Here is a 72,089-nt window from a genome sequence, read left to right on the forward strand (position 1 = left end):
CATTTAATGATCATTATGGCCGAGTTGACGGTTAGCCGTTACTTAGGTAAATGGAGAGATTCACCATAGAGATCCACCAGCGGATCTCTTAGAGCTAACCCAGGGGGATCCTCCAGGCGGCTTCCTATGCCACGTGGCATACTTGAGGCGATTATCTCTTTTGGTCCTTGCGATAATATCCCGATGTTATCAATAATTATGTAAAATGGGGAACCTGGTAAGTGTTGCCAGCGTAGGATGAGCAACCCAATCAGTAGTATATAATTGGAGAAAATAGTCAAAAACCATCTGCTTCACCTTAACTTCGACCCATTTCCAAATGCTTGATGCATCCCGTAGCCCCTCAATTTTATTACGGCGACGATGGATAAGGGTAGAAGTATGAAAAAAGGACGTATTTTTTATCCCTAAAACATAGCCAATTCACCCAGGGCAAAACTGCATTAAGATGCACTACTTATTTCAATTCAAGTCTGATCAGCCCATGTGTAACCCCTTAGTCCGGACACTTGTGAACACAATTTAAAATGTTGGTATGCCATAGTTTGACTAAATTTTCAGTTTTATCAAACACCACTCAAATCTTTGACTTAAATGTGGGTCCATTTAAGTTGTAAAGACAATTTAGCCATTCATTTCCATCTCAAATTAGGGTTGTGCATCGGTTTAAAACCGAACCGAATTTACCGAATACCGAAATATCTAAAAATCTTGTACCGAACTGAACCGATGTAAGAATATAAACCGAACCGGTTCGGTTTTTCCCGAATTAACCGAATTAATATAAAACTTTACAAATAATCTAAAAAGCACAAAACTTTAATTCATATACTAAGTAAGAGCATAAATTAATGGTTATATTAAATATTTTTTTAAGGTAAATAGGTGTTAGATTAGAATTTAATGGTTATATTAAATTCAAAGTTAAGGTAAATAGATGTTAAATTAGAATTTAATGGTTATATTAAATGTTTTTTTTTTTTTTGTAGAATCATAAATTCAAAAATCAGCAGGTTGTGTTATTATTAGATAGGTGGTGTGTATAAATTTAGGAAGGATTAGAATTTTTTTTCCAACCATATATGTATAAAAATCGACATAGTAGCAACTAATCGGTGCGGTTCGGTTATTTCGGTTTTTATTAGAAACTGAACCGAACCGCACCGAAAACCGATATTTACCAAAATAACACACTGAATCCGAACCGTGTAATAATAAAACCGAACCGAAAAACCGAACAGTTTAGGTTCGGTTCGGTTTTGCGGTTTCAAACCGCATAGTACACAGCCCTATCTCAAATCTTCCCATTTTCCCTTTCATATTTTTATTCTTTTTAAAAAAAAAATCTTACCTCTTTGAATCCCTAAAAATTGAAAAAAAAATTCAAAGAATTCAGAATCAATGAAATAAAAAAATCCTTAACAAATTCGTCGTACCACGAAGCTCTATAAATTTTTTCATAATATCCCAAAATTGATTTGTTTTTTCGTCAACTACATTCCAAAGTTGATTCAAGTATTGTTTCTATCACATTCTCTCCTGAATGCAGCTCTTTTATGTCGGTGATGATAATAATGGTTATGTCTTGGCTAAGATGGAGGAAGAATCAAATAAATGCTATGACCACATCACATCTCTCGCCATTCTCCGTACCCATATCAAGTTAGGTCTAGCCACCAGGCTTATGAACGCTTCTCAGACCTCTATGGAATATGTCCAACTTGGTAACAATTTCACCACATGAAATAAGGTATTGTTTTTTATTTTTTAGATGCAAGGAATGTATTACTTTTTTTTCTACAATTAGAATTTTATGAATGCTTTCATGTATGACTAGATGGAAATTGAAGCAATTGTTACTTCCGTTTTATGAAGTTAGAAAAAAGCATAGTAGTTTAATGATTCTAAATTTTTTGATATTTTTTAAATTTTTAGGAATTCAAAATAGAAATTATTTTCGGAAGATAAGAATGAAAATGAAAGAGAGAAAAAGAAGAACAGTGAATAATTTTTTTTTATGTTTGGATTACAACCCAATTCAACCATTAAAATAAACAATTCATGATTGTTAAAGCCAACCTAATCTATTACATACTTAATCTGAATGGATTGGATTGAGTTTTAATTGAAATAATCCAAATGCAAATTTACAAAGAAGAATTATTGGCCCAAATATATTCTTAATAAACTTATAAATAATGACTACTATTCTAAAATATGAAAACGTAAAAAAAAACGATAAAAATGTGAAAAAATATATAAGAAAGAAAAATTTGGAAAACAGAAAAAAAAACAAAAATGTGAAAATATTGAAAAACATCGAAACAGTGAGAAATGAAAAAAAAAACACACAAAAAAAGACGTGATATGAAAAAAAAAAAAAAACTTTAACAACCAACTAAATTAAAATGTGAAAATATGTTTTTTTTATGAGAAAATGTGAAAATATGTTACTGCTAAGGGAGTGTTTGGTTCAAACTTCGGAATCGGAATTGGAATCGGAATGGGAATGTAGTGGAATCGAAATCGGAATGACTATTTATTTATTATGTTTGGTTTAATCTGGAATCGGAATTCAAAATTGAATTTATTTCTTTGATACCCGAAATACAACTTGCTACATATAATCCAATTTTATGACCATTTATTTAGCATTGAATTTTTCTATTAAATTTGAAATTAATACTAACATTGATTTCTAATTATTATTCCAATTAAAGAATTTTTAACTTTTCTACCGCCTGCATCTCCTACTTGCTCCACATGAGATGAACATGAACTCCTTGTGTGTCTTCAATCTATTGTGGCTAAGGTTTCCAAAATTTGCTTAAAGCCAAGAGATGCTTAAACAGCAACCCAGTCTTCTTCTTCGATCCTTCATTCCCAGAAAATTCATTTGTTCCTCGAGAATCAAACTTGAGTCTTAAACCTTAGAGAGGGTATAGAGAAAGTTAAATTAAAAAATCGAACCGATCCAACAAAGAATTCAACGTCCATCGAAGAATTCAATTTCACCGGATCCATGTCGGAGACAGCGGGCAGTCGTTTTTGTTCATCGCCAGTTTTCAAATCTTTGATAAACAGAAATAAGATGAGTTTGAAGAGTTTTAAAAGCAAAATACCTAAAAATAAGTAAGATGTGTTTCATCTCCTTAATGATTCTTTTATGCATATTGGGGGAACAATCATGAAGGTTCTTGTAGTAGGAAACTTTTTCAGCAGTAATACGTTTTCTATTTGATTCCTAATGGGAAAGAAATCTCATTAACGTGGGTAGAGGTGGGAATGAGTCATTCCATAATTTGGGGGAATTGATTCCTTTTCCACAACCAATTTGATGTAACCAAACAACATGAATGGGATTGCTTCATTTCCATTCCGATTCCTATATATATTTGAACTAAACCAAACGCCCCCTAACTATAATCAGTAACAAATTCACCTAAAATTTAACAACCAAATATTAAACAACAGAATCATATTTTTTTTTTTGGAACCAACAACGGAAACATATTAGTTCAACAAAATAAAATATTAGATTTCCTCAACTAAAACATAACAAATTATATTAAATAAAAACAATTAAAAGATTTTGACAGAAAATTTCCTTTAGAACATAATATTTTGACGAAGTAACAGATGGAAAGTTACTATCGTCAGTAATTTTGAATGCATATATTCTATCGTGGTTCCGTTAATAGTTGATACAAAAATTCTATAGAATGCCTAAAAAATTTCTATTTGTAAATCTATCTAGAAAGTCTCCGACAAGCTAACAATATATAATTAATCGATTGTTTTTTTTTTTTTGAAATTTAATGGATTAACGAAGTATTTCATCAATAAATATATATTTTTTTCGTGTTTTTTATTTTTTTTACAATATTCCCGTTTCTCTAATTTTTCTCACTTTCTCTTTTTTCTTTATCGTTGTTTTGTTTTTTTATGTGTTGTCATTTTTTTAGTTTTCCTCGTTTTCTCGTCTTTTAAAAAAATACAGCTGGATTTAAATCCTATTGTTTATTCTGTAAAAAGTGGCTATAAAGTTCTTCGGGAGGCATTGGATTTAAATCCTAATGTTATGGTTCTTGATGTGTGGAGCTGTATTTGGAAATTGAAAGTTGCCCCTGAAATCAAGAATTGTGTGTGGAGATTATTTGCAGGTTGTTTACCGACTCTGGCAAATCTGAGCAGATGACATAATACATAACTGAATATTTGTCCAATCTGTTCCTGTGTTGGAGAGGATGAAAATCATGTGTTCCTTGAATGCATTCATGTCCGAAAGGTGTGGTTCCATTACTTTGGGGATGACAGAATGCTTACTGTGGATACCTTCTTAAATTGGTTTGAATCTTAGTTTAAAGCACGGTCTGAGGTGGAAAAGGCGGATCTTGCTGTTCTTATATGGCGTATTTGGTCTCATAGAAATGGTGTAGTTTGGGAGAAGAAAATTTTGCAACCATGTACCATTATCGCAACAGCTAGGGAAGCAGCAAGGGAATGACGGGAGTGTTGAAACACCGTTCCACAAGATTTTGATTTGACAAAATCATTTAAGTTTAATCCATGATTAAGAGACAATTAAATTTAAGTGCTTTGATTTGATTGTACTAATCCGTTTGTTCAATATTGAGTTTAAATATAAATGCAAAAAGAAATGAAGATTAAGCCAGGACAAAGTCAGCACAAGAGCAACTCAGCATAAGAAAAGATAAGCCATTCTCAGAACAACAGCCTCAGAATTAAGCTGATCAAAGAAGCTGAGTGAAACGAAGCTCAACACAAAAGAAGTCTGCTTCAAGATATAGACCCTACAGAACGAAGCTGACCATGGAAGCTGAGTGGAAAAAGAACTCAATATGTAACTTGGTGAAAATCAAAGACAATGATTATTGAAGTGAAGCTGAGTGATCTTCAGGACAGCACGAATGATCCGTTAAGCTAAAAGACAAATTCGACAACTGTCTGCACCAATAATAGAAGTCTTGGATTACGCAAAAGCCAAATTACAAGATGCATGGGTCAACTGTTCGATGCTATAAGACAAACTGCTACAAGAAGACAAAGTCTGTAGGAAGAGGAAGTCTGACGTCTGAAGAATTCAGAAGACAGGATTGGCCTGCACATCTGAAGCTGACCAGAAGTTTGTCCCCCCAAAAAGAGCCGTTTTGGACTCAACGGACAAATCAATTTTCAAATGATTCGTTCCTCACATTTCAACTATAAAAGGGACAAAGATATCACTTGGAAGATTGCCGATTCACAGAAAATTACAAGTGAGAAATATACAAATTCAAAGCACTCAAAACAAAAGAGAAAGCTTACACCAATCTTCTATTCTTTGTGTAAATGCTAGATTGATTGTCTATAACCATCTAAAGTGTTCTTTATCTTAAAAGGAACAAGTTTGTGATCAATTGTAATATTGAGAGTGTGTATGCTGAGTACTTGGTATTAAGTACTTAGTGGTAGAGAAATCTAAGTGCTGGGTTGTAGCGCTTAGTAGGAGTTGAGTAGACGAATAGAGGAAGGTACTCTTGCATATTCAACTGCTTGTAATCGGTTTGTGCTCTACCCTTAAAAAGCTCAGTATTGGATTCTAAAAGCCCGGAGGATTCTGGGGACTGGACGTAGGCAGAGAGGCCGAACCAGGATAAGTGATACTGAGTAATTTCTAACTCTCTCAAATATATATATATATATATATATATATATATATATGTATGTGTTGCTTGTTGTATTTACTCAGCATATAAACTGATTGAAGCTGACACTGAGTAAATTGGAGTGCTGAGTTGGAAGCTGACCACAAAAGTGTCAATTCTCAACTCTCAAGTGAAACAGTCTTAGTTAGTATCTAACTAAAGTTATCTTACATAAAAGAACGGCCAAGCTGACCAAAGCCGAGTTAACAAACTCACCAAAATTATTAAGTCAGCAAGATTAATTAGCGAAAAAGTTATATTAGTTCATAACCCCCCCCTTAGAACTAATCACACGGGACCAACATGGAGGTCCAGATAAAATTTAACTGTCCATATAAATCTCATGGAACTAGTCCGTCAAGATGACAATTTCCGGTTGAGGGTCAGTATGTGTGCAATGTTGATGCTGGTTTGTTTCCTTCTGATGGCTTTTTCTCGACTGGTTTCTTGATTCGTGATCATCTAGGATATTTTATCTATGCGGGACAGATTATCAGTGATGGTTCTGTTGAACCGATTTTGGTTGAAGCAATTGCGGTGAAGGAGGCTCTTTCATGGATCGAAGGTTCAGGTATTTGCAATATTGATGTTCGTTCTGATTGCTTGTCGGTTGTCCAAGCAATTCAGAAACCGACATTCAGTTTATCATACTTAGCTGATATTGTATTAGAATGTGTCAATTTGATTAGAGAGATTGATGGATGTTCAATCTCATTTGTTAAGCGATCAGCGAACTGTGCAGCCCATTGTATTGCAAGAGCGGCGAGTTCTGAGTCTGGTTGTCGAGAGTGGTTTGTTCCACCTTTGTTTCTAAATAATGTTCTAATTTCCGATTTAATTCAATAAAGGTATTTTTTTATTCAAAAAAAAATTACATTTTTTATTTGATATGTGAAGTGGTGTTTGATAAAACTTAAAATTAAGTACTAAAAAAAATAAGTATTGAATTTTAAGTACTGAATATTATAAATGCAACAAATATAATTAAGCTCTTGAACTTAGACTGTTTTAAGGATTAAGTCTCTGATCATTTATTTTTCCATATTGCGCCCTTATGGATTAGACCCTTATTTAATTTTTTTTATCGAGTTTGGACTGCATGCATCGTTAGGGCGATTCGGCTTGTTGACATAGACAAATAAAAATAAGAATTCCTTAAGTAGTAGAGATAAAAAAATTAAAATGAAATTAAAGAAATTAATTTCTAGTATATTCTTCCAAACTCTATTTTCTCCTCTCCCATTTTGTGATTTTAAATATTAGAATCGCCAAATCGATCTTCTCAACTTCTAAATTCGACAGAAATGTCAAATAAGGGTCAAATCCATAACAAAATCAATGATCAATGGCTCAAATCCAGATTAAGTGATTGTGTGACTTAACTGAATATTTAACTCGTGTTACCAAACAAGTTTAACATCAATAAACATTTAGTAATATTTAATGTATTAATTTTAAGTGTTGAAAGTCGTTATCAAACAAGACCTTAGAATAATATTTTGTAATAAAATTATTTTTGAATTAAAAATAAAATAATAAAAAAATACATGCAAATATTTGAATTAAAAATCAATGAAGTCCAGTGCCATCCAACTCACTCAATAAATTTCTTGTATGGTTGGACTCGACCTAGCTACTATTAGAATAAAAATATATGGATTGGATTGAGTTGGGTTGAGTTGATTATATTTAATGAGATTGATTAATTTTTGTACAACCTTAGGTAAATGAATAATTAAATTATCTTTACCATTTAAGTGCATTCCACATTGAAGTTAAAGACCAAACTATGTCACATCAATATATTTAATAATTAACCAGTTGTAGCAGGTCACATGTGTTGTGCTGTCCCGCTATCTTAAGTTTATGTGTTTTTGTATGCAAAATAATGTCTAGATACCATCATGTAAAAGAATGTAAAGTTCAGATACCATTGTTGTAATTTATCCACGTTTTTAATGGTTGATGAGATTATAGTAAGTTACCTGTACTATATTGTTCATTCACCATGTGTTTATACAAAAATAAAATTTAGATATCAAAATATAAACATGGATAGTTGGGATCAGTTAAGTATTAGAAAGGAAAGATGAGGTTTGGACTTTAGAAATCTGTATGATTTTAATCTTGCATTGTTAGAGAAACAGAGCTAGAATCTTATTGAGAACTTAAATATGTTGGTGAGTCGTATGTTCAAAGCTAAATATTATGCGCAAGGCTCGTTTTTAACTCTAAATTGGACAATAATCCCATTTTTGTTTGGAGGAGCGTATGTAGCTCAATTCAAGTTTTAAAGGAAGGAGTGAGATGGAGAATTGGGAGGGGTGATCAGATCTCAGTTTGGAAGGATCTTTGGTGGATGGTTGAAATATTGTGGAGTCGACTTGTACGAAAGAGAATCGCATGGCGGTAGTGGAGGACTTATTTATTCCGGGTTCACGAATTTGGGATAAAGGTAAACTTGCAGCGTGGTTTTCTCCGGAGGAGGGAGATATTATCGGTAACATGGTAGTGCTTCAGTCAAGTAGGGAGGATTCAGTTTTATGGCATTTCACGCCTAGTGGGGTCTATTCGGTGAAGTCAGGATAACGTCAGTTGGAGACGGTGCGGAATGGGGCGGAGCAACACCCGAGACGACATCAGATATGGTTTCTAAAAATTCCATCGAAATCCGCATGTTTCTATGGCGGTTATGCGTTAAACTACTTCCGATACGCATCCGATTGGTTCAGAGGAAATTTTTGACATCATTGGCTTGTGTGGTTTGTGGAGGTGATGCTGAACATGGCTGTCATCTCTTTTCCGGTTGCGCGTTTGCTAAGTCGTGTTGGCAGACGGTCCGCTTGTCCGCGCCAGGGTGTGAGTGGGATTGGATTAAGGATTGTGCTTCAAACATGTTGGCAACGGAGTCGCCGGAGTTGATGGGCAGGCGGGTTGTGGTGTTGTGGGATATATGGACTCACCGGAACGCTAAAGTCTAGTCAGATTCGGGGGAGAATGTTGAAACCGTCGTCCGTCGGGCTGAACGAGTGGCTGCGGAATGGCATGAAGCTTAGTTTGTTCCGAGGCAACAGTTGACGAGTTTAGAAGGTCTGACCGTCCTTATATAGCAGGCTCCGCCTACTGGATGGGTTAAGTGTAATGTAAATACGGTTTTGTTTGCCGAAACGGGCGAGTTCGGTGCAGGTGCAGTTGTGCGGGATAGCTCGGGGTCCTTCATGGCGTGTTTCAACAGCTTTCAATCGGGTGGTGTTTCTATTTCACTTGCGGAGGCTTTGGCTATTTGGCAGGCTGTGGAGTGGTATGTCACGTCAACTCTCTACAACGATATCTTTGAGTCTGATGCGAAGAGTATCACGGAGATGGTTGTCTCTATGTGTGGATCGATCCGAGGTCGGGAGTGTAATTGAGGATATTCGTAAAATGATGCTTGAACACCCAGATTTTTTTTCTATGGGTTTTATACTTAGATTAGCGAACGGAGCGGCTCCCGTTATACACGTTCTTCAGAAAGCGTTTGTCTTCCCAAAAAAAAAAAACTAAGTACATATAAACATGGATAAAGTTAGTACCATAATGGTAATTTACCCACATAAAATGTAATGTGTCAACTAGAGAAGCAAAAATGCAAAATCAGATTAAACTTTCAAGCTCACGTTTCTATTTTTTTTTATAAACACAGACTGGATTATTCTTCTAAAACCGCTTCTTCTCAATCACATCTCTCTTCTTAATCATTTCTTCTTCTTTATGCTAATTTGATCTCTTGCTCTCGGATCTTCATGGCTTCTTCGAGCTCTGGAACGACTTCAATTCCCGCTCCCGGTAAAGCCTTGATTTCGTTTTCCAGCTTCCAGCTTCCAATTTTCTATTTCTACTCTATTTTCATCTAATTCGACACTTTATGTTCGTTTGATATTATACAGAAGCCGTTCAGGTTCTAGTCTCTTTCCTCGCAGATGAATCTCCCATTGTCCGTGAAGCTTCCATGGTTTCTCTTGTGGACATCGCCTCCCTGTATCTCTCTCTCTCTCTCTCTCTTTCTCGCGCTTTCTATGATTATTTAGTTTCTGTATATTTTATGGCTTTTAATTTCATGTCTAATGAATTTGGAATTGTAGGAATCCGCTTCTGGTACTGGATTGTTGCTCAGCGGTTTCTCGAGGAGGACGAAGAGTATTGCTGCTGCTCCTACTTCTACTTATTTTCGTTTCATTTTGTTCCATTTGTTTTGTTTGTGAACTTGAATTGAAGAATTTGAAATGTAATTGGAGTCTTATATTGTTTGTTACAGCGATTTGGAAATATGGCTGGGGTTTTTCAAGTAATGGCCCTTGGTGTTCGAGCATTAAATGAGCAAGAAGTTGATCCTTTGTACATGTTGAAGCTTGCTAAGATTGCTACGGCTGAATTGATATCCTCCAAGGTACTTCATTGTTAAACATTTATATTTCCTTCTAATATATTGCATTTGACCTTTTATTTTTCTATTTAATTTGGTTGTAACATTTGATATTTCCTAACCTGTCCAAGACTTGTCATGATGCGATTGGAGTGCTTGTTTTTGTAATTTCTTGGTCTCCACGTTGTTTAAGCTGTTCATCACAATGCTTAATGTCCCTTAGAGCACTTTATTATTTGCTGTCCTGAAGAATGTTATGTTTTTTTTGCTAGAATCACTAGTTGATAATTTGCTGGGTTGATCACAATAAGCATTTTTATAAACCAAATTAATTTCAATTGACATGACAGCTATTATAGAAACAACGCCTATGATGCAAAATAGAGTAAGACAGAGAAGGCTGTTCTATTTTTACTAAATTTGCACATCAGGAAGTGTGTTCTTTTGTTTGTTGTATTAGAGATGATTATGGTGCACTAGCTATGTGTTGGAGTGAGTTCACTCTTTTTCACAAGCATGTTGTCTGGGAGAAAAGAAGTTTCCTATATCAACCATGTTCCATATTTTTTTTATGATATTGTCATGGGTTAATGGTTAAGATTTCATGTTTTGTACTTTATGCATTGCTTTAACATTCTTGTCAACTTCCGGAGTCCATCATGTCCCCTTCTACCATCGTGATCTGTGGTGCTGAGCTTCTTGATATTAATAACAATTGAATTCGTGGATAATTTGGTCATGTTACTTATTTTGTGCTTGTATGTGCAACTATAAGGTCTTCACAGGCTTTCTCAAGAATTAAAGTAGTAATAATCTCACATGCCACGTGTGCATTGTTGCTGGAATTCTTTATCCATCTTTCCATGTTCTAACACTCAATTCACAGATGACCTCACATACATTGCTTTTTTTTTTTTTTTGCTTCTCGAGACAGGAACTCAATGCTGACTGGCAAAGGGCTGCAGCTCGCTTACTTGTTTCAATAGGCTCACATTTGCCAGACCTTGTAATTTTCTTTCTCTTACTCTTGTTTCTACCAAGTAGGTTCTGTAGAAGTATAACTTTTAGGTATCATGTGGAGCTGAATTCTGATTCACATACATGTAAGAGACTTGGAAGTCCAAAAATTGATACTGATTTTTGTTTATTGTCCTTTTTCTTTTCTGTATAGAATTGGTTTCCTTTATAAGAGTGATTAAGTTGCATAATAAATATGCTACTAAACAAGAAGGATGTGAAGTTGAAACATTAGGTGAGAGTCAACTTTGCTCTCTTTTTGTAATTCCGAATATGACATAACAAGAAACTAACTGGGCAACAACTGTCGACAATATTAAGCAGCTCGCAAGAAGGGTATAGACTTGCGTGGTAGGTAGTAATGGAGAAAGAAACATTTTTTAGCAGATCATTAAGGCTATATTTTTTTTAATATATTTAGGACCTGAGGATTTCTAATAATCGCACTTGCTCATGACTTAGTTTGTGCTAGTACTTTCATAGAGCTGCTGCTGATGTAGTTGTTATGTTATGTTTGCCTGCATAGTGCGTGTTTCTATTTAGAGTTCATGTAGTTTCTGTTTTAACTTTTTCCTCTCCTCTTTCTGTTTGTACCTTAGGTTGGTGAACGCATATTTGAGTGCATGCTTCTACTTGTACCTGTGTATGCTACTTACTCTTTTAGTCTATACAAATTGGTCATATAAACACACATCAATATATGGACAACTTTTGTTGATTTCTACTTTTTGTTATCATTGTTTTGCATTATTCCAGCCAACATTTTGACTTTTTTCCCCTTGTAAATTCATATATCATGATGTGTCAAACATTCTTGAAAATCAAACTATTATCTTCCCCCCTGATTTTTAAGCTAAATCTCTAGTAACTTTAGTTTGTCGCTGACCTTGTTTTTGCAGATGATGGAAGAAATATATCTACATTTGTCTGGGACTAGTTCAGCTTTGCCAGCCATGGTTCAAATACTCGCAGACTTTGCTTCTGCTGATGGTTAATTATCAGACTTCCTTTCTGTTGTGTTTTTGGTTTAGCTTTTAGGAAATGCTTTTGGGCAATTTGTGTTAGGATGCTTATACTGAATTCTTTGTGCATTTTAATTCATTGAAGCTTTGAAATTCACTCCAAGACTGAAAGGTGTACTTTCACGAGTTCTACCCATTCTTGGAAATGTACGAGATGTTCATCGGCCAATATTTGCAAATGGTATGGTAATTTTTTTTTTTTGCCACTTTAATTATAATATGAATAGTTCTATGCTATGATTTCTGTTAAGCTTAAAATCCTTTAACCTCACAAAACTTTAGGTTCATAGTATACTGCTTTTTAGATTTGTCAAGAGAGGATGAACTTCAACGCATTTGGAATAAAGCATTAGATATTATAATTTTAAAACTAGTTGAGCTCATAGTTGTTAAAGGTGCGCCCAAGGCGCGCCTTATGCAAGGCTCAAGGTAGTGAGCCTTGATTGTACAAGGCGAGGCGCAGTTCAAAGGCGCTCGCCTTGTGCGCCTCGCCGGGACTTTGGAGCCTGAGTTAAGGCGCGCCTCAGTAACATATACTATACTGGTTTCACTAGGTGTTTTTTTTTAATGTTTTGTCTAAAACAAATGGTTGATTAATCTCAACCACTAATCTAATTTAGATAAACTTAATGTTAACCCTTGATCTAAATAAGAATATCAAGAGACTTAAATATAGAAAGAGTAGAGAGGGATTAAGAGCAGAGTTACGTAAAGAATAGTCTCCACTCAAACACAAACTCCGACACACATAAACAGAAGAAACTGCGATTGACAATGAATGGTTATTAGTTTAGTAGCATTATTTAGGTACTTATGTTAAGACGTTAAATATATGTTAATATCTCTATGAAGAATGAGCTTAACTTGGTGCTTTTGACATTTAGACCCCGCTTGTTTGTCAGAAAGTATTGTATTTTGGAAAATATTTGGTAAGGGAAAATTTTGTGCTGGAAAATAAAATATTTTCTGGTGTTTGGCTACAACACCGGAAAACGGGAAGAAGTGGTGGTGACTATTGTTTTCAAAAGGGTAAGAAGGAATAAAATAGGGTTCCAAAAGTTCAGGAAAATGTTTCACTTTCTTCATAAAATTTTCTGCTGACTAACCTAAAAATTTCAGTTGACTTATTTTCCTTAGCAAACAAATACCGGAAAATCAGGAAAATATTTTCGTGCACAATATTTTCCGGCAAACAAGCGGAGCCTTATATTATGTTTTTATGCGGTTTTGTCTTGTTTGTGTGGTCATAAGTGTGTTTTTCTTGTTTATGCTTTAACTAGTAATAGAGTATCAATGATATTGATATCAAATCCTTTAACTAGTAATAGAGTGTGTGTGTATATATATATATATATATATATATATTTCTGCACCTCGTGTTCCTCAGGCGCTCGCCTTGCGTTACGCCTTGAGCCTATGCTCCAGAACCCATAGCGCTTTACTGCCCCTTGCGCCTTTAACAACTATGGCTGAGCTACAGTTTAACAAATTGTCAAGGCCAAGTTATGTGCTTACGTGAATTTATTTTTATGGTTCGACTACAGAAGTCCATTGAAGTTCTTAGCCTGACTAGAATACATATATTGCACTCTTCTTTTTGGGTGTTTTCATCATAGCTTGTTTGTTGCCTTGTTTTTTTTAGTTCTGCATGAACATCTTATGATATTTGCTGCTGTTTTATAGCATTTAAATGCTGGTGCCAGGCTGCTTCACAGTATACCATGGATTTCCCTTCACATTCCCTTCTTGATGCTGATGTCATGTAAGATTAAAATCCTTTTTGGTTAATATTGAAACATATCCTCAAAAAATGTTATCTGAAGAAAATGCTTCATTTAGTGCAGGTCCTTTCTACATTCTGCTTTTGAGCTTTTATTGAGGGTTTGGGCAACTTCACGAGATCTTAAGGTCTGGACAATATTCTACATTGTTCTTTGGTTTCTTTTCCTTTTAGAATTACTGTTTCTTTTCCTCACTTTCTAATTGTATTCTTATTTGAAGGAAATAGGAATATGACTTTGAGTTGAAAAACCTAGCATTTGGACTTCTATTTTCATCTGAATGGACTTTGCTTTACCTAAAAAAAAAAAAGGGCGGCCCGGTCGCATTACGCGTCCCCGCTGAACGAGGGTCCGGGGAGGGGTCCCACCACAAGGGTGTATTGGGGGCAAGCCTTCCCTTGCCAATTTAATTGGCAAGAGGCCGCTCCTAAGACTCGAACCCGTGACCTCTGGTCACACGACAACAACGTTTTACCGTTGCGCCAAGGCTCGCCCTCTATGGACTTTGCTTTACCTAACTTTTCTAATTTGTTCTAGTCATGTTTCTTCACTGGATTAGATAGCCTTGGTTAGACTGGTATAGGAGTTTCAGTAGCACACTGCATGACTTTTTGTTTGTCATGGAACCGTTTTAGCTAAAAGCTCAAGCTAATAGTTAAAGGTCCACTTCATATTAATAGTGGACACACCCCCACATGCGAAAGCACACTTGGGCTTGAAGCGTGACAACACAGGCCCATATTACCATGTCCTGTAAATAACTCAACAAATGGGGCTGCCAGGAATCGAACCCAAGACCACTTGGTCACACTGGCTCTGATACCATGTCATGAAACCGATTGAACTAAAAGCTCGAGCTGATAGTTAAAGGTCCACTTCATATTAATAGCTGACATTGTTTTACATGCAGCAGACTAATCAAGAGTAATGGTTCTAAGCAGTTAGTGAAGACCATAAATGAAAATTTTCTGAATTTGATTCAATTTGTAGCATTTGATTTTGTTGTGTGATGATCAAATGGTTTCTTACTTGGGACAGGTTCGCACATCTTCTGTGGAGGGATTAGGTCAGATGGTTGGCCTTATTACCCGCGCACAACTAAAAGCAGCATTACCTAGACTTGTCCCTACTGTATTAGAATTGTAAGATTGACTTTCAAATTTTCCCTTTTGATTCGGCATTCTACTAACGTTTGTTACCTTCATTGTTTGTTTGTAGCACTTCTATTTTTCTGTTGTGAAGTGTACTGTATTAAAGACCCATATACAGAATGGGCATCCATTGGGATTATGCTGAGCTTTTAATTTTATCTGCTTGGTTATTTAGGTATAAGAAAGATCAAGATATTGCCCTTCTTGCGACTTGTAGTCTTCACAATCTCTTAAATGCATCTTTATTGTCAGATTCTGGTCCTCCACTGCTTGATTTTGAGGTAATGCAAACATTGTTTTTGCTATTTGTGCTCTTATCTCTACAAATAATCCCTTGATGAAAATTTGATTGTTGGCATCTCTACTGTTTATGGGGCTACCGGTTTTCATATTTTTTTTTGTTATGGTTGATAATACTTGAAAATTTCTTTACCTTTATTTTCGTTATTAAGGGCATTTTCAATGCTGCTCTCAGATCCTGTACTCCTAAAAATGGAAGTGGACCAAATATATCTGTATATTGGAAATGGAAAGGAGAAAGAATTGTGGGGCAGAGTGAGTGTTCAATGAATATACGTGAGCTTTATAGAGATGTGGGCCTAAGCTTCTTGAGCTGAAGGAAAATGATCTATGAGTGTGTCTTATTTAGCTGTACATGTATGACTAATTGCTAGGGAGATACTCCCTCCATTGTCAAATAAGTGTCGTTTTAGAATTTTCACACAAATTAAGAAATACAATTAATATGCACTTAAATTAATAAATTTACATGGATTAACTAAATAAAAATTCTCTCTCCTATAATGATTGGAGAAGAAACTTTGAAAGCTTAAAAAACACATAAATCAAGACAAAATTTAAATGCTTAGACCAAAAAACTATACTAAATTTTATTGAAAAACGAAAACGACACTTAAAAAAGAACAAAAACAATTATCTAAAACGACACTTATTTGAGAATGGAGGGAGTAGTTTTTTTAACTTTTGTGTTTATGTGGATATTGACTTCATGGATATTTTATGGAGAGATTCTGATATGTGAAAATATCTGGTAATAATGAACTTTTGGACTTTGGAATTTAATGTTTTGCTTAATTATGTATTGTAAGAAATTTTTTCCTTTAGTAATTGTTACAGAAAGTCAATGTAATAAATGTATAGCATGCTTAGGCTGCTGTGACAGCTATAGGCTGCTAGTAGGGCCACTATGTTTTCTTTATTGTAGGGAAAACCTTGTATAAATATGTGTATTCATCTTAAGTTTAATATATCAATGTAGACTCTTAATCTACATGGTATCCCATGGATTTCTCTTTGTATTTTCATGGTCTGTAACATGGTATCAGAGCCTGAGGTCAACGTTTCTGAATTCTTTTTTTCTGGGTAGTATTTCCAGAGTTGTGAAGTATTTCCAGAGTTGTGTTTCTGCAAGGTTCAATATTTTCTGGGTAGTATTTCCCAGGGTTCAATATTTTCTGGGTAGTATTTCCCAGGGTTCCATTTCTGTCAAGAGCTTGGGTCTTTTGAATACTCACTGTTGGGACGTCATTTTATCTCACCACCCCTCTGGTTCATCCTCTCCGCCTCTGATCGGCATTTCCTCACATTCCGGCCACCCTGTACCGTCGTCGCTGTAAGAAAAGTCCTCCTTACATGGGATTAGAGCCTTGTTTGGTCTCTGTTTTGGGTTTCTGGATTGAGATTCCAGAATTTGTCTTCGGCTTTATGAGCAGAATTTCTGGGTTTACATTTCTGGGCTGTTTCTTTCAGCATTGTTGTCTGCCTTGTGAGCAGAATTTCTCGGTTCCTCTTCTCTCTGTTTCTGATTTGTCTGTCCTGTTAGTTTTCCGGTGAATCTCCTTTTGTGCACTGATGTTGCTGGCAGCCTCTTGCATGTGGCTACAACTGAGTTTTGCTTCTCTGTTTCGGAACAAAGCTTGATGTTCTTCCGCTGATTTGTTCTTCTAGGCCGCGTGCCCCGGATTATATTTTATATTCTAAAGTATCTTGAGTGTATTGTTTTTAGGACTATGTTATCTGTATTTGTAGCAAGCTGAGCATGATTAAAATCCATGCTTCAGCTTGAGGGGGAGTGTTACAGAAAGTCAATGTAATAAATGTATAGCATGCTTAGGCTGCTGTGACAGCTATAGGCTGCTAGTAGGGCCACTATGTTTTCTTTATTGTAGGGAAAACCTTGTATAAATATGTGTATTCATCTTAAGTTTAATATATCAATGTAGACTCTTAATCTACATGGTATCCCATGGATTTCTCTCTATTTCCATGGTCTGTTACAGTAATAATGTAGTAGTGTTCACTTTGTCTATGAATTGTGAATTCAATATTAAGTTCTTTTCATGCTATGTTGTAGGATCTCACTGTTATCTTATCAACACTTCTCCCAGTAATTTGCATCAACAATGATAGCCAGGAGCACTGGGATTTTTCAGTGGGACTGAAGGCAAATATATCTTTGTTCAAGACTAGATCTTCATGTTGTTCATTACTTAAATACAGGAATCCCCTTTCATGTGTTTCCTTTCTCTTGACACATTTTTGTATTTTTCTTTTATTGCAGACTTATAATGAAGTTTTGCGCTGTTTCCTTACTGTTGGATTGGTGTACCCTGATGATTTGTTCACATTTCTTCTAAATGTAAGTATTATGTTCAGTGCTAAATAGTTCAAGAAGATCCAATCTCTGCATGGAAAGGACTAGAGTTAGTTATTATTGCTTTGTTTTCTTATTTTCTTTTCGCAGCTAAAATGGAATATGTCCTATCCTATCTCTATTCCATGTAGTAATGTTCCAGAACCTGACTGATATTTTGATGTAATGCTTCTTATTTATTTTTGCTGCCAGAAATGCCGTCTGAAGGAGGAGTCTTTAACTTTTGGTGCATTATGCGTTTTAAAGCATCTCATGCCCAGGTTTTTCCTTGTCTACAATTGAAAATTGTCGTTACTCTTCATTGTTCTATTCTGTGTAAGCTTACATCGGAAAGTTTTATATGGAGGTTATCTGAAGCATGGCATAATAAAAGGCCTTTACTAATTGAAGCTGTGAAGTGCTTGCTAGATGAGCAAAATTTTGGTGTCCGAAGGGCTTTATCAGAGGTAGACTGTAATAGATAGCTATTAGCTTCTTCGGCTCTTTAACTGTTGACAATAAACTGCTACTTCATTTTTCCTAACTTGTGATTCTGTTGATTTGTTGGTAGTTAATTGTTGTCATGGCCTCACACTGTTACTTGGTTGGCCCATCTGCGGAACTGTTTGTTGAATACCTTATACGACATTGTGCTCTATCAGATCTTGACAGGAGTGATCTTGAGAACTTCAAGGTAGGCTCTGGGTTCTAGTATGCTTGATATACTTTTGAGGTTGGAATAATGGTCATGGCTAATATAATACTCTCTCTGCACCAAATTGATAGATCACTTTGCCATTTTTGTCTGTCTTAGATTATGGAGAATTTTCCTTTTGTAAAACTTAGTTTTTTTAATCTTCCTAATATACCCCTCATTTATTATGTATGAAAATCAACAAAGTACATCAAATTCACTTAACATCACAAGTATTTTTTAGCAATCCCAATATAAATGTTATTGAAAATTGTAATAATTTAATCTTTACCCAATCATATTAGTAACTTGAGTAAGGGTAAATGAAGAAGATCATTTACAAAAAATTGCCTTTCAACCATCATAGCTATATAGTTTTTTTTTAAACCACGCAAAGCTCAAAGTGATATATCCTTTTAGGACCAAGGGAGTACCATATATAGAAATATTGAATATTCATTTGGTGCAGTAAAAAAAGGGTTTATATGGTTAGATACTTAGATGGATCTAATACTGTAAACATGTTTACCAGAAGTCTGAAAACTCTGTAGCATTTTCTGCTGAAAATCATCCAAGTTGTAAGATATATGTAGATACCCATTTTGTCCAGTGTGGGTCAAGTTTGAGACTGATATACATGGTGTTATCTTAGAACCTGGGACTTGACAATCCTTGTACTGAAGTCCTCACCTCTTTTTAAAGAGAGTTTCGTAGCACTGATTTTTTGAATGCTTCTTTTACATGAACCAATTTTTAGTCTCTCACCAAAGTTGTAGGGATCAGAAAGTTGTACTACTTAAAATATCAGGTATTAAAGGTCATTCATTTTCAGAAACTGGGGAATAAATTTTGATTCTTTAATGGAACTAAAATGTAATTTACCGTTGTGATGTTTGTTAGATCTGGCTTATGTACTAGAACTTCAAAACTTGGTTACACTTTGATTTCCTCAGGTGAAGTTTGGGAACTTTTGTCCGTTAGAGTTGAGAGCAATCTGTGAGAAGGGCCTTCTTCTCATAACTTATACAGTTCCAGAAATGGAGGTATTTTACTTCTTCTTATCACATATTCAACTCTTACTGTTTCAGATGTCTGTCTTTGACCTAGAGCTTGAGTTGCACTGTTACAATTCCTTCGTTTCTCAAATTAACAAATATTTTTTGTTTGATATAATGTCTTTATTTTCTGCAGCATATTTTTGTTTGATTTAATGTCTTCATTTTCTGCAGCATATTTTTGTTTGATTTGATGTCTTTATTTTCTGCAGCATATTCTTTGGCCATTTCTGTTGACTATGATCATTCCACGTGTTTATACTGGTGCAGTTGCAACGGTATGTCCTTCAGTTGTCTAATTTCTTTTGTTGTACTATACTAAGATGAATATTTTATTTGAACCTCTAATGCTTGCCTTCAGATATTGTATCTTTTGCTTGAATTGATGCCTTCATTTCTTATTGTGGTTCCAAAATCTCAATGAAAAATTGTATTTTAGCATCCATTTGCATAAGAGGTGGCATGGATTCTACAACAATAACAACTTTGAATACGTTATTGCTCCAACAGGTTTGTAGGTGCATCTCGGAATTATGCAAACATGGATCATCTAATCTCAATGGTATGCTTGGCGAGTGCAAAGCTCGTGCTGGTATTCCAAGTCCTGAGGTTTATATAACTCCTACATCTCTAAATTGATTTCCAGGTGTACCAATACAAACGGTAACTTTCATTTTGATGAATTTGCTCAGGAGCTATTTGCCCGCTTGCTGGTGCTTTTGCATGATCCTCTGGCAAGGGAGCAGCTGGCAACTCAGATTTTGACAGTATGTAGCCCTCTTATTTTGTCAAGAGATTTGTTTATTTTGTAAGCCAGGATAAACAAAATTGATTTGTTACTCTATTGGTGAAAAACTTGAAAAATTCTTAAATACAATGAAGATAGGATTTGGAGATAAGCATGAGGAGTTCAAATTCTTGTTTTAGTGCTTATATATTTCTGGTTAAGAACCACAAGCTCAGCATTTTTGGTGCTTGCAGGTCCTCTGTTATTTGGCGCCTCTTTTCCCAAAGAACATCAACTTGTTTTGGCAAGATGAGGTATGCCAGAATTATGTTGTAATTGAGTTTAGGGTAAAAGTTGCTTTCATGATAGTGGAAGGAATAGTCTTAAGCCACTACTTAACATAATATAAAATATTCAGATGACAGCAAGAATTTTGGAATTCTTTTATTTGTTAAGGCAATAAATCATACATTGCTTCACATCTTTTAGTTCAATTGGCAATATTGGATTTGGACGCTCAGGGCGAAATTAGCTTGCATGTTCTGCATTTTTTTATGTTCATTGGTCAAATTGCTTGTAAAGTTGGGCAATTTATTTTTCAAATAGTCTTTCTCTACCCCAAAGTGCAATTGTAGGAATGGTTTTCCTGTATAATCTAATTGATTTTTCTATTTGGTAAGTTCTAGATTCCTAAAATCAAGGTTGATTGATCTCTCATAATATGCTATCTTATTCCACGCTGTTGGACAATTGTTATGTCCACGGCTGAATTGAAATGGTTAAAAGTCGAGCAATTTATTTCTCAATTACTCTTTTTTTTTGTATTTCAAAGTGCAATGTTCAGGAATGGTTTTCCTGTACAATCTAATTGAGTTTTCTGTTTGGTAAGCTCTAGATTCCTAAAATGAAGGCATATATTAGCGATACAGAAGACTTGAAGCTGGATCGTTCATACCAAGAGACATGGGATGACATGATAATCAATGTAAGGTTCTTGAATCCTTAAAAAACGCCTTAAATTCCTTCCGTTTGTTATCCCAGAAAGAACTGCTTTATTACCTTGTGAGAAACATGTGCTGCTGAAAGTTCCCTTTTACATGGTGAAGTTCAAATAGATGATAGAATCAAAGGGTTTCTGTGCTTGTCTTTGGGTGACAGTTTCTTGCAGAATCCTTGGATGTGATCCAAGACACTGATTGGGTGATCTCCCTTGGAAATGCTTTCACAAACCAGTATGAGCTCTATACGCCAGATGATGAACATGCTGCACTTCTTCATCGGTAACGTTTTCTTGAAACTAGTCTCGGTAATATGTGACAAGATTTATTTTTGTTGGCTATTGTGGGTTGTAACTTGTAAGGAAATTCCATGCTTTTATCCTCGTACAATTTGCAATACCTATTGAACTGTATCAGTGTCCAGGATTCTGGTAACTGAATTGCAGTTTGTAGACCTTTTTTTAATATGAGAAAATTTCCTGTTCCAGTTTGTGTTGCTTTTGTTTAGGATAGGACTACACCTTATCCTCCTTTATATATTATTTTTACTTGTGTTTTAAATTTGAGTCAACAATACAACTCAAATGCCTTATTTTAAATAGCATAAAAAATTCAGTAAGCAATTTGTAACTCTAGCACTGAATTTACTACTTCCAAACCTACAAACAGTTCTCAAAATATGTCTGATATTTGAAAACAAATAATGTTGCTATGAATGAAAAGATGAGTTAGATGATTTCGTAACTATATTTTTTGTGCCTTGATAAACTCCCTTCAGTTTACTTATTATTGTTAAATCTTGAATTATTTGAGATCTATTTATAGCTTTATTCTTTCCTCACACTGCAGGTGCCTTGGTATGCTTTTACAGAAAGTTGATAACAGGGCTTATGTCGTAAATAGGATTAATTGGATGTACAAACAAGCTAACATCGCCATTCCAACCAATAGGCTTGGTTTAGCAAAAGCCATAGGATTGGTACGTTAGAATTGGCATCTCTTAATAATCTATGCTCCAAAAAACGAATTGTAATATGCAGATTGTCTTGTTATGATTTATTATATGGTATTTGTTTGTTCCAGGTTGCAGCTTCCCACTTGGACACTGTGTTGGAAAAGCTGAAAGAAATTTTAGCTAATGTTGGGCAGAGTATTTTCCACAGGTGAGTGTTTGGTTTTAAGTGTACACATGGTCCCCCCAAAACACCAAACCATCAAACCTTGTGGAGAAGATTTTAAAAGAATTGTATCTAGTTTGAGATATATGTTATCCTTTTCTGTTTTTCTTTTGCATGGTAACTTTTGTGCTTAGTGCTGAAAATTCGCATGCTTTATAGCCTTGAGTTTCCAGTGTAAAAAAAAAGGGTCCATCAGATGTCCAAATAGTACCATAATTTATGTAGCAAGTTATTTTCTGTACTGGTGAATTTGTCAATTGTAAGTGCATAGACTGAAGAATTGAAAGAAACTATTTCACGGCAAAAAGATGAAGTGCAGGGCCTTGGTGGGATTCTTCTTCTAAAAAGTTCTGCCTTATCAACTTTTTTGTTGTTTTTATCTTACTGTGTATCTGATTGAATGAATGAAATCTAATTTGTTCTCTTAAATGAGGTTTTTGAGATTTTTTTGTACTCATTTAGATTTTAGTATAAAAGTTTAGTGGGAGAAAAGAAAAGTGAAGTGGTATCACTTCATTTAATCATGTTACCTGTTGGTGAAAGTGCTTAATGGTTTATAACTTCACTTCTGCAGGTTTTTGTCCATTTTTTCTGATAGCTACAAAGTGGAAGAGTCTGATGATATACATGCTGCCTTGGCTCTTATGTATGGATATGCTGCAAAATATGCTCCATCAACAGTTATTGAAGCAAGAATAGAAGCACTTGTTGTATGCTTTCTTTTGTCCTTTGTTACTTTTAGATATTTTTCTTTCTACTATTTTACCTTTATGAAACAGAAAATTTTGATACTGGCATCTAAAAAAGGCTGGTGGTATATCTCTTCTTATGATGTGATATGAAGGAAAGCAATTTTCATGCACATTTATGAATGATGAAGCACATGATACTTTATGAGCATAGATTTCATCTATCAACCTTTGATTTTCATTAATTAATGTCTTCCGCATATATGTTTGTTTTTATATGTGAATGAATTAAGCAATTCTGTTGTGATGTGATTCTGGCTTTCGATCATTCATTTAAGAAACAAAAGGGCCACTTGGGTTGGCTATCCTTGGAGCAGATGCTAAAGTCTTTGTACGCAATTAGCTGATTATTAAAGAGATGTTGTATGCTGGTATCAAAATTTGCATCTGCTTGTCTTACAATATTCATTTTTTGAGTGTGAAACAAAAATGTATTTGCAGGTGATATGTCATAAACTTGTTGTTAGTCATGTGCTTACTGGATTAGAAATTCTTTTCTTGAATTTTTCCTACATTGTATTTGTAGGATAAGTATCCAAGTTATGAAAATATTCTATCCCGACTATCACTTTTATTACCAATTTTTAAAAGGGATGAAGTAGCATTTTTACATATTTGTGGAATTTCTTTTGGATGAAAATAGTTTTCCTATGATGTGTTCAAATAAATACTGTACAAGGAATAGCATATTTGATGCTATATTTTCATCACCTGGAAATTGGAGAAATTGAGGAAGTTTAATATATATATGCAGCATTCCTTTCTGCCAGGTTCAGTTAATTTAGTGTACATCTTTCTTTATGGCTGACTTCTGAGCTTGAAGTTCTTGTTTTGTTAGATGTTGAAATCATTTGATGATGACAGCTAAACTGAATCTGCCCCTTATCTGGCTTTTCCCTTTAGTTACCATAGCTAGAGTTCATGATTTGATGTTAGGATACACTTGGATGGATATGTACCATCTTTTTTTTTTTGGGGTGGTGGTGGGGATGTTGCTGTTTCATTCTTCCTTTATAAGTATTTTCCTGGGTAATGAGAGTTAGAAAATGTCATACCTCAACTTCTGTTCATCTCTTCTCAAAAGCTAAGGAGAATGAAGTTGATATTGACTTCGATAAAGGCATGGGCTGTCAAATTTTATGTTGTTAATGGGTTGTTACCTGATAAGTCCATGTGTGACATCAGTGGAGGTTACATGTTAAATATATTTGTTGCTACCCCTTTTTATTTAATATAGTAATTCTTTTTCATCTGGATTCTTTTTTTGGGTGTGTCTGTGTGATATGGAGCTGCGTTGACTTAATAATTGTGTTTCAAGACCTCAACGAAATATGTGTTATTGGAGATTCCAAATGATGTAATAATTTCAGCAGGATATGCTTCTAGTTTTGTTGCCATCTTCTCTGTTTGCTAGTTATTCGGCTTTCTATACATGATAGACTGGCCAATTCTTTGTTGCTCTGGATTTCAGGGGACTAATATGCTCTCACGACTTCTTCACGTACGCCACCCTACAGCAAAGCAGGCTGTAATAACTGCTATTGATCTACTAGGTTTGTGCTTTTCAATCAACTAAAGCTGTTTATAAAATTCTTTGATGTCTTTCTGCTCCTGTTGCAGTGATGTGCTTTATTGATCATGAATTCAAGATATATTTTCACTTGCATCCCTCAAACTTGCGACTTACTCCTTCAATTTTACTGATTAATTTAGACTAGCATGTTCTCTTATTAGGAAAAATAAGTTTTATTGGTACAATGCAACTCCTGTTTTTAATAACTTCCATGATTGTGGATTAAATAATTAGTATAGTTGGTGATAATATATTACATTCTATGTTAAAAGTTATATATATAGCATATATAATTAGAATTTTATTAAATGATATTCTAATTAGGGTAAATAATTTATTAGTCCCCTAATTTTTACCTAACACACTGTTTAGTCCCCCTATTTTGAAAAACACATTTTAAGGTCCCTATCTTTTGCCAATATTAACCATGTGGTCCTTTTGTTTATTTTTTTAGATTTTTAACTGAACATATCTTAGCTTTTAGGACAGCCACAACACAATACAAGTTGACTATGTTACTCTGTTATTTTATATATGCATGTTTATGCTAAATATAACGGTTACAAGTCTAAAAAAACTAGACAAAAGGACCAAATGGTTAATATTGGCAAAAACTAAGGACCTTATAATGTGTTTTTTAAAATAGAGGGACTAAACAGTGTGTTAGGTAAAAAGTAGGGGACTAATAAATCATTTACCCTTCTATGCTATAGTCATTTGCTGACATTTTGGAATTATAGGCTCTTCTCTTGACCACTATGAATATAAACATTTTATATGCAGGATTTTCTGTTGCCTATGAAATATCATTGTCACAATGTAGGTCTGAAGTGATAGAAAAGATTGAAATTACCTATAAGGGATTGAAAAAATGTTGAGCTACACACTTTTGCATGTTAATGGTTCTTAAACTATTGTCAACTACTCCCTCCGTCCCATTATATAAGTCATTTTAGAAAGTGATTTTTTTTTCCAAAATATAAGTCGTTTTGGTTTTCCAAGAATTTTTAGTTTAGTTTTTTGGTCCAAGCATTAAATTTTTTTGTCTTGATCTATGTGTTTTTTAACATTTCAATACTTGTTGCCCAACCATTACATGAGAGAGTATTTTTTTTAAGTTAACCAATGTAAAATTCATTAATTATGCTCTACATTAATTGTATTTCTTAATTTGTGTGAAAATCTCTAGAATGACTTATATTATGGGACGGAGGTAGTAATTGTTTGTTTGGAATGGATCTCCCAATCTAAACAATTGTCTTAAAATTGTTTCCAGCATATACCCTTAAAATATTCCAATGGAGATTATCACTCCATGGCCTGTATGAACTGAGAATTCATTCAGTTTCAAACAGAAGAAAACTTTATACCATAGATAACATCTTCCTGCCCATTAGGTATGCTATCTCTGTCTTTGGTTTGAGAAAATGAATGAATGAGGCAATTTAACAAAGAAGGAACAAGTATTTATTAAATTTGGTCTCTGTTGGTGATATCTGTTGCTTGCTTCTCCTGCTACATCGTTGCAGTTTGGTTGTATTTGCCTTCTCCCTTGACTTGGGACTAACAGAATGGTTAAATTTGGAATAAATATTAGGATGCACTTGACTTTGCATTTTCCATCTGGCACCTCCTTGTCCTTGTTGTTTCAGCTAGAATTTACATACCCGAAATGTAAAAAGCATGTTATGTGATGTATATAGTCATAGATATCACCATCTAGATACAGTTCGAATCTTGTTAGGAAGTGCTTTGCTGAATGCTTTCATCAAAATCTTCAGTTGCTTGCAATTTCAACACGCTAACTGTGAAACATGTTCGCTATGGACATATTTGCTCGTTCAAATATTGTGGAAATAGAGAGGCATTTAGCTGTTCAGAATGAAGATACTGTTTGCAATAGAAAAAAAGAAAAGAAATATTGGAAACCAGTTGATGCCTTTTTTTAAAAACTTATTTGTCTTCAGAGCATGCTTCATCTTTAATTTTTGTGCTGAATGTTTGTAGACAAATACAGGCTGGTATGATCTATTTCTTAGGGCATTTCATCATGCATGGTATAAGTAACTAACTTCCATATTTTATTGGCAAATGAATAATTCTTTGCCATGACATAAAGCATCTTAAATTGCTTTGCTTGTAATTGGGGATTTTATCATTTACTTGATACTTTATCTCATGAGGTTCACAGCATGGTATGACATTTTTGACACAGGTCGTGCTGTCATTAATGCTGCGGAAAAAGGTGCATCATTTCCACTGCAAAGAAGGGACATGTTGCTTGACTATATACTAACTTTGATGGGAAGGGATGAAAATGACGATTTTGCCGATTCCAGTCTTGAACATCTGCATACGCAGGTCATCATATTTTCTGTTGAAGCATTCTTAATGATATATGTTATTTACACATTTACTTTTCATGTCTGTTTCTGAAGGCGCTGGCCTTAAGTGCCTGCACTACCTTGGTCTCTGTGGAGCCAAAGCTGACAATTGAAACTAGAAATCATGTGATGAAGGTAAAATATTTGGCTAATGATGATTGTGTATGATTAGTATATGTCATTTCAGATCACTTAGATCTGTATGGTGAGTTTTCTGATATTTGTTACAGGCAACCTTAGGGTTCTTTGCTTTGCCAAATGAACCAGTGGATGTTGTCAATCCTCTCGTAGACAACCTTATTACTCTGTTATGTGCAATTCTTCTTACCAGGTATTGTTAGATTACAAGGCCTGAGCTTTTTCATCTTACCATTCTTTTATAATTCTTTATCCTTTTTATGTAATAAGTGCAACTACTGCAATCTTTTCTTCCAAAATTAGCCTGAGTTTCACATTACTGGATTCAGACTAATTTATGTGGGTTGTGACCTGCATTTTCTTGTTAATACAACAACAACAACAAAGCCTTAGTCTCGAAATGATTCGGGGTCGGCAAACATGAACCGTCATACGAAACCGTGAAATCAAGTCGTATCAACGACATAAATTCTCTCCGTCCACAAATAAAAGATATTTTTGTAAATCAGAAGATGTGAAAGAAAAGTCTGTAATTGTACCACATGGTCTGTGTAAAACCAGGAAATGTGTCTGGTTTTGTTTGGTCGTCTTCTATTATATGCATGAACATTTTTAGGATTACGTTTCATGTGTATTCCTTCTCTAACTAGTATTTCATATTAAATTAGTGGAGAGGATGGAAGAAGTCGAGCAGAGCAGTTATTACATATTTTGAGACAGATAGATCTATATGTTTCTTCACCAGTAGAGTGTCAAAGAAGAAGAGGTTGTCTTGCAGTGCATGAAATGCTTCTGAAGTTTCGGATGCTTTGTGTCAGTGGGTATTGTGCACTTGGTTGCCATGGAAGTTGTACACACATCAAGCAAATTGATCGAACCCTGCACCGCAACTTTTCTAACTTACCATGTAATACTTTCTCCCTCAATGATTTTAATGTCTACTATTTTTTCACTTAACTGATTCAATTCATTTGTTCAACTGCCAGCTGCATTTGTTTTGCCAAGTCGTGAATCCCTATGCTTGGGTGAAAGAGTCATTGTGTATCTGCCACGCTGTGCAGACATCAATTCAGATATTAGAAAAGTTTCTGCTCAGGTATGGAATAGTTTGGAAATTCTCTCTTTAATAATCACTTGCCAATCAGATTAATGACTGATGTTTTTTCCTTCTGTAGATACTTGATCAACTCTTCAGTATCTCTCTTTCTCTTCCTAAGCCTGTAGGTTCTAATGTTGGTGTGGACATACAGTCGTCATATAGTGCTTTATCCTCCCTTGAGGATGTTATTGCTATCCTGAGAAGTGTTAAGTTCTATTCTTTCGCTTGCTTGCGTTGTTCCTATTTATTTTGTGTCTTTTGTGAAGGTAATCTTATTTTTTCATTCAACTTCTGTTCTGTCCTTAGGATGCTTCAATCGATCCATCAGAGGTTTTCAACAGAATTGTCTCATCCATCTGCATTTTGTTGACAAAGAACGAGGTAGACTCCATTTGTTAAAAAAGTAGAAAATTGAAATGATGTTGCAGTGTTGAAAGTTTAAATATTATTTTACTTTTGATGATTTATTGCAGCTTGTAGCCACCCTGAATGGTTGCTCAGCCGCTATATGTGATAAGATCAAGCAATCAGCTGAAGGGGCCATCCAAGCTGTTGTTGAGTTCGTTTCAAAGAGGGGAAATGAACTGAGTGAGACCGATATTTCAAGGTTTTTCACATAAGAAAAGGAACTTTGATTTCAGTTAACTGCATATAAGCCTCCATTTTGTGATCCGTAGAGAATTTTATCATTCAGCAGTGCTAAATAAACCATCCTCCAAAATCACTTTGATCCTGTGACAGCATATCCAATTGTTTTTTGGTTCATGCAGTGATTGGCTTCATGTGCATCCTAAATGTACTAAGTCCAAGATTTTCGGGAATTTTTCCCTCTTAGTTCCCTTCGTCTTTAACGTGTATGTGGAAAATATCAAAGTGCATTGTTGATAGACTTTTTGAATGAACAAGGGATTAAGATAACCATAATGGCTAATGTTTGGTCCTGCGCATAGGTTCTCCTTGTTGAATTTGTATTGCTGATGTCTACAGGACAACCCAGTCATTGCTTTCTGCTGTTGCTCATGTAACTGAGAAGCATTTGCGTTTGGAGACTCTTGGAGCTGTATCTTTTTTCACTTGATTTTATTAGCCTGTTCACCTTAGAGGAATAGGTTTTATTGTTTCCTCTTCTGCTTTATCTTTGTTCCCAAGATATGTTGTTTTGCCTTAATCATAACAAGACTTCTTCTCTAGCTGAAAGTACGAGCTCAAAAATTGTCTTCAACGAAGTCTTGACTGCTGCTGCTAAGGATATAGTCACAAAAGATATTTCAAGACTACGAGGTGGCTGGCCAATGCAAGAAGCATTTTATGTAAGCATTTGAATTTGTGGCTGCGAAATTGCTCTCTCATTATTCATTAAGATGCTCCTTTTGATATTTATTTTGACTTTTCTGTATTAAAATATTATTCTTGTTCTAAGTTAACTTTGATACTTAAAGTTAATGCTCAAGTGATTATTATTATTATTTTGTAGGCCTTCTCTCAACATGCAACCCTTTCTTTTCAATTCTTGGAGCATTTGATATCCATCCTTAACCAGACTCCTGTTAGTAAGGGTGACTTGGAGAAAGTAGAGAGCACTAGCCATTTTGCTGAGGATCAGATAGAGGATGACTTTCTGAAAGCTGCTATGTTTGCTCTCACTGCCTTCTTCAGGTTTGCATAGACCATCTGTTAGACCTTGGTTTTCTTTGTGATCACATTGTAACACAATCTCTTATTTAAGAACAGAGGTGGTGGTAAAGTTGGAAAGAAAGCTGTTGAGCAGAGCTATGCCTCTGTTCTTGCTGCACTTATACTCCAATTTGGAAGCTGCCATGGTCTAGCTAGCTCTGGGCAGCATGAGCCATTACGGTTAGTGCCAAATAGATATGCTTTTTTTATCTTCTGAAAATAGGTCTACTTTATATTAACTGAGTCTCAGGTGCAATGTGTCGGCATTAAAAAGGTTAACTTGTTTTCTTTTATACAGTGCTCTTCTAACTGCCTTTCAGGCCTTCTGTGAATGTATGGGAGACCTCGAAATGGGAAAGGTATGGTAATTTGTAGATACTCATGCGTGGTCATAGGGATATGAAATGGCCATTAGAATGGTAAAACATAAGTGTGTTACTGCATGTAGATTTTGGCTAGAGCTGGAGAGCAAAATGAAAAGGAGAAGTGGATCAATCTTATAGGGGATGTAGCAGGAAGCATTTCTATAAAGAGACCAAAAGAGGTATAACATGTACTGGATCCTTCTTTAGATTTATTATTATTATTTTTAAAACTTTTTTTCTCTGGCTTTATTTATTTTTTCGTGCGTTATTTTCCTGAAAATTAGGAATAACGGTACTCTCAACAATTAAAAAGGTGCAATATAACAGTTTCCTATTTGAAACTTCAGAAACTGGGAAAGGAAATACAATTATTCCTTCTGCCATATATCTTTAAGCAAATCTGCAGCAGAATGTGAGACTTAATAAAACATTAAGAATGCATATGCTTGCTAAATACAAAGAGATGCGCTTTGAGATATATATATATATATATATATATATATATATATATATACATACATACATGTTTGACTCAAAAGTGGGTCCAAATGAGAAATATGCTGAGCTTGACCTTTGTATTATTTCGCCTATAGCTATACTCATGATTTTGGCATGACCATGTTACTAGCCTACTTTTTTTTTTCTTTTTACCTTTGCAGTATAATTTATGTTTATACGCTTTTTTAACATGTTCAGGTCCAAAGTATAGCTCTAATTTTAACTAAATCCTTAAACCGGCAACAAATGTTTCGGAGGGAAGCTGCGGCTGCTGCATTGTCAGAGTTTGTTCGCTATAGGTACATGCCTGAATTATGTATTCGTTTAGTTTCCTTTTGTCACATTCATAGCTCTTGATGTTAATTAGATTTGTCCTAATACCATTGCATTACATATCACTTGAGATTTGTTTGCATATGTTTTGATCCTGCTTTCTGAAATCCTTTCATCTCCATCTTTCATCACAACTTCAAACTCTGTCTTAAGTCGTACATAGTGTTCTTAGAAAGTTGGACCTAACTCCACACAGAAGGTACCTCAATGGGGGAGGATTGTTTTGTTTTGTGCATTGCCTCTCAAACTAGCCAATCTAGGATACTTAACTATGGATTTTGAATCCAACTTTATTCTTTATCATCGTTGTTGTTTTTATCCTGTCTTTCCATCTAAACAGTTGTTTCTAATAAAATTGATTCCAACCACGTTGGTGATAGGATTAATTAAGTTGATATGAAAGAAGAAAATGATCGTAGGGCAAAAATTGTCAAACATGTGATTTCATTTATGCATTGCATTGCATAATGGAACTGTGTTACATGTGCTATTATATTATGGTACGAGTGAAGGGCTTTAAGAAGCTCCAAAATGTTTTTGGAACTCCCTGACTTAAATATCATTCTATGTTATTCATCTGGGATTTTGCATTCCTAATCACATTGCATTTACAACCAATGTATTCTTTTGTGTAATTCTTAGTGTCTCTTATGTTTTCTCTCTCCTCTAAAAGTCCCTCCAAGGTCTCTTTATTCTTTTATTGGAGTTATTGCTTGTGAAATTTATTCCTTTTCTTCCAAAGCATACAACAAACTCTTATTGAGGCTATTCTTGATCGTAACAAGTAATTATTAATTAATTTTGTTTATAATTATTTAATACTAATAACTTGCATAACTTTCTGATGATGCAGTATTGGATTTAGTTCCCTATTAGAGCAGATGGTTGAAGCATTATGTAGACATGTATCAGATGAGTCTCCAACTGTTAGGTGCCTTTGCTTAAGAGGGCTAGTACAGGTAAACAATACATTGATCTAACTCTAAATATGTCCTTTCTGTCATGGTTTTCTGATATGGATAGCAGAGACACCAGGGAAGAAAGAATGTAAATGGGTTTTTATAGGTTTTTGGCAGATGAATGATTCTGGCATCTTCTTTTTGCTTTGCTTTGATTTTCTATGTGGGTTGGTTGAAAAAATTAAACTTGTATTATCTATGTGAGTAGAGGTTGCATAAATGTCCAAATAGACATGTTAGGGAATCTTAGGTGAAGTTCAGTCTTAAAATGGCATCTGAATCTCCAATGTAATTAATTTTCCCTCTTCAGAATTGAATGCGCATGGTTTCACTTACTTTAGACTTTCTACTTATATTTACTTTCATAATTTTTATTTTCATCTTTGCAGATACCATCTATTCACATTCATCAATACACAAGTCAAATTCTGGGTGTCATAGTAGCATTACTTGATGATTCAGATGAATCTGTTCAATTAACTGCTGTTACATGCTTACTGACGGTGATTGACCCATCATCTCTGGCCTACTTGTCTATGTTTCTTGTTTCACATATACTGAACGGTTTTTTACTCACTTATTTTGTTTGGTTTTCCCACCTTTAACATGCCATAGGTGCTTGCATCATCACCCAATGATGCAGTGGAGCCCATTTTGCTTAACCTTTCTGTTCGACTACGCAATCTTCAGGTGCACTTCTTTTTCTTTTTGCTCAGTTTTTCTTTATTTTGCATTTAAATAGTGCCATTACAATATTGGCAATTCATTCAGTTACATGCTCTTAAGTAGAATTCCATGAATGCAAGTGATAAGGGCATGGTGTCGGTCAAGGAACAAATTGAACCAAAAGCTTAAGTTGATATTTAAGGCACGGCAATAGCTTGTATTATAATCTTTTAATACACACCCTCACGCGAATGCCCTTTGGGTTTGAAGTGTGTATAACACAGGCTCATCTTACCATGTGTTGAAATTTCACCAATTAATGGGATTGTCAGGATTTAAACCCTCGGCCACTTGGTCTATTTTGCTCTGATACTATGTCAAGGAACCAGTTGAACCGAAAGCTTAAGCTGATGGTTAAGGCACTATAATAGCTTTTATTATAATCTCTAACTATGTCCACTTATGGCAGCTTTTGGTATCAAAATTTTGCATTTCTTTCTTGACTTTCTGGTATTATTATCAAATATATTATGCTGCATCTATTTGATTTTTTATCTGTTATCATTTGCTTATCTGGACTGTGCGTTTGTAGATGAGTGGTTATATTTTGATGCCTTTCTCCAATGTTATTAATTGAAATTCGGTGCAAACTGCCTTGTGATCCATTTCTGTGGTCATTTACTATTCTGCTGAAACTAATTTTCCACCACATACAGGGATGTTGCTTTTTATTTATTTGTTTATTCATTCTTAAATAAGCCGCTTATTTACATACTTCTTGGTTTGAATCAGACATGCATGAACACAAAGATACGAGCCACTGCCTTTGCTGCATTTGGAGCATTAAGCAGCTACGCTGTTGGAGCACAACAGGAAATATTTCTTGAGCAGGTGCCTTATTTATTACTACGAAATGACGGGCAATTATTCTTAAATAATATCTGTAATTTTGGTATTGATAAATCTATGATATATCAGTCAGCATGTTGATTGATTTCTTCTATCTTCTTGATATCCTTGTGTATATAAAGAATTTGGTAGGTTACTTTTGATTTGGTTTCATTTACACACTTCTTCTCAGTTATTTACTTCGGCAAAGACAACTGCTTAAAGTTTAGAAGAATTAGAATCACGGCAGTTGGTTAGAAAGAGAAAAAAATATATATTTTTTCAGTTCACTTCCTTTGAAGATTATATAACCTAGAAAAGACGATGTTTGCATAAATCAGTTTTCTTTCATTTGTACAACTAATTATAGATTTTTCATTCTTGTGCCCCAAATTGAAAACCATGGCCATGTTTCTGCATTAAATTGTTCTTCACAGTCTATTTGGCTTGGTCTCCTACTATGCATATCTCCTCCATTTCGAATGAACGCATGAGTCATTGATTCCTCAATTTTTTTCTTTCTATTTCTATGAGGAAGTACATAGATGATCTTGTAATAATTTTTAGGTTCACTTTTTGCAGACACATGCTGCACTTCCTAGATTGGTTCTGCACCTTCATGATGATGATATTAGTGTCCGACAAGCTTGCCGAGTAAGTGGTTACCATCCTTAGAATTTTATCCTTACTCAGAAAAACCTTTTGACTTGTATAATGTTTAACTAATAGGACACTTTCAAAAGTATTGCACCCTCAATGGAGATGGAAGGATTAACTGTGCTATTGACATCTCATTCTTTTACATCCGATCATCGGTACGCGTGAATATCACACGTTAAAGCATCTGCAAGTATTATGAGTGTCATCTTTGTGCTTCGTTATAGTTCAAAAAACTCATTTTATTATTTTCTTTCTTGTAGGAGTTATTATGAGGCCTTCATGAGGGACTTCTCTAGGCTGTTCTCTCAGCATCTTCCTTCTAAGGTTGATACTTACATGGCATCAACAATACAGGTTTGCACTTTGCTGAAGAATAGATGGGAAAAGAGATTTTCTATTTATTTTGAAATCTTAGATTCGGGATTTATTGAACATGTGATTAACATTGATCCAAATTTTAAGAAACGAGTTTCCAGTTTTTTTAAGTTACAGAAACATACAGTTTCCTAGAGTTTCGGAAACATAAAACACTTTTAAATCAAGTTTCCGTACAACAAAGTTAGAATCCATTTTTCTCTTGTTTCTGTTCATGATGGATATTCTGTCAGTATTTTGTGCCATCTTATCCTTATTTCCCAATAGCTTCGTGTTACGCCTTCTGATTTATTAGAGGTAAAAAAACATGGTTTCTTCAATGATGAGTTGCTTTTCTTGACGAGGCAGGCTTTAGATGCACCTTGGCCAATAATACAGGCAAATGCTATATATATGGCAAGCAGCATGCTATCGCTCTCAGAAGATCAGCGTATATTAGCGGTTTATTTCACGCAGGTTTTTCTCAGACCTTTCCATCATTTTGGTGTTTTAGTTGAAGACAACATACTTGCATATATTTATTTATTTATTATCTTCATTCAGGTTTTTGGAATGTTGGTGGGGAAGATGAAGCAATCAGCCGATGCAGTTGTCAGGGCAACGTGTTCATCAGCTCTAGCACTGTTGCTGAAATCAACTAATTCACTGCCATGGCGAACTGATCGACTTGATAGAGTGGAATCAGCTCGAAGGAGTCAAGATGTCGAATCTAAGAAGTAGTCAATAGACAAAAGAAAATGAAAATCATGGTATTGATTATCTTTGCCAAAATGCACAACATTCCGGGTTGCGCCAGCAATATATGCATGTCAGATTTCAGGTTTGCTATCTGAGGGTTCACGAGTAACAGTCATACAGGCAGGTCATCTCTCGATTGCGAAGTGCGTAATGGAGCTCCTTCTAAGTATATAAATCTTTTGGTGAATGTATTTAAAAGTATGTACAGTGATTGAAATGTGAGAAAACCTAGATGAATCATGCTAGCAAAGTCGATCTGTCAAAGCTCATTATTCCAACTTTGCAAGCAGATGGGTATATTCTTCTTCATGTTGTTTATTGAATTCTGCAAATGAACTGGTCAAATTCAGGTTGTGTTGTAAAGGTTTGTGGTGTTATTATGAAGACCATTGTAAAGTTTGTATATTGCTACACCAATTTGTTCTAGTGAGAAAATAAATAAATGGAATTTTATTGACGTACTACCCCATGTATTATGGGTCAAATTTATACATGGTCACTAAAGCTTTGCATTTGTGTACCGGCTGTCACGAAAATCAAGTGGTTGTCACTAAAATCAATTGTGTTCGTAAAATTATTAAATTTTAATTTTGATACTAGCTAGACTCAAGGATAAACTAACCGGCAAGCTGTTGTGACAATCAACCTAAATTTTAGTTCGTACTAGACCTGTTCATGGGCCGGGTCTAAACGGACTTGTCACATAATTGCTTTGTCCAAGTCCAACTTAGCCTGTACTATATTTACAACGGGCTCGGGCCGGGTTGGGCCAAGCTAAAAGAACTAATTCCGAAGTCCAACCCGGCCCGACCCAACTAATCTTTGTATTTTTTTAAATTAAAATTAAACTAAAAAATTATACTATAAATATAAATAATAAAATATAATAAACTAAACTTTAGAAGATTATTCCAATAAAAATCAATTAACAATCCTAAATAAAAAAAAATACTCATTTGTAATAAATAAAAAAGTAATGTTCACCAATTCTAAACAATATATGTTTTGAGAATTTTTATGTTGAAGAAATTTAAAATTTTTATTTTTAGAATATAAAGTTTATTAAACTATAAAATTTATTAAATTAAAATTATTGTTAAAATTTCGGGCCGGGCCGGGCTGGGCTGGGCCTGGGTTTTGAGACAAATCCCAAGCTCAACCTACTCTATATTCGGGCCTAAGCGAGCTTGGGCTGGGCCGGGCCTATTACAAAACATATACGTCCAAGCCCGGTCTTTGAAGAGCGGGCTTGGACGGGCTGGGCGGGTCAGTGGGCTTTTGAACAGGTCTAGTTCGTACATAAGATTTTTTATAAAAAAAAAATTCTGATTTTTTTGAACCAAAAAAAGTTTAATTGATGAAAGTAAAAATATAATATAGAACAAATAAAATAAGAAGGTCTTAAGGACTATTCCATCAATCCCGATATAGAGTAAGTAGCTCGAGTAATTTTATAGGCTACACTATTCACAGAATGGCTAACGAAATTGACACTAACATCATTTAAAGAACTTAAGGGAGATTTGTACTCTTCTAATATAAAACCATAAACATATGTAAAAGGCCATTTCTAAAGATTAGAGGGCTCGTTTGGTTCGCGGAATAGAGGAGGAATAGAATAGCCTATTCCTAAAGAATAGATATTCCCACATTTGGTTGATTTTTTTTATGGAATAGCTATTCCATGGAATCCCTATTCCTTGATTTCATGGAATAGCTATTCTTCAATTTAGGTTAGGAATAACCTATTCCTAATATTATATTTTTGTAATTTACAAAATTATCCTCCATTAAATCCTCAATCTTCTCTCTAATCACTTTCCCAAATCTTATAAATTTTGGTCAATCCATAATTTATATCATATAAAACGTGAAAAATGGAAAAATGACGAAAACGTTAAAAAATGTAAAAATACGAAAAATATGAAACACGAAAAATGTGAAAATGTTACAAACACGAGAATATGCAAAAAATAAAATACGCGAAAAACATGAAAACGTGAACAAATGCGAAAAACACGAAGACAGAAAAAAAAAAGCAAATACACGAAAAACACAAAATAGGAATAGCGCGAAAAAGTGACAAAACACGAAATATTAAAAAACGTGAAAAATAAAAACACGAAAATGCGAAAAAATACGAAAACTGCTAAAACACAAAAACGTGACAATATGTGAAAAACATGAAAATGCGAAAAACGCAAACAAAACACGAAAACGTTAAAAACAAAAAAATATGAAAAAATACGAAAAACATGGAAAAACGTGAATAACACGAAAAAGTAACAAAATACGAAAAATACAAAAACGCGAAAAAAAACAAAAAGGGGAAAAACCGAAAAACTAAAACGTGAAAAATCGAAAAAATGCAAAATAAAACACAATAACATGACAAAACGTGAAAAATACGAAAACGTGAACAAACGGAAAAAACAAGAAAACTTGGGAAACACGGAAAAACATAAAAAAAACGTTACAACGCATTTTTCGTGTTTTTAACACTTTTTCATGTTTTCGATTTTTTCACGTTTTTCATTTTTTTTCACATTTTCGTGTTTTCCACTTTTTCCATGTTTTTGTGTTTTTTACGGTTTGCACATTTTTTTGTGTTTTTTCATATTTTGCGTGTGTGTTTTTTTTTTGTGTTAACACGTTTATATGTTTTCGCGTTTTCACCCTTTTCCACTTTTATCTCATTTTTTCTTTTGTTTTTGTTTTTTTACCTCTTTTTTTCGTGTTTTTACAATTTTTTCGTTTTCATGTTCTTATTGTTTTTTTCTTTTTTAATGTATTTTTCGTGTTTTTTTCGTCTTTCGTGTTTCCCATTTTTCTATTTTTTTATATATTTTTTAAAATAATATATATTAAATATTTGAACAATTTATAGTAAAATTTTTTTAAAATAAATAAGAAATTACATTTGAGGATAATATTGTCTTTTTAATAAAAAAAAATTATCTATTCCATTCTACCTTATTCCATCAACCAAACATAATTCCTAAGAATTTCTATTCCATTCTTTGCTATTCTATTCCTTTGGAATAACCATTCTACCATTCTATTCCGCGAACCAAACGGCACCTAACTACTGTAGCAGTATCCGATTTTATTACCTTAATCTTTCCAAAACTGCTAGATGAGTTTCCGATTTCTTATTAATTTTGTTTTTTTTTTTTCACGAGTCCACCATGTATGAGAAATAAATGAGAAAAAAAAGAGTCAAATTTAAAGTAATTCAATTTGTGGGCCGGGTTGTACCAAAGTACTATATAATATGATTTGCAATATAAGTTTTTCTGTTTACATTTTTATAGCCTAACCCTAAGATATTATATTGATACATTTTATTTAGGAGTAATATATATATTAGTAGCTCCTATTATTAATACTATTTCTATAATCAAAAGAGACATACTATCAGCAGCTCTTGTCTTAAACATGCTATTTATTAATTATGTTTGATTTATTCTCTAATCCTCCATTTCAAGTCCATTTCAAGCTCAAGCATGAATTTTAAGGGAAAATTACAAAACTGGGTTAAATGGGAGGCCCATTTACATATTTAACTCATTTACTCAACTTACTACATGTCTAAACTGTTTTTGTGTGACTTTCCCATAATACCCTCAATATTTACGGCGCGATTGTCTCCCTTCCGTCTGACTTTGCAGATTTCAGCATATGCGAAGTCTGTGAAGCTAATGTTTGGTTTAGTTGATGATTTTAATTAGCATATGCGAAGTCTGGTTGTGTTTTTAACAAAATTCGCTAAGTGGTATATAACAAAAAAAATGTCAAACAACAACGGATTCTAACTTTAAAATCATAACATTATTAAAATTTACAACAAGATTGTCATAATAAACTCCTAACAAATCTCTTCAAAGTGAGTACGTGACGAATCTGGATGAAAATTTCTCTCTTTATAGGAAGTCCAGACTTTTTGGGATGAGAAATGAAAGTCTAGACTTTTTGAGATGGACGTTTCCCATGGTGCACACCAAGATTGGCACAATCTCTCCTAACGAACCACTTTAAAGTGAATGTGCCAATCTTGAGGGAAGTTAATCCCTATACATGAAGGAAAGTCATCTCCTCTACATCCCAATAAGCTGCCTTCCAGAAAGGGATGTTATGTATTCAACCACCTTCACGAAAAATTAATCGTGTTAGGCAGGAAAAATGACGATTTGGCTTCGCGAAATGAGGATTGAAGCTTGCGAATGTAAATGTGCAGGGAAGATAATGATTTTACTTAGCGAATCGATGTTTTCGCGAAGGCTACGAGGTCTGAAACGTGACGATCTACGCCGCATATCGATGCTTTCGCGAAGTCTGCGAGTGAAATCATGAACTTTTCTACTCGCAGACTTTGCGAAATAATCGATTAGCTAAGTAGATCTTCACGTTTCAGGCTCTTTCTTATCGCAGATCTTCGCGAAATCATCGACTACGCGCAGTGATTTTATGGAAAAATGCAGAGAAAACAGTAGATACTTACATTTTTCGCGCCTTTTACCCTTAAAAGCGACAATAACAATATGATAAACTCGGAAAAACGATAGAAATAACGTAGAATAACCATTGCTTTGATGGTAACGAGAAGAAAGAAACCAAGGAACGAGCATGAACATGAAGATGAAGAACCATAGCTTCGTTTTCTATGATTAGGAAGATGAAGAATCAAGAGACGAAGAGAGGAAGAAGAGAAATACATGGTGATTTAGAGAAATGATGCAGATTTCGTGCAATTTAAAGGAAGATAGGAAGATCAAAAGTCTGGGAATCATTAATGGAAGAGCTGTCAACCGTTTTGCGTAACCAAGGAGAATGGGGAAGAGGAAAGGTTAGGGGCATTACGGAAAAGTCACACAAAAACAATCTAGATATGTAGTAGGTTGAGTAAATGGATTAAATATGTAAATGGGTCTCCCATTTGATCCAATTTTGTAATTTTTTTCGAATTTTAATCATGACCAACTTGCTATAGATATAGATAACACAATCTTAATGATACGGATTGAACATTTAAAGATGAAAATTAGAAGTTTTAATCTTAAGCCAACAAAGAGAGAAATTATCGAGCTTAAGCTTGAAGGGATGACCCTTCCAATTGGGCCGCTCACTAGGGTAGAATGAAACTCAGAAAATACAAACTATAAAAATAGAGAAAAATACATAAAATGCTAGGTAAACTATGATATTACATTGATATATTTTATTTAGCACCAATAAACATATTTATAAACAAGTATAATTAAGAGATAGGACCCTCCTCCCACCAGCTCTAGCATATATGGTATTCATTAATTTATTCTCGAAGAATTAAAATCGGAATTACAATTGAAGTTGATTTTATTGATATACTAGTATTAAATAGCACATAAATACAATAGTACTTGATAAATGTTGGTGCATTTAATCCCATTTATTATTGACATCAGAAGTAGTGTCATCATTATGAGTGATGATTCAGTAGAGCAAGTTCCTTGCATCTTGCACATGGGTTACTGTCAATTTAATTTAATGACAAAGATAGCATTCATCTGCTTAATATCTTCTATTCAATTAAACCATATGTTTGAAAAAACTGTTTTTCTCTGCTTTTATAAAAAGCTACTTTCAATTATAAAAAACAAACAGAAAGTGTCTAACCAAACATCTAAAATTCTAATTTTCCAAAAAAAAAGGCAAACAGAAAAAGAAAAAAAACAGCAAACAAATACCTCCAAAATACCGTTTAAGTATCTTTTTAATCACATGTGGATTATCGATGTGAGAAAATAATTAACAGTGGACACAAATCAGGGAAATAATTTAGGAAAATTGATACAAAAATTCAAATTTAAAAAATTATTTATAATTATATCAAGTACTAATTTAAATAATATCAAACTAAATAAATCATTGTTTTTATATATTTTAAGTACTAGATTTTATGAATTAGGGGTCTAAAATATAATTTTAGGGTTTTAAATTTATAAATTGAAGTTTAAAATTTATAAATTATATCATAAATCATACTTTGTTTGTGATATATAGAAAATTATGAAATTTTAAGAATTAAATTTTGTAATATGATTTAATTGTAATTTTATAATTAGATATGATTTTCATGTAAACAATCCAATAATTTATTAATTTTTGTATTTTTTACTTTTTTATTCTATTCAATGTTTTAATCTCTCGCATATTTTTGAATTATTAGACATTCAGTAAATACAGAGACCAATGATTTTTTTAATCAAAGAATGAATGAATTAATGAGCCAAATTATGGCAAAATTGTAACAAAGAAACATAAATGAAACACTTTAATGAATTAAAGAATAATGGACAAGTATTGAAACGAGAGGACCGAGCCATAGCATGAGCCGTCCCATTAGCTTGCCTCCGGATCTATTTGACTGAACAATAAATACAAAAACCAATGAATTATTTACCTACTATTTTGTGAAAGTTCAGGAGTGTGAGATGTATTTGACCATTAATTTATGGGAAAATTACTAAACTGGGTTAAATGAGAGATTCATTTATATATTTAACCCATTTACTCAACCTACTACATATCTAGATTGTTCTTGTATGACTTTCCCATAATACCCTCAATATTTACAGCGTGGCTGTCTCCCTCCCGTCTGACTTCGCAGATTCTAGCATATGCGACTCCTGCGAGGTCTGAAACGTGACGATCTACTTAGCGAATCGATGCTTTCGCGAAGTCTGCAAGTGAAATCATGAACTTTTCTACTCGCAGAGACTTCGCGAAATAATCGATTCGCTCAGTAGATCGTCACGTTTCAGACTCTTTCTCATCGCAGATCTTCGCGAAATCATCGACTACGCGAAGTGATTTTATGAAAAACGCAGTGAAAACAGTAGATACTTACATTTTTCGCGCCTTTCACCCTTAAAAGAGACAATAACAATATGATAAACTTGGAAAAACGATGGAAATAACGTAGAATAATCATTTCTTTGATGGTAACAAGAAGAAAGAAACCAAGAAACGAACAGGAACAGAAAGATGAAGAACCATGACTTCGTTTTCTAGGATTAGGAAGATGAAGAATCAAGAGATGAAGAGAGGAAGAAGAGAAATACATGGTGATTTGGAGCAATTAAAAAGACTAATTTTATAAATTAACTAAATCATAGCTATTATTTGATTGAAAAATTGACTCACATATCCTTTAACTGTAAATTTCACAAAACACATAACTCATGTTTGCAAACTTTTAAACCATGGGAACTGTTTTTGCAAATCGATTAAACCATATAGTTTATTTTTATACCTTTTCCTTATTAATATAATGATCCATTTTCAAAATAAATTTTAAAATGAAAAAATGAAAAAATTAAAATTATTTAGAATCACATTTCCAATGAAAACAAAAATTTTAAATTTTCAAATTATCATCTTCAAAATCTCTCTCCTAACTAAACAACATCTAAATGACCTAAAAAAAGGTTAAAAAATTGAAATTTCATATAATATGATTTTCATCAGTTTTATAATGAAGTGTTGCCTCCTATTAAAATGATCATATTACTAATAAACGCTCATTGTGTTATTAAAATGTTGTTGGAAATCACAAAATAAAGTAATTAGATCTGTCTTAAGAATGTTGGATTCTTAAGAAAACAATCTATCTGTCTTAAAAAAAGTGCTAATACAGGTCTCAGATTTATCCAACTCTTTCCTTTTAATTTCTAGTTTTATTGTTCATATGTTTTTCTGTGTTCGTTTTGGTTCTTTGGTTAATCGCATCCAACATTCTTAAAACAGACGTAATTGTTTGTCTAACATTCTTAAGGCAGATTGTTATTTTCTTAAAACAAATTTATGTCGTGTGATTTATTCCAACAAGTGTAAAATTCAAGTTTCGGATCATAATGAAAGCAACCCATTGAATTTGCTTATAGTGATTCATTTGCCTCATGAACTTGTTTAAAATGTTATTAATTACAATTTATCTAAATTCGTAAAAAAAATTCAAAACTTAAAAAGAACAAAGGCCTAATTCATAATTTTAAGTCTTTAAAACAAATTAACTTTCTGTTTTATACATTTTTATAGCGTTTTTATAGATTTAAGGACTTAATCATGACACTTTAAGCAAGTTTGGAGGACTAATGAGACAACATGTAAATTGAAAGGGCCAATCAACCATTTTAGATAAGTTCAGGGAGCAACTGATGTATTGAGCCATTAAGAAGTCATTATAAAAGGTTAAAAAGACGATTGTATCCTTTTTAATGACTAATTTTCACATAATATTCACTTTTTTTTTATCACTAATTACAATATAATTAGAATAGATAAATTTATAAAGTGACACAATCCTCTCTCTATTCCCACCCGTTTCTAATAAACTTTAAGGATAAGGTATCAAAATAGGTCTATGGTTTTTGAAAAAGTATCAATTTAGACTCAACATATAAAATAACACAAATATATGCTTAACGTTTAAAAAATGGTACCGATTTAGACCTCGATAATGGAACGCGATACATTATTGATATTACTTCGTTAAGTTCTATCAATTGTATATGGAGGGAGAAATCAGAACTTAACGGAGTCATAGGAATGACCTGTCCAATCCGTTATCTAGACCTAAATTGATACATTTTTTAAACGTTAAGTTTATATTGGTGCTATTTTGTACATGAGGCCTAAATTGATACTTCTCCAAAAACCATACACCTATTTTGGTACCTTATTCCTAAACTTTAATATGCGTTAATACAGAAGAATTTTTAGTAAAATCAAAATTGGAAAAAAAAAACTGCCTCAAATCCTCTCGGCAGGAAAAAAGATCGTAATCCTTTTTTTTTCCTTTATCTTCCTCTTCCCTTTCTGTCAATCTTCCTATTTTATTGATCTACTTTGAGGAGGACGAAGGATCTTCCTTCTTCCTCATCATACCGGGTTAAGTTTCTGTATTTTTTTTTATTGTTTTTTAGTCTGTGTTCATATATTTCATCGGAACTCTTTATACGTCTGATTGTATCTGCTCTCTATTATTCTGTCGTTTATGTTTTTTCAGATTTAAAAAGAGCGGAAATGATTTATCTTGTCCGTAAATCAATAAATATACGTGGTTGCAACAAAAAAGGACTCAGGTCTGAATGTTCGGAATGGTCTAAAAGATGAAGTTTGGATTGCAGCTAAAGATTTGGATTAATGAAAAATATATTGTTGTTTGGTATTTTTGTGCCTTTTATAGACTCTTTTTGCTCTTTGTAGTTATTTCCATCCATTCGTAGATATTATATTTGCTTTAGTCTGTAATCATGTTATGTTTTATTCCTTACATTTTGATTGTTCTACTTATTCATGTTTTATGAAATGAAATTATAAACATTTCTTAAAAAAATTGAAAAAAAAAAGTAAAATTGAGAAAAAAAGGTAAAGACTTAAATAATTCAGAATTTTAAACAACCGAACCAAAATGGACCCCTAAAATGGTTTAAAGATATCTGTCGTTATGGAGACATGTACTTTGAGAATGAATGGTTGAAATAGAACCTAGGTTGAATTGGAGAGAACAACAAAATAAACATACAAGGGTTGGTCCAGTTCGTACATTCATTCTCCTTCGCACATAATCTCCTTCGCATTATTAAAAGTGTGAAACCTCAATCCTCGTTTTGACAAAAAGTAAATCATAGTCCTTTATCTGAAAATTAGTGAAACCACATGAGTTTTATTTGAACTTTACCCTTATTTTAATATAGTTTAGAAATGAAAAATCTTACATGATTTATTCCATTTTTTCTTTAGCTATCAGTTCTTCTATTTAATAAATTCAACTATCAATATTTTTTTTTTTGATAAAGAAAAAAAAATTAGTCTAAAATTAGTCTCGGAAAACTAACACCAGCCATCCTGCCACAAAGACACAATACAAAAAGAAATAGTCTCTAATATAGTAAATCTCGGGTCATTCGAATGAGCATGTAACACAAAGAAATAGTCTCCAAAATATCTGCAACATGATTCTGCTCCCAGTAAACAATTTATTAAAACTATAGATTGAGCCTCTTATTAATGTGAGTATAATAAAATTTGATCAAAAGTATATAACCTATTTCACATGTATTTATTTGATATTAAAATTCCTGATAGTTATTGTTTCTATTCGTTGATTAGAAACTTATTATATATTTATATATATCCTTCTTTTATAGCCGTATTATACCTAAATAAATAGGTGTTTTTTTATACTTATTTTATTTTTGACAAATTTCACTATTAGATTACATTGTAAAAAAAAATATTGTGTCATATATAAATGATGGATAAAATACTCATGCATTTTTTTAATCCAAAACAACATTTAACTAAACAATTTATATCTATTATTTAGAATAAAATAATAAATAAAATCTCAAAAAGAAACTAAATGGGCATTAAATGCACTATCAACAATTATTTATGAAAAGGTTAAATACATAGCTTATAGCTTAGGATACCCTTGTTTCTATATTTAATATTGATTAATATTTTTATGTTTTGATTGAATTTCTATAGCTTGTTAAATTACAAAATAGGAAATGGTCCAATTTCCAATGAATAAAAAGTAGAACTAGATGCCAACCATATATGGTAAAGATGAAAGATCAGAAAATAGAAAACGGTCCATTTTCCAATCAATAGAAATAGAACCACATGCCAACCATAAATTATAAAGATTAAAGATTGGAAAGATGCATAGTTGGATATCTATTAATAAATTTTGAGCAATTAATTATTAGGTTGTTGAATACATCAAAACCATTCAATTTGGTTCAAAAGATTTTAGCAAGTTGAAATACTTATTCTTTCTTGGTAAGTTTAATGAGTTAATTTGTGATTTTAAATAAGTTTAAAATATAATATCATTATAAGAAAACAGCGAGTTAGCAATCGAATTTAGCGACCGGAGAAAAATAGGTCACTAATAACATTTCGATGTTGCAAAAAATGGAGGGAGAAATCCCGCTCATTTTAGCAATCTTACTTTTCATTTACCAACTATGCCCTGTTGCAAAGTTTTGGAGAAAAGGAAAAAAGAAAATATAAAAAATATAAATAGAGAATCCAAAAATCAGAAAAACCCAAACTCTACTCGCAAAAACCCTAAAATACTTCTCTCTCCTAATTCCTAATGGCTTCCAGAGATCGATCCATAAATTCCACCCTTCTATTCTACATCTTTCATTTTTAGACCTAATCCCTCTTCTCTCGTGGTCGTTCTCTTGAGTTTGGCAACTACTCATGGCCTGGAAGAAAATCTAGGTCTCGAGGAAGAAGAAAAGCCGAAGGAAAAAAAACTCTAGGTCTCTTCAGGTTTGTGTTTCATCTCTAACTTTTTTTATGCTTAACCTCTGAAATTACAGAAGAAGTAGCAAAGAGTGCCCTGTTTAGTTTATGTTCTCTACTAATGGCTATGTTCTTCGATTACTCTGCTTTTGTCTGGTTCATATATACTAACAAATATAAGCATGTGATATTTTGGGTATAATTTTCTATTCCAACTCATGACTTTAGCAGTTCTTGCAACATATATGTTTGAGCATGCCTCCTAAATATTGTCTCTCTCGCTAGTTTTTGTTAGAGGAATCTACTGAATTTGAGAGCAGAGTTTAAAGGACTGGAGTTATTGCTTGACAATCTTGACCCAAGTCAATCATTTTCAGGTAAACTTGAAGTTATGTTTTCTGAAGTTGTGCTTTACAATTATAGACTCTTACTAATTAAAACCAGTTATCAGTTTCTGAGTTCTTTTTTAATTATTTTGCTATCTTATTACGTAGAGCTTCCCCTTTTAAGGAGGCAATGCTATTGGTCCCGTGTGATTAGTTCCAAGGGGGGGTTAGGAACTAATATAACTTTTTCGCTTAATTACGCTGACTTAATCAATTCTTTAAATTACTTAACTCAGTTTTGGTCAGCACGGCCGAGAGATGTAAGACAGCTTTAGTCAGAGGCTGACTAGAACCGTTTTACTTATAAGTTGGGAATTAACACTTAAGGTCAGCTTCCAACTCAGCACTCTGATTACTCAGTGTCAGCTTATACAAATTATATCCTGAGTAATTTAAGCAAACATCACATACATATATATTGAGAGAAAGGGTTAGAAATTACTCAGCAAGATTTATCCTGGTTCGGCCTCACTGCCTACGTCTAGTCCCCAGAGTCCTTCCGGGCTTTTTCAATCCAATACTAAGCTCTTTAAAGGTAGAGCACAAACCGTTTACAAAGCAGTTGAGTATGCAAGAGTACCGTCCTCTATTCGTCTACTCAACCCCACTAAGCGCTATAACCCAACACTTAGATTTTTCTCTACTGCTGAGTACTAAAACCGAGTACTCAGCACCACTCTCTCAATTTTTACAATTGATACAAACTTGTTCTTTCTAGATGAAGAACACTTTAGATGAATACAAATTCAATCTAGCTTTTACACAGAGATAGAAATTTGGTGTAAGATCTTCTTGTTGTTTGAATGTGCTTTTGTATGTATGCTCTTTTTCTTTTTGTATTTTGGCAAAGGATCCAAGTGAAGCACTTGTCCTTTTATAGTGAATTCCTGATGCGGCAATCATTTGAATCTGGAAGTATCCGTTGAATTCAAACGGCTCCTTGCGTCATTCACTGGTCATCATACAGATATAGCAGGCCAATCCCATTGTCTGAAAATTAGCAGGCGTCAAGCTTGTCTTCTTCCGCCAGGTTCGTCTTCTAGTACCAGTTTCGTCTTTTAGCCAACGGCCAGTTGACCCATGCGTCTCGAAACTGTCTCCATGCGTAATTCCAAAGCTTTTGTATTGGTGGAGACAGTTGTCGGATCTTGTCTTTTTGCAAACGGATCATTCGCACTGTCTTGAAGAACACTCAGCTTGACTTTAATAGTCGTTGTCTTTGAACTTAGTCTCTGTCGACACTGACTTGCATTCTACTCAGCTTCCATGGTCAGCTTCGTCTGCAAGCTTTAGTTTAGAGGAAGACTTCTCTTCATTGATGTTGAGTTGTGTTCTACTCAGCTTCCTTGGCCAGCTTCGTCTTCAACCATTTGTTCTGAAGAAGACTTTTCTTCTATTATGCTGAGTTGAGTTCTACTCAGCTTCTGTGACTCATGCTGACTTCATTCTGTCGTACTTTTTATTTCTGTTCTTACTTATAATTATACTCAACATTGAACAAACACATTAGTACAATTAAATCAAAGCACTTGAATTTAATTGCCCCTTAATCATGGATTAACTTAAATACTTTTGTCAAATCAAAATCATGTGGAAAGGTGTTTCAACAAACTCCCCCATTTTGATGTTGGCAAAAATATTTAATTGTGGAACTCAGCATTAAAGTTCCTCATGATTGAATCACTTTTCATACTTCTGAAATTTCTCCCCCGTAAGGGTTGCATCTGTTGACTTAAATTAACTCTAAACCTTCTAAGATTTAATCGAGTAAAAATAAGGCATGGTTTTACTGACTTAGTTCAATTCTAGACCTTCCAAGATCTAATTCAGATGAGCCTAGGTCAGCTTTCAGAAGATTGTCAATACTTGGAACATATAGCTATTACTCAGTGTGGCACATATGTATCAGAGTTATTGTATAGGTATCAGAGTTATGTGTGCTGAGTATATTTTACTTGTATTTTCCTTATGTTCACAAGATTTTTACTTTGCTCAATGTTTGGTTTAAGTATGACAGCTCAACGTAGAATCATAATAGGTAAGCATCGTATATAGATAAGTCAGTTTGGTTGAAAACAAGATGCTTATATAGATAATCAGCATAAAAATAGAACATGCCAAAAGTTACAAGTCAAGGACTATTCCTAATCTATCTTTTCATGTTGACTTGAACTTGGTGGGTTTTGCCTTTGCCCTTGGCAGATCTTGGTTGCTGACTAGGAGCAGAAGATGGACCAGGCTTCTGCTGAGTTATCTCCCTTTGTCTCTGCTGAGTTCCAGCAGCGCGTTCTTTCTCCCCTGTTTTGCCAGCATCGGGATTGGAAGGAGGAGGAAAGAAGATTCCCTGCTGAGCAGCACAAGATAATTTGGATGAGTACAGTTGAAGTTGACTCATACTTTCTCGAAGACCGTCGAAGACTGCCATACCATCGGCCATAGTGGAAGCGGGGATCTTAATGTTGGCACTGAGCATACTTAAGAGATACTCTTGAGATTTACCAATCCAAGTGATAGATTCTGTCAGTTTGGCATAGGATTGATGATACATCCTGAGCAGGACAGTGTCATATTATTGATGCTGAACGTTTGTGTGCCGAACCTGCTTAAGGGTAGACTGAGTGCATTGAAGAATCTCATTAGTCTTCACGAGGTCAGTGTCCATTTCCTGTCTATTCAGGTTGAGTAGGCGAACTGCTTCACCAATCTGTTCGATGGAACACTGAGAGGAGGAGGAGATAAGCTCATGAGCTCTGGTCAGCTCAGAGGTCAGCTGGAAGAAGTGTTGATTTACCTCAGTAGAGGTTGCATATGTTGAGTTCGCAGCTGATAAGGTATTGAGTTGACCTTAGATGGAGTTTATATGGTTCACCATCATCAGCTGGAGTTCGGTCAGCTTCACTATTGATTCTTGCTTGGGTTGTTGAGATTGAAAGGATGTCATGACACTCAGTAAGTCCTTGAGACCCTTGATTTCAGTTAAAAGTTGAGTGACAGAAGAGAGTTGTGTTGGCTCAACATTAACAGACCCAGCAGCATCGTCATTAGTTTGATGAATGTCCTGAAGTAAGGCTTGAGCTAAGTCAATGATTCTTCGTCCAGACTCAGTAGCATGCAAGTAAGCATAGGATTCATCATTTTTTGGTTCAGATGCCGGAATATGAGTAGCACCGGATGGAGGAGGTGTTTGGTGCTGTCCAGAAACAGAGGTGCCAGCGTGGTCAGTGGCTGGAATTTTATTCAGGCCAGCATGAGGAGCTGACTGGTTATCATTCTGCGTTGAAGGATTTGGAAGAGGTGGATCCGCAGAAATATTGATTTGCTCAGGGTCAGTCTGAAGCTGAGTAGTTGCAGAAGGTTGGTGTAGTGCAGAGCTGACTTGAGCAGGATTTGCCTTTGCTGACTCTTTGTTTTGAGCAGCAGGAACTTCGAGCACTTACTCGACAGAAATCGGACCCTCAGGAGCTTTGGGATCGACTTGTTCCTCAGCTTGAGAAATAGAGGCTTGCTTTTTCTTGAGTTGGTCAGGAGTTGGCTCAGTGACCGTGGAGAAATATTGAAACTGAAGTGTGGTGAGGTCAGTGATTGGTTCCCTTAGTGGAGAATCGTCCAGAAGGTCGATGACTGAAGATTTCTGAGCCTTTCGTTTGAGTCGTTTGCCTGTGCTGTCCTTATTGGTTTGAGAAGGAGGGTCAGCAGTAATAGAGTCAAGTGACTCAGAGGCAGAGATAGGACCAAGGTCAGCATCAAGGCCTTCCACAACCTTGTCCTGTACTTGTTGCTCAGATTGATTCTTAGTCTGCTCAGCATCAACAGTGTTATTTTGCTCAGCAGCAACTTCCTCACTTGGCTCAGCAGAGCCTATCTTGTCAGCATGAAACTGACCTCCAAAATTACCCAATTCTTCTTCTTAGTCAGTAGGAGTTTTCTCAAGATCAATTTCTTGACTTCTCACAAAGTGTGAGTCTTCAGAGACTACAAAGTCAAGAGGAGGTGCATCAATTGGCTTTAACCCAGAATTTTTCTTCTTCTTTTGCAAAGGTTGCTCAGGGGTTTCCTCACTTTCTTCCTCAGGCTCAACTTGCCTTTTATGTTTCTCCACTGACTTAGGTTCACCTTGAGTTTGTGCAACATCAGTTTTGCTAGAGATTATTCTCAGCTTCCTTGGAGCTGTGTTGACATCCTTTGCGGATTGGTCAGCTTTCCGCTTCTTGTCCTGTCTAGTTCGGTCAGCGGGTTCAGCCCTTACCTTCTTTCCTTTCTTGGTTGGCACATCCTGTGCTGCTTCAACCATATTATCCCCTTCTTTGGGTTCCTCTTCAACCACAGCCTCCTTTCCTTTCTTGGACTTAATCGGTTGATTATAGGCTAGTCCGAACAGCAGTGCAGCAGTGATTTCAGTACCCCAAGTCTCAACTTCTTCGACCATGCTTACTTGATGGTCCTGAAGGATTTTTATGATAAGGGAGCCCATCCTAAGTTTCCCGGTACTTCGTTGAAATGCGCCGACAAGAAAGACGGGCATATTGAGTGGTTGGTAGGTCAGCATATGCCAAATGAAGCATTGCTCAAAGTTTGAGGCCGAAGAGGAGGAGTTGACCTTTGGGAATAGGAAGTTGGTCAGGATGTAATGAGCCATTTTCTGAGGCTGACCCATGCACATGTTGGCTATTTCTCCCTTATGGGTCTTTGGCTTACAGAATTCAACAGGATAGTCAATTTTGGCGTGGTCGTTCGTTGTTCTAAATTCTGTACCTTTGGCCGGTAGTTTTAACAGAGTTGCTAGATAGGATGGAGCGATCGTGATGTCCTTGCCTTTGACCTTGGTCACTAAGTGGTCAACACTGTCCTCGTTAAATATGAGGTTTGTGTAAAATTCCCTCACCAGGTGTGGATAGGTGTTACCGGGGAGAGAAAAGAGTTGGGTCCAGCCGTTCTTGGAGATCCACTCACAGAAGGGTTTCTCAGCCTCTACGAACCTTTTAGAGAACCAACGACAGTGGAGTACCTCATAACCCTTGACGCTATTGTATACAGGGAGGAATACATTTTCCTTAGGATGTTTCTCCTTCTTCTGTTTCTTTGACGGAGTTGCTTGGTCAGCTTGAGGGTTCTTGCCGGAGGTGTTGACCTTAGATTGGTCATGCTGACCATCCCCTTGAGACTCACTTGAAGTCTCTTCATAGTTCTGCTGAGCAGGAGACGAAGGGTTCTCATCGGAGCGATTGTTATCGTAATCGGCACCGGAGATGTTTTGTGAATCGTCAGACATGATTCCTTGAGAAAATTTTGAGGGGTTTTTAGGACTTAAGAGAGAGAGAGAGATTGAATGCCAGAAATTTCGAGTGTAAAGAGACATGAGTGGGAATTCGTCCACTATTTATAGAGGTGCCGAGTTGATCTGATAGGTCGGAATGGCGGTTTGACATCGAGATGATCAATCAACAGGAATCCCTGGCATTTATTACGCTTACGTCATCCAACGTGGCTATTCAATGCGCGTGCTAGCATTTATTGTGCAACTAGTTTTACTCAGTGTCTAGAATCTCAAGCATTTTTGTCTTTTTGAGTGCTCAGTTTTACGTAGAAGAAATATTCGTGTGCTTAGTAACTCAGCTTAAGATAATCACTCAGTATGTATGTCTACTTAGCATAGGGTGATTTTATGTTATATTTAACTTAGCATGCAATAGTTACTAATTTAGCACAAATCATTCAGCATGGTAATCACTCAGCATTCAATTAAGCATAGAATTTTATTGAAGAGGATTAGACATACCGATAGCTTCCCTTAGTATGTTAAATTGCTCACGAGCCAGAGGCTTCGTAAAGATATCCGCAAGCTGTTCATCTGTTGGTACGTAGGTCAGCTTGATCTCACCTTTGAGTACATGATCTCTAATAAAGTGATGTCGAATGCTGACATGCTTCATCCTGCTGTGTTGGCTTGGATTTTTGGACAAGTCAATGGCACTCTTATTGTCGCATTTGACTTCAATTGTATCAGTTTGTACTCCATAATCCTCCAGCTGTTGCTTAATCCATAGGACCTGGGCCATACAGCTTCCATCAGCAATGTACTCAGCTTCAGTTGTTGACAGGGCCACTGACGATTGCTTCTTACTGAACCAAGATACTAGACAGCTTCCAAGGAAGTGACACCCTCTTGAAGTACTCTTACACTCTAGCTTATCTCATCCATAGTCAGCGTCAATGTATCCAATGAGTGTGAAGTCATTTGTATTTGGATACCATAAACCTGCATTAACTGAGCTCTACAAATATCTGAAAATTCTTTTTACAGCTATAAGGTGAGATTCCCTGGGGTCAGCTTGGTATCTTGCGCAATAACATACTGAGTACTGAATGTCAGGCCTACTAGCAGTAAGATAAAGTAGAGAGCCAATCATACCTCGATATAACTTACTGTCTACTGACTTACCTTTCTCGTCAGCACAAAGGACAGTGTCAGTACCCATTGGGGTAGATATGGGCTTACATTCTTCCATATCAAATTTCTTTAACATTTCTTTGGCATACTTAGACTGACTGATGAAGATGTCGTTCTTCCCTTGCTTGATTTGTAGACCAAGGAAGAAGTTGAGTTCTCCCATCATTGACATCTCAAACTCAGTTTGCATCTGCTTACTAAATTCTTTGCACATAGATTCATCAGTAGCACCAAAGATTATATCATCTACGTAAATTTGTGCCAGCAGTGTATTTTTACCCTTTTTCTTAATGAATAAGGTTGTGTCAGCTTTGCCTCTGACATAGTTCCTGGCCAGCAGAAAACTAGTCAACCTCTCGTACCAAGCACGTGGTGCTTGTTTCAGGCCGTACAGGGCCTTCTTGAGTTTATAAACGTGGTTTGGAAATTTTGGATCTTCAAACCCTGGAGGCTGACTAACATATACCTCTTCGTTTATAAATCCATTAAGAAATGCACTCTTGACATCCATTTGATATAATTTGAAGTTCATGAAACTAGCATATGCACATAATATACGTATAGCCTCTAACCTAGCAACGGGAGCAAAGGTCTCACCATAGTCAATGCCCTCTTGCTGACTATAGCCTTAGGCTACAAGTCGGGCTTTGTTCCTGACTACATTTCCTTACTCATCTAGTTTGTTTCTAAAGACCCACTTAGTTCATATGTTCTTTTGATTCCTAGGTTTTGATACTAAATCCCATACCTCATTTCTCTTGAATTGATCAAGCTCTTCTTGCATAGCATTGATCCAGAATTCGTCGTGCTCAGCATCGGTGAAATTCTTTGGTTCATGGACTGATACGAATGCAACATTGCTAAGATATCTCCTAAGTTGATTTCTTATCATCAGGTTGTTCTCAGCAGCATCAAGAATGGACTTCTCCGAGTGTCCTCTTGGAATTTTGATTTCTTTGGGTATTGTTGAGTTATCAGCAGCTGGTGTTACAACAATCTCTGCAGTTTTAGATTGGTCAGCAAAGGTAATTTTGGGTTCGCTTTTACCTTTGGTCAGCCCGTGCAGTAATGACTCAGCGGCTCCATTTTGGTCAGCGGAAGCTGAGGCAAGGTCATCTTCGTCAAACTGACTTAATTTTCCTACAGGGTCAGTTTCATCGAACTCTATATGGACAGACTCTTCTACAACTTGAGTTCGTTTATTGAACACCCTATATGCTTTACTGTTAGTTGAGTACCCTAGAAAGATTGCTTCGTCAGCTTTAGAATCAAATTTGGCTAGGTTGTCTTTCGTATTAAGTATAAAACATTTACAACCAAAAGCACGAAAGTATCCAATATTGGGCTTTCGTCCTTTCCAAAGTTCATAGGGGGTTTTCTTAAGAATAGGTCTAACTAAAGCCCTATTGAGTATATAGCATGTTGTGTTGACAGCTTCTCCCCAGAAATACTTTGGAAGCCTATTCTCACTCAGCATTGTCTTAGCTATTTCAACTAGAGTTCTGTTCTTCCTTTCAACAACCCCATTTTGTTAAGGAGTTCTAGGAGCAGAAAAATTATGGTCAATGCCGCTGACTTCACAGAATTCATCAAACTGTTGGTTTTTGAATTCTCCGCCATTATCACTACGGATGTGAGCTAATTTTAAATCTCTGTCATTTTCAAGTTTTCTGATCAACATTGAGAACGTCTCAAAAGCTTCATCCTTGCTACTCAGCAAGATGACCCAAGTGTACCGAGAGAAATCGTCTACAATGACCAAGGAAAATCTCTTACCGCCCAAGCTGAGTGGCTGGACAGGTCCGAAAAGATCCAAGTGTAGTAATTCCAATGGACGCTTGGTTGAGACAATATTTTTACTTTGAAAAGACTTTTTGTTTTGTTTACCTTGCTGACAAGCATTACATAATTGATCTTTCTCAAATCTAAGTTTGGGCAAACCCTCAACTAATTGCTTTCTTGCTAATTTGGCAAGGAGGTCCATGCTTACATGACCAAGTCTCCTATGCCATAGCTAGGAGTTATCCTCCTTTGACACTAAGCATATGTTTTTCGAAAAATTCTTTTCTAAACTCAACATGTACACATTGTCAACACGAGGGGCAGTTAAAATCAAATCGTTTATTTTTCCCTCGAGTATCCGACACTCAGTGGCATCAAATACAACCTTTACCGCTGTCACACAGCTGAACCACGCTCAATAGGTTATATTTGAGACCCCTGACTAAGGAGACTGACTCAATAGTAGGGTTACCTCCGATAGTACATGAACCTACTATCTTACCCTTTTTGTTGTCTCCGAAGCTTACGCTTCCACCTCGTTTACGCTCAAGTGTGATGAATTGAGTTTCATCACCAGTCATATGCCTTGAGCATGCGCTATCAATATACCAAAGCTTTTACTTCTCCACGCACCTCAGGCTCACTTGTATTTTAAGTTATTCATCTTTAGGTACCCAATTCTTTTTGGGTCCTCGTTGATTAGTATAAACAGGTGACACATCATGTTTTATTTTATGGCGACATATATTTATAGTGTGGCCATCTTTACCACAATAGTCACAAAAGATTACCCTTTGAGGGTATTTCCTCTTTTGGTCAGCACGATGGTGCTGAGCATACCAACACACTTTTACAGTGTGTCCTCTTTTCCCACAATAGTCACACTGACTGTTCTGCTGAGTGTACTGTCGATGCTGACTGTTAAGCCCAAAATATACCTAAAATATCATTAGTATTTACATCAGTTTTGCTACGAATTCATGCTATTTATACCTGTTTAGAATACTTTTACTTTCGAATATGTTTCTTTCTTGTAAGGTACCTAAATATTTGGTAAAATCCAAATAGGAATGAAAAGAGGTTAAAAACAGAATAAAAACCCTACAAAAGGAGTCAAAGACGACGAAGATCAAACACGCCAAAACGAGGATGAGGACGAAGTCAAAGACAGCGGAAATTACTCTGTGTCGCGACCGAGAATCCTCCATTCTCGGTCGCGACACGGTCGTCCAACTCTCCCTCCCTTTCGTTCAAAGGCTGAAAAAATCACTTCCCCATTCTCGGCCGAGAATTTCCATTCTCGGTAAGATCAGCAGCCTTTGCAGCACAACATACACATGTTTAAATTCCAAGAAACGCGTTCGTTTGGGTGGATAGAAACGTCTCTTCGCAGAGGATACAACCCTTCACAACGGACACGACACTTCAATCACGACTCTTCAACATCTATAAATAAAGAGTTGATTGAGAGTTGAATAATAATGAGAAAGTTAGATTTTAAGTTTAGTGCATGAGTTATGCAGAAACTCTGACTCAGAAATGAGTCAGAGATTAGAAGTTCGATTCTGTAAAAAGCAATATGATGTACACACATTGTTTATTAAATAATTACAAACACAGTAGTATTTAGATTTGTTCATATTAGTTTACATTTTGGTAGTAGCCGACCGTATCTCTATTATGAAGTTACAGCGAGAAGATTTAGTAGAGGATCCGCCCCGGAGTCTGACAAACTCTAACGAAACCCAAGGAAATGATTGACAACCCGTTCACTTGCAAGTCGTCGAAAGTTTCCATGCTTCTTGTGCTCTGTAAACTTGTATCATATTCACATTTCATCTAATAAAGTTCATTCTATTCGATAGATTTTTATGTAGCACTTTGGTAAATGATCCGAAGTGAGTTCTGGTGTTTTCATTAAAACGTAGTTGAATTCAAAATCTTTACAAGGAAACTTTGTTGAACACTTAGGCAAATTGATATCATCAGTAGAGTATCAATTTGGTTAAGGTAGCAATCTAACCCGACCGTAGGAGGATTGACTGCAGTTCAAAGCCTTAAAATTAGGGGAATCGACGTTTATTTCATTGTTATAATTTATACAAAGTTTAAAGTTGTTTTCTTTGCTTAATGCATACAAATACATTTGTTTACTTTTCTAAAGAACTAAACGTTTCTGTTTTGTAAATTTATCCCTAAATCAGAAGTGATTTCTAACATTCGTCATACTCTAATCTAATTCTTATTCTAGCAATTTCAAAACCAAATCCAATTAAACGATTTTCCATATTATAAACCTTAAAAGTAAATCAAACTGATTCAAAATAAGTTTTTGTTAAAAAGCGTTCCCTGTGGGATCAATACCTTTTATTACTACAAGCGTATACCGTGCACTTGCGGAAATCGCTCAACAAGTTTTTGGCGCCGTTGCCGGGGAACGCCAAATCTTTAACAAAAAATTTATATTTTTTTCGTGTTTTATTTCGAACCTTGGTTTATAATACATTTATTTATTTATTTTATAGTTTTATTTTATTTATTGAGGATGGTCACTAGGACTAAATCCTCGTTGTTATTTAACGTTTGCAATTAAATGTTTGCAGATAAAAAATTCAAGTTTTTTCAAAGATAACTTGGAGATTTGATTATCAATGAAATTCACAGAAGGAGTCTACAGAAAAGAAATTTGGCTAGCAGATACATCAGAAGGAAAGAAAATTTTATGAAACAGGATGTCAGACGTGACAGATGATTTTTCCAGAAAATTTACCTCTTTCCAAACACCTTTACCTCTTTTCTATACACTTAGTCCTTCACCAAAACATCATATCTCTTTGTTAAGAAATTTATTGAATTCCTACACTAAACCCAAATAATTTCCCTATTTATCACATCCTTAAAACACATACATCTATCTCTCTAAGAAATCACCATGGAAAATCTTCTCAGACAGATGAACAAGTAAGATGAAATTATCTTATCCGCCAGAAAGGAATTGTATACTTTTAATATAGTTTTGAAAGTTTCGGTTCATGTGCGTAGTTTTTGTTCGAGGCCAAAACCAGAAGTTCGGACATTCAACCGATATCACTAGATCCTTAAATTGAGAAAACGCTAAAAAAAGAAAGCGCTTAAAAAATGCTAAAAAAAAGAAAAAAAAGAAAAAAATAATAATTTCAAAGTTTGGGATACAGTTCTACTTTTTGATTCCAAATTGAAATTATTTCCAGGTAAGTTAAAATGAACAAGATCATATTTAGTTGATAAAAATATTTTGAATACGAATGAGCTCCAATTCAAGCAATTGAATTTGTGAACAAGTTCTTTGTAAATTAATTCGCTTAGCTTTCACTTTTAAATTTTCATTCTTCTTATTTCTTGTTCATAATTTTTATGTTTATTTGTTTTTAGTTTAATTTATTTTTGTTTTATTTTTATTTCATAAGTTTTATTTGTGTATAAACAAGTTTTATTCAATAAAAATTCTTTAAAGTCATGTTTCTATATATTTTGCAGAAAATTTTATTGTGTTTAGTGAAATTTTAGGAATCTCAGTTGAGAATCCAGAAATCTCAGTAGCGATTTTAAGTTTAGGTTTTCAGGAATAGAATAGGAAAATTTCTGAACTTACTGAGAATTTTTAATTCTCAACTGAGATTTTCACTTTCTAAGCCTTAAAAAATTTTCTGAACTTACCGAGAATCGAAATTCTCGGTAACTTCAGCAAAATCATGAAATTTTCAGAGAGATTTTCTCTCTGAAAATGACTTGTCGCGATCGAGAATCGCCATTCACGATCGCGACACGGGCGTATATTAGACCTATATCTCTTCTTTCTTCTTCAGTTCATGCACCATTGCTGAATCTTTCACAAAAATTAAGATTCTTTATGTTCAAATGGTGTGAATTTGCACCTTTTCGCCACCAACAGACACATTAATTCATCCTAACATCATTATAAATAATTAGAGAAGATCAGATTTCCATACTTTTCCTCTCTTTCAGACAAAATCTGATATTTTTCTCCAATTATTCAAACCTTTCAAAAGGTTCGAGAGACTTTTTCCTTTTCTCAAAACCATGATTTCCAAGAATAAATCTTCCAAGAAGATTACTGCTGCACGCAACAAGCGTCCTGATTTATCAGAATGCTACGGTGCACCGTTTCCCATTTACACACATAATGAAGAACGACGATATTATAAAACTATTTGTTGTATATAGTTTGTATATATGTTTGTTTTTGTGTTTGTTCTTTCTGTAACTTGTACATATGTCTTCTAATTTTCATAACACTATCAAGTTTGATTCTTTGATTCTTTTTGCTTAATTTACGTTAACCATACAAGTTATACAAATACATCCGAATCTAAATTTAAATGAAACAGTATAACTTTTACAATGAATCTGTAATTATTTTGAATCTGTATCCATTTCAGAAATGTTTCTGAACATCTGACTTTTTATATATATTACATACTAATACGGTATAATCATTAATAACTATTCCACAAGTTCATGAACATTCATTTTATATGATAATTCTAAGTTTTATTCTATTCATATGTTTTTTAATTTTGATAACATATTACCTTTGATTCTTTGGTTATTTTTTATTAGTATATATTAACTATGCAAGTTATTAGAATGAATCTGTATATAATATTAAAATGAACCAGTATAACCTTCAAACATGAATGTGTATATGATGTTAAAATGAATTTGTATATCATTTCATTAATCTGAATAAGTTTCAATGTTTCAGATTTAATATAAATAAGTGATTAATAATTTGATTTGTTTAATTTTCATTTGTTTGTTTTTGTATATAAGTTTGTTTTTAATCTTTCTTGTACATATGTTAATATTCATTTATGCAAATATGTGTTATGCAATAAAACTTTGTTTCATTTTCATACTTTAATCTTATGTTCTGGTTTATGTCTGTTAAAATTTATAAACTATTAGCAAATGAATCTGTTCATATATATCTTCAATGCTAATAAGTTATGATCATTATTAATTATTGAACATAATAATAAATTGGCTTAAAGCATTATTTAGTCCTTGACCTATCCAAAATTGTGTCATTTGGCCCCTGACCTTTTATTTGGTCACATTTGGCCCTTTATCTATCTCATTTGGTGAAATTTCACCCAATTTGTATGAATATTTAACGGAATCGTTATCTCATTGATAAGTAACGATATTTTGACATTTAAACTTGAAACGTGATATTTCTTAAAGTTTTTTTCCACATTATGTGGAAATAATCAATTAGATTAAAAAAAAGAAAAAAAAAACAAAAAACAAATCTTAAACTAAAATCTATTAAGTTTAAGTATCAAAATATCGTTACTTATCAATGAGATAATGATTCGGTTAAGTTTGAATCTAAATTGGATGAAAATTCACCAATTTGGGATAGATCAGGGGCCAAATGTGACCAAATAATAGGTCAGGGGCCAAATGACAAAATTTTGGATAGATCAAGGGTCAAATAGTGCTTTAAGCCTAATAAATTTTCATTTTCATGCAATCATTGAGTTTAATTTTAATTATGAAATTATGAACTTATATCGTGTTGATTATTGCATATATCAGTATGAACTTATTAAAATAAAACATACAATTTTTTTATATGAATCTGTATCAATTAAATGAGGTTAATGTTTGAGGTTAAATGTTTCATTATTTGAATGCTTATTTAATTTGAATAAGGTTCATGTTTAAGTTTTAAGCATGAATAAAAACCTACATGAACTTACGTTCTTTATCTCTTAGAAGATTAATTTCCATTCACTGCTTCTTCATTTTAACTTCGGTGAATTAATGCACATTCATGTATAAATTCAATTCACTAACAGTGTTAATGATCATTTATGATTCATTTAATTCAGTTCGGTCATTAATTCCGTATTTATCAAGGCTAAACCTTTGGTTTTCCTTGCATTTAATGTTTTATTTTGTGTTTTTAAGTTTCAGGTATACATGCTATCATTTATAGGACATATTTGCACATGAATTTTATCAAAACGAAGTTTTTTTTTATTCGCGATACACGACATGTAGACAGAGGGAGATTCGAATTTTGCACACAAATTACCCTTTTTCCTATTCCTACACTAACCTCCTAAACACCTATATTCATACATATATACACCTATCCCTTACACAAACCTTATATCACCTCCTATTTTTCCCAATTACACAATCCAAACTCTTCCTAGTACAATTAATTCCACATCATATCACCTTTACTTTTACCAAATTTTTACCTACCCAATATACTTCTTTCCCAACCACAATCTCCATAGCCTAACCTCCAAATGCCTACACATAAGACGATTACTCTTTCCTATGCTAAAAAGGAATGCGAGGATTACTGATGATACGCGGAGAAATTCTGATTTAACTTCCGTCCCTGTGGGGGCGTCGTTGGGTTCGACGGGGGGAAGCTCCGATGCCAAAGTCAGTAAGGAAGATCAAGAGGGCAAACTGAATTGACAAAGGGTAAAATGAATGTGTACCTTGATAGCTTGAGACGTAGGCTATATATAGCTAGAAAGTTGTAACTTCCAGTAACTAGAAAGTCTCCATTAATGTTCCATTAATGGCGGTTACAAGTTACCTTTAAACCGGCGGTTAGCTAATTGATAGCTCATTAATGGTCTTTATGGCCGGGTCGGCCCAGCCGTTCTAATGGCGAATGAGTGTTCAAGGAGATTCGCCTCATAGGTTCGCTGGCGGGTCTCTTTTGATGGGACCTTGGTGATCCGCCAGTCGGATCTCTTTGGAGGATCAATACGCGGTGTTCTTTAGGTGAATATCCCTTTTGGTCCTCGGGATAATATCTCAATGTTATCAATTACATTTAGGAATTAGGTTCCAATTTAAGAAGTTGGGGATGACGAGATGTGTATTTAGTTTGGATATCATACAAAATAGTTTATTGTTAAGCCATCAATTTTCAAAGCAATCCGGTTTGGACATAATTTGCCTAGTTTGGATGGATTTAATCCCAAGAATGATACTAGCACGCTCATTAAAGATCATTGGTTTTCGTGGTAGATAGAAGTGGATTACTTTTTGACAATTTTAACCATGTTTCCGTTTCAACCAATATGCGTACTTTGATTACGAGTCTTGTTTTGGATGCTACGAGTATTATGGACCAGTTTTCAATCAGTTACTCCTACTTATTTTCCGATGTTGGATTATGCCACAACTTTTACACATTCATTTAGTGGTTACGCCACTGTTGGCTAGTTTTGCAAGTTCGATATTGGTATTCCAAGTTCACATTGTAATGGTATTCAAGAGGATGGTAATGCGCAGACACATTTTGGTAGGAATGACGATATGCATGAAGATGCAGAGGATGATGAAGGTGCGGAGGAGGCGCCTGTTGATGCCTAAGCACAAGCACATGGGCATGTTGGTAACGAGCATAATGATCAAGTTAATTTGCCAGGAATTTTGAACCAAATGAATGCACACAACCGTCAAATGAATTTGCGGTTGGTTGCTATTGATGAATGCAAATCACCATATTAGTAATTACCGCAGTGGATGTAAATATACATACTTTGAGGAACGAGCACGCGTCCACATGACGCTGATTATTATCATTTTTCTGTCGTCACAACGTTCTGACCACACCGTCTCCACCGGGTTCACTTTCACATGAATAGGTTTTATCTTATCTTTTCTCCACTCATTTATCTCTTATGTTATTTTTTTCTTACGTTTGGTCCAATTTCAAATTCTATTTATGTTGGAAACATTCCATTTCATATTTCATATTTTCTTTTTGCTTTATTTCGTACAATTTTTCGTGTTTTATCATTTTTGTACCAATGAGGACATGGTCCAAATTAAGTGTGGGAGGAGATATTGCATATATCATTTTATTACACGTACGAATAAAGGCAACGAATAATTTTTATGCAACGAATAAGAACATTGATTATTGCAACATTTGTTTTATGCAAATGCAACATATATTGCAACACAATTTATTTTAACATTATTTTTCATAACCATTATTTTTCATATGTTTAAAATATATTTAACTTATGATTATTTTTAGGTTATCATTATCGTTAGAAATAATATTTCTATACGGGCAATATTTTTAAGATTTTCATAAATCTCATATACGATTTTAAGTAAAGATCGTCTCGAGTAAATGTATTTAAGTAAAAAAATTCTTTATTTTCAATCTCTATCTTATATCATGCAATTCATGATACAATAAATTTTATTTTAAATTTTCAATTAGGTTTGTAGGCATTAAATTGAACTAACAATTTTTTTAGCTCGATTTGATTTCGTCTTACATTAACACCAATTGAAGTTTTTAAGGAAACTTTAGCCATAATACATGTTGAATTTTAAGTCAATATAGGATGAATGTGCTATCTTTCTTTTTCCCAAGTTACAATTCTATATTTCATATTAATTAATCAATTAGTTGAATTCTTAACTTTTGGCCACGATTGAGACCACCCTTATCACAATCGAGGTATGAAAGGGAAGAAAATTAAGTACCGTTTACTTTTGGCCACGATTGAGACCAACCTTATCACAATCGAGGTATGGAAGGAACGTTTAAAAACAAAAAATAAGCGTGTTTAAGTTTAAAGTAACGATTGCGTCCACCCATGGCATGGTCGGTACCTCTTAAGCGTAACTAAGAAAATAAATTAACCTAAGTATTTAATTCATATAATAGTTTAGTTTTGGGAAAGGAAATTTTGTGCTTTGAAATGCCTTGAGACCGAAAAACTCAATAACATGCATGCTTATATCGTCCCGAATACTTCAGTTTTAAAATAAAGATACAAGACGAATGATATATCGCCTTTATACTAGTTAGTTTGATATTTTGCGTATAAATTTGCCATGCAAAGTTAGTCTTTTCGGCTTAACTAATTTAAAAAGTAATACAGAGATATATGTTTTATTTTCATAAAGAGATTAGTTAAAGAATAAATTCAGTGAAATTTTGCTCGGGACTAGCAAAAGATTAAGTGTGGAGATTTGTTAAGCCCAAAATATACCTAAAATATCATTAGATTTACATCAGTTTTGCTACGAATTCATGCTATTTATACCTGTTTAGAATACTTTTACTTTCGAATATGTTTCTTTCTTATAAGGTACATAAATATTTGGTAAAATCCAAATAGGAACGAAAAGAGGTTAAAAACAGAATAAAAACCCTACAAAAGGAGTCAAAGACGACGAAGATCAAACACGCCAAAACGAGGACGAGGACGAAGTCAAAGACAGCGGAAATTACTCCGTGTCGCGACCGAGAATCCTCCATTCTCGGTCGTGACACGCGTCGTCCAGCTCTCCCTCCCTTTCGTTCAAAGGCTGAAAAAATCACTTCCCCATTCTCGACCGAGAATTTCCATTCTCGGTAAGAGCAGCAGCCTTTGCAGCACAACATACACATGTTTAAATTCCAAGAAACGCGTTCATTCGGGTGGATAGAAACGTCTCTTCGCAGAGGATACGACACTTCACAACGGACACGACACTTCAATCACGACTCTTCAACATCTATAAATAAAGAGTTGATTGAGAGTTGAATAATAATGAGAGAGTTAGATTTTAAGATTAGTGCATGAGTTATGCAGAAACTTTGACTCAGAAATGAGTCAGAGATTAGAAGTTCGATTCTGTAAAAAGCAATATGATGTACACACATTGTTTATTAAATAATTACAAACACAGTAGCATTTAGATTTGTTCATATTAGTTTACATTTTGGTAGTAGCCGACCGTATCTCTATTACGAAGTTACAACGGGAAGATTTAATAGAGGATCCGCCCCGGAGTCTGACAAACTCTAACGAAACCCAAGGAAAGGATTGACAAGCCGTTCACTTGCAAGTCGTCGAAAGTTTCCATGCTTCTTGTTCTCTGTAAACTTGTATCAAATTCATATTTCATCTAATAAAGTTCATTCTATTCGATAGATTTTTATGTAGCACTTTGGTAAATGATCCGAAGTGAGTTCTGGTGTTTTCATTAAAACGTAGTTGAATTCAAAATCTTTACAAGGAAATTTTGTTGAACACTTAGGCAAATTGATATCATCAGTAGAGTATCAATTTGGCTAAGGTAGCAATCTAACCCGACCGTAGGAGGATTGACTGCAGTTCAAAGCCTTAAAATTAGAGGAATCGACGTTTATTTCATTGTTATAATTTATACAAAGTTTAAAGTTGTTTTCTTTGCTTAATGCAAACGAATACATTTGTTTACTTTTCTAAAGAACTAAACGTTTCTGTTTTGTAAATTTATCCTTAAATCAGAAGTGATTTCTAACATTCGTCATACTCTAATCTAATTCGTATTCTAGCAATTTCACAACCAAATCCAATTAAACGATTTTACATATTATAAACTTTAAAAGTAAATCTAACTGATTCAAAATAAGTTTTTGTTAAAAAGCGTTCCCTGTGGGATCGATATCTTTTATTACTACAAGCGTATACCGTGCACTTGCGGAAATCGCTCAACACTGACCAGTACCATGATACTCAGTATTGGGATAGAACCTTTTCTTGGCCGATGAACTCAGCTGGTTCTATATAGTTGTGATGTCCTATCTCAGTTTCTTTGACTCAGTTTGGAATTCCGAGACAAAACCATGCATGACTTTTAGATTTTCATCTTGTCTGGTGTTGTCAGCGATACAAATTCGCTCCCTCCACTTCGTCCTATCCACTACCATATTTTCCTCAATTCCTAGTAAACTCATATCACTCTCGATCACCCTCCTCCAAGTTTGCTTAGGTCTTCCCCTACCCCTCACCACTACATCCCTTTGCCACTCTTCGGTTCTCCTAACCGGCGCATCAAGCACTCTACGTCTCACATGGCCAAACCACCTTAGTCGGTTTTCTCTCATTTTATTCTCAATAGATGTGACCCCTACTTTTGTCCTAATTATTTCATTACTCACCCGATCCTTTCTCGTATGACCACACATCCATCTCAACATACGCATCTCCGCCACCGACATCTTATGGATGTGGCAGTGTTTCACTGCCCAACACTCCGTACCATTTAACAATGTTGGTCTAGTTGTCGCCCGGTAGAATTTTCCCTTCAATCTATTAGGCATGCCGGGGTCACAAAGAAAACCCGTAGCACTCTTCCACTTCGACCAACCAGCTTTAATCCTATGAGCAACATCACCATCTACTTCTCCATCCGTTTGGATAATAGATCCTAAATACCGGAAGCAATCCGAGGCCTGAACAACTCTCCCATCTAGGGTGATTGTCCCTGCCTCCCTACTCCTATGGCCGCTAAACTTACACTCCAAATATTCTGTCTTACTTCGGCTCATCTTAAAGCCTCTAGATTCTAGAGTTTGTCTCCATAGTTCCAACTTCCTCTCCACTTCTTCTTTCGTCTCATCAACCAACACAATATCATCTGGAAACAGCACGCACCATGGTATACCATCTTGAAGTGAACTTGTTAGTTCATCCATAACGATGGTAAAAAGAAATAGGCTTAGTGCGGAACCTTGATGCACTCCAATCGTAATAGGAAACTCTTCAGTCTTCCCAACACTAGTACGCACACTCGTGCATGCTCCCTCATACATGTCCTTTATGATGTCAATATATTTCCGCAAAATTCCTTTCCTTATCAAGGCCCACCAAAGTACTTCCCTTGGTACCTTATCATATGCTTTCTCCAAGTCAATGAAAACCATATGCAAGTCTTTCTTCTTATTTCGATAGTGCTCCATTAATTTTCTCATTAGATGGATGGCTTCCATAGTTGATCTTCCCGGCATAAAGCCAAACTGGTTTTCCGAGATCTTCACCGTCCTCCTTAGCCTTTGTTCAATCACTTGCTCCCAAAGTTTCATAGTGTGACTCATTAATTTTATTCCCCGATAGTTGGCACAATCTTGGACATCGCCTTTGTTCTTATACAAAGGGATTAAGATACTTTTCCTCCATTCTGATGGCATTTTATTGTTTCTCCAAATTTTGTTGAAGAACGTCGTCAACCATTCGATTCCTCTTTCTCCCAAACATCTCCAAATCTCAATAGGGATGCCATCAGGTCCTACTGCTTTCTTCAACTTCATCTTACTTAATGCCATTTTGACTTCACTCTTTTGAATTCTCCGCAGGCATTCATGATTTATCATATCGTGATGGATACTTATATCTCCAACGTCTTGTCTGCGATCTCCATTAAATAAGTCATCAAAATAGGACCTCCATCGTTCCTTGATATCCTTATCTCCAACTAGGACTTTCTGGTCCACATCCTTCACACATTTAACTTTTCCGAGATCTCGCGTCTTCCTATCTATCATCTAAGCAATTCTATATATGTCTCTTTCCCCTTCTTTCGTATCCAATCTTGTATACAGATCCCGATTCACCTTTGCTCTAGCATATCGTATGACCTTCTTTACTTCCCTTTTAGCCTCTTTGTATTTTTCGTAGTTCTCTTCACTCCTACATTTCCCCAATATTTTATAGGATTCTCGCTTACTCTTTACTGCTTGTCGTACTTCTTCTGTCCACCAAGATGTGTCCTTACCCGGTGGCATGCTACCTTTAGATTCCCCTAGAACTTCCTTCGCTACTTCCCTTATACTATGCTCCATCTTAGTCCATATCGAATCTATATCTAAATCCATATTACAAGTCCAAACATCTTTTTTGGTCATCTCATCCACAAATTTTTGTTGATTCTCCCCTTGCAATTTCCACCACTTAATCTTAGTCTCTACTTGTGGTGTTTGTTTTCTTATACATTTCCTACTTCGAAAATCAAGCACCACTACTCTATGTTGGGTTGTCGTACTCTCACCAAGGATCACCTTACAATCAATATAACTCTTTCTCCAAGCACTCCTTACTAAGAAGAAGTCAATTTGGCTCGCATTACCGCCACTCCGATAAGTCACTAAGTGGGATGCTCTCTTCATAAACCATGTTTTCATGATACTCAAGTCATAGGCTGATGCGAATTCCAAAATATCATTTCCTGCTTCATTCTTATCTCCAAAACCATACCCTCCATGAACACTCTCAAACCCATCTCGCCTAGCACCGACGTGTCCATTGAGATCACCCCCTAGTACCATTTTTTCATCCCTAGGAACCTGTTGCACCACTTCCTCTAAGTCCTCCCAAAAAGCTTGTCTTATAGAGACATCTAATCCTATTTGTGGCGCATATGCACTAATGACATTCACAACCTCATCCCCTATCACTAGCTTACAAAAAAAATGAGGATTACCCTTTAAATAGAAATAAATAGTATTTTAATCTATTTTTATAAATTTAATACCAATCAATTTTTTTAATACGTGTGATTTAATTAAATATGACAATTATTAATTCATGTGACACATTAAGTTTTTTTTTTCTTCTTATCATTAATAGTCTATATTTTACTACATCTGTTTCATATTACATGTCTTTCTAGAGACTCTTTTTTATTTTATTATACATGTCATTTTATATGGTCAGTACACGTTAAGCTATCTTTTTTCCTGCTATAAAACGTGGTTTATGAAAATTAATTAGAATAATGGACTTATCATAGAATAAATAAATAGTGGAATCAATAAATAAGGGGCAACAATGTCTTTTCTCTAATATCCTTATATTCTATGCAACTCTCTAAAACGACATGTAATATGAAACGGATGCAGTATTATTTTTAGTGAAAAACATTAAATTACATCTATTAGTGACGAATATGTAGTACTATAGGAACGATTAATTACTATTTTGTTGGGATATATATGTGATTTGATGCCATCAAAGTTATAATAATATCGTGATGAAATACTTTTGTCTTGCATAGAAAATATTCCATTAGATGTTAAAATTAGGTATGGAACATTTTATTGGGATTTGAATCTTTCTATATCATGAGATGACCGAAGAATTTTTTATCAAAATAATAGTATCAATTACTTTAATTAAAGGTCTAACACACCCATATATGAAAGATCAATGACTCAGTGTGTCTAAATGAAAGATCGAGAGCTTAATGCACTAAACAATGAAAGACCAGGGGTTCAATATGTCTAACTGAAAGATCGAGAGCTTAATGCACCAAACAATGAAAGACCAGAGGTCTCATGATGCTTTTTGTCTAATACCGTGATGAAATACTTTTGTCTTGCATAGAAAATATTCCATTACATGTCAAAATTAGGTATGGAACATTTTGTTGGCATTTGAATCTTTCTATATCATGAGATGGCCGAAGACTTTTATCAAAATAATAGGCTTAATACCCTCTCAGCCCCCCCCCCCAAGTTGGCCCAATATTGCAACTGACCCCCCGCACTTTCACTTTGAACAAGTAACCCCCCCAATATGGATTTTCTGAATTAGTTACCCCTCCTGTTTGACGTCTTCGAGAATGGATTTCGCGTTACAAACACGCGCTGCCACATGTCAAAGACACGTAGATTCGTTGAAAAGTCGTGTGCCATGTAGGATAAGTAGTTAAAAATGGAAGGAAGAAGATCAACCGACTTAAACCTTGCGATAAACCCCTCGGCTTCTGAGCTACAATTATTAGAATCTGTATGCCATTACGATCTCTACAAGAAAGCCCTAAGTTTGGACGATCCTTTATCTACCCAGAAACCATTTTACTTCAAAATCCTCCTGTAGCTGTTGATTACATTGAATATATTGGTGATTATCGCAGAAGAAAGATGGTTTGAAAGCTAGGTCCGTTCGCGTTTGCTTAAGCAGAAATCGCAAGCCTTCTTCGTGCTCCTAGTGCGACGGTTGCGGACGATTGGTACAAGGTATGTGTTTATGCTTCTTTTAGTTGAAAAGATGAGTGGTTTAATATTCTATGAACTGTTGTGTTGTTCAACTATCTGTATTGGTAAAGTTGTGATTTTTAGTTAAAGTATGGGCAAAGTTTAGATGGGTTTTAATTTACTATGTTGCAATTGGGATGTTACAGGTTACTCGTGTGGTCATTGCTATGTTGTCTTGTTTTGTTTATTGTAAATACACTTTGTTGAATAGAATCTTTTTCCTGTGCATGTTTGATTGATAGATGGGAGATGGTTTCGTGAATCTCAATATTCACCATGGAGGAAAGTTTGTGGTTAGGGTTGGGGGAGTTTGGGAGTATATTGGTGGCGAAGTCCATTCTATATCACCTATTGATCCTGATAAGTTAAGTAGGTTGGACATACTCTGGTATGTTTTTGATTTAGGATTTACAAACTGTGGGCCTCTTTATTATGCTAGTGACAAAGAGCCATGTAAGTATGTTGAATTAACAAATGATTTAAGTGTCTTGGGGATGATGTTTGGAAAAGGCAAGCATGACTGGATGGATGTATACGTGGATGCTTTGCCAGCTGATTTTGTCAAGTCTGCTGAGTTGGATACTAGGGCCGAGGTGGATATTGTAGCTAATATAGTGGTAAGGAGGATTCCAGAAGTGGCTACCTCTTCATGTGATGTTTCTGAAGAAAGGGGAAAGGATGTTAATGATGAACTTGTGGATATAGAAGACCATGTACAAGCAGATAAGGTAGATCCAAATCCTCCTGAGGCAGATCCCGTAGTGTCAGATCCTGTAGAGACAGCTCCTGTAGTGGTAGATACTGTAGATGCAACTCATGTAGTGGAAGATCCTATAGTGGTAGAGACAGTTCATGTAGAAGGCATTGTAGAAGACGCATCATCTGATAGTGATACAGATTCAGACACAACAGATGATGATCTGTATGAAGCTGAAATTGATGATGACAATGGGAGTGAACAAGATGAAGAGGTTCAAGAAGTTAGACAAAGTGTGAAAAGTTATAGGCGAGATAGATCTAGAAGTAACAGGGCAGCAGACAATAATGTTCTTGATTTAGGAGAAGTTGGGACAAATAAAGGTCTAGAAGGGTATTTAAGAGAAGGGAACAAGTATGAGGGTTTGCTCGGTGGAGATGAAGAGTACATTGATAGTTCAGATGTAGATAGCTTTGCTTTTGATGACGGTGGAGAGGATAATGAAACCAACAAGCGGGTTAAAAGGGCTTATAAGAATGTGCACTATGATCCATCTTGTGAAGAGCTGTTGTGGGAGTTGGGTATGATCTTCAAGAATATGTATGAATTTCGAGAGGCAGTTGCTAAGTATGTTGTGAAGAGGGGTGTTGATTTGGTTTTTGCTAAAAATGATCACCACAGGGTCAGATTGAAGTGCAATGACAAGTGTCCATGGCATCTTCTGGGTAGTCTGGATAAGCAGAGCCAGAACTTTCTTGTGAAGACATATTTCCCAGTTCACAAGTGTGTGAAGACAAACAAGAACAAGCATCGTAATACTGCTTTTATTGAAAGGTATTTTAAGGATAGAATCTTGGATCAGCTAAATATCAAGACCTGGAAGATACAAGATCTAGTTAAGACCAAACTGAAGGTGCATGTTGGGAAACACACTTGTAGGAGGGCTAAATTGAAGGTACTGAAGGAAGCAATGGGAGATTTCAGGGTAGAGTATGCAAGACTTTATGATTACAGGGATGAGCTGTTACGTTCTAATCCAGGTAGCACAGTTGTTGTGCTAGTTGATAGGAAACTAGATCCTGAAAGATTGGTGTTTAGAGGTTTTTATGTTTGCTTCAAGGCATTGA

The 72,089-nt window shown here is 34.9% G+C and overlaps 1 protein-coding gene across 4 annotated transcripts; it reads left to right on the top strand.

Moving 5' to 3' along the window:
• The first annotated feature begins 9,345 nt into the window (after positions 1-9,345).
• On the top strand, positions 9,346-35,954 carry LOC136209858 (protein SHOOT GRAVITROPISM 6). 4 transcript variants are annotated; one of them, XM_066001460.1, is made up of 51 exons: positions 9,346-9,533; positions 9,635-9,725; positions 9,830-9,884; positions 10,003-10,134; positions 11,045-11,116; positions 12,027-12,117; positions 12,235-12,330; positions 13,833-13,911; positions 13,994-14,057; positions 14,969-15,072; positions 15,257-15,362; positions 17,456-17,545; positions 17,663-17,740; positions 17,948-18,015; positions 18,102-18,201; positions 18,306-18,428; positions 19,382-19,471; positions 19,696-19,761; positions 19,994-20,092; positions 20,176-20,250; positions 20,465-20,524; positions 21,106-21,195; positions 21,369-21,490; positions 22,058-22,187; positions 22,292-22,371; positions 22,961-23,096; positions 24,607-24,688; positions 26,924-27,069; positions 27,147-27,227; positions 27,323-27,423; positions 27,899-28,137; positions 28,217-28,326; positions 28,406-28,534; positions 28,636-28,710; positions 28,803-28,936; positions 29,317-29,389; positions 29,508-29,639; positions 29,804-29,985; positions 30,061-30,183; positions 30,302-30,362; positions 30,452-30,547; positions 31,065-31,165; positions 32,053-32,158; positions 32,548-32,661; positions 32,774-32,848; positions 33,617-33,715; positions 34,295-34,366; positions 34,442-34,527; positions 34,633-34,726; positions 35,096-35,203; positions 35,291-35,954. In XM_066001460.1, exons 1-51 carry the CDS (start codon positions 9,491-9,493, stop codon positions 35,465-35,467), a joined length of 5,136 nt encoding a protein of 1,711 aa, XP_065857532.1. In that variant the 5' UTR covers positions 9,346-9,490; the 3' UTR covers positions 35,468-35,954. The 4 variants fall into 4 exon arrangements, with proteins under 4 accessions (XP_065857532.1, XP_065857533.1, XP_065857534.1 ...); XM_066001461.1 differs by lacking the exons at positions 9,346-9,533; positions 9,635-9,725; positions 9,830-9,884; positions 10,003-10,134 and adding an exon at positions 11,727-11,770; XM_066001462.1 differs by lacking the exons at positions 9,346-9,533; positions 9,635-9,725; positions 9,830-9,884; positions 10,003-10,134; positions 11,045-11,116 and having other exon boundaries at positions 13,853-13,911.
• Positions 35,955-72,089: the final 36,135 nt, after the last annotated feature.

Source organism: Euphorbia lathyris, chromosome 10 (assembly GCF_963576675.1).
Source record: "Euphorbia lathyris chromosome 10, ddEupLath1.1, whole genome shotgun sequence".
Classification (NCBI taxonomy): domain Eukaryota; kingdom Viridiplantae; phylum Streptophyta; class Magnoliopsida; order Malpighiales; family Euphorbiaceae; genus Euphorbia; species Euphorbia lathyris.

What these genes read in the sequence shown, in the direction of transcription:
- LOC136209858 (XM_066001460.1), top strand. Translation starts at nt 9,491, where the DNA reads ATGGCTTCTTCGAGCTCTGGAACGACTTCAATTCCCGCTCCCG. An exon ending in CTGAATTGATATCCTCCAAG is followed by an intron (nt 10,135 to 11,044) that starts GTACTTCATTGT and finishes TTCTCGAGACAG; the next exon opens with GAACTCAATGCTGACTGGCA. An exon ending in TGTGCAATTCTTCTTACCAG is followed by an intron (nt 27,424 to 27,898) that starts GTATTGTTAGAT and finishes ATATTAAATTAG; the next exon opens with TGGAGAGGATGGAAGAAGTC.